The sequence below is a fragment of the Nicotiana sylvestris genome, chromosome 10, assembly GCF_000393655.2.
Source record: "Nicotiana sylvestris chromosome 10, ASM39365v2, whole genome shotgun sequence".
Lineage (NCBI taxonomy): Eukaryota > Viridiplantae > Streptophyta > Magnoliopsida > Solanales > Solanaceae > Nicotiana > Nicotiana sylvestris.
In genome coordinates this window covers 136,174,097-136,246,185 of record NC_091066.1, presented here as the reverse complement: position 1 = coordinate 136,246,185, position 72,089 = coordinate 136,174,097, and the positions used below count along the sequence as shown (strand labels likewise).

At 38.4% G+C, this 72,089-nt stretch overlaps 2 protein-coding genes across 2 annotated transcripts; both read right to left on the bottom strand.

Moving 5' to 3' along the window:
- Window positions 1-45,093: 45,093 nt before the first annotated feature.
- LOC138880004 (uncharacterized) lies at window positions 45,094-45,537 on the bottom strand. Its single transcript, XM_070159653.1, has one exon. It carries the CDS (start codon window positions 45,535-45,537, stop codon window positions 45,094-45,096), a length of 444 nt encoding a protein of 147 aa, XP_070015754.1.
- A 631-nt stretch (window positions 45,538-46,168) lies between these two features.
- Window positions 46,169-60,792, bottom strand: LOC104220994 (disease resistance protein RPV1). The gene is made up of 5 exons (XM_009771966.2): window positions 60,239-60,792; window positions 50,039-51,146; window positions 48,923-49,297; window positions 46,966-48,564; window positions 46,169-46,871 (listed from the first exon to the last, which is right to left on the bottom strand). The coding sequence occupies exons 1-5, from the start codon at window positions 60,715-60,717 to the stop codon at window positions 46,350-46,352; spliced, it is 4,083 nt and encodes a 1,360-aa protein (XP_009770268.1). The 5' UTR covers window positions 60,718-60,792; the 3' UTR covers window positions 46,169-46,349.
- Window positions 60,793-72,089: the final 11,297 nt, after the last annotated feature.

The window sequence follows — 72,089 nt, the reverse complement described above, 5'->3', positions numbered from 1 at the left end:
CTAACAAGCAAAACAAAGACACTTGGCAGATTCACCGTCGCTTTGCCTTCATGGTGGCTTTTCTAGGAGTCATGGTCTTCCCAAACAAAGAGCGAACAATTGATATTCGCACCGCGAAAGTTGTGCAAATCCTCACCACCAAAGAAAATCACACCCTTATCCCCATCATTCTATCAGATATTTATCGGGCTTTGACTTTATGTAAATCAGGAGCAAAAGTCTTCGAAGGATGCAAAATTTTGTTGCAAATGTGGGTGATGGAACATCTCCAACAACAGCCCAAGATCATACAGTATGGGTCAAACAATGATAATTGCATCGAGAGCTATGAGGAAAGAACAAAAAATTATCAGGCTCCAGAAGGGATAGAAGCATGGGTATCTCATCTAAAGGCTTTAACGGCAAATCAGATTGAATGGACTTTGGGATGGCTCCCGATGAGGGAAGTGATACACATGTCAACCTCAAATAGTTATCTGCTACTATTGGGATTGAGAAGCATCCAGCCGTATGCGCCACTAAGAGTCCTAAGACAACTAGGGAGATATCAAGTAGTTCCTGATGATGAAGATTTGAGTATGCAAGTAATCGAATTACACCCAGAAGCCACTATTCCCGAGGCTCTACTTCAGCAGATGTGGAATGGATGTCGATACTTGAAAAGTGATACTCAAGTCCCAGACACTACAAAGGGTGAGATAAATCCTGGATATGCAAGGTGGTTTGAAAAACGGTCTCGCGTGGATGATGTACCAGAGCCTGAGCTAAGAAGGCCAACAAAAAGACCCCATGTTCAAAACTTCAATGATAAAATCCAAGAGCGGTTGATCTGGGGAGAAAAGGAAAAAGGGTACAAAGCAACTATCCATGCCCTAAAAGAAAATCTGAGAAGCCTCAGTTTGGAGAAAGATTTGCAAGCACAAGAAGCCGAAGGCGAGAAGAAGAGTCTAGCTTGTGAGAATGAAAATCTTCATGCTCGATTCCAAAGAATGAAAAGAGTTTCTGAGACACCAAAGAGGAGCTGGAAGGATCAAAAAACCATCGCCAATCTTTTTGAAAGAATGCAAGATTATGATTCTATTCTTGCAGAGAACGAAAGGGCATTGAGCAAAGCAAAAGAAAGGATCCAACAATTAAACGAAGAAGCCAGATCTAATAAGGAACGCCAAGATAGGCAATCCAAAAAAGACAGGGCACAATTCAAGAAGGAAAAAGACTATTGGATGCGATCAGAAGACCAGCTTCGTGCACAACTAGAAGAGGCAAGAAGATGCAACAGAGAACATCAACAAGCAGACCTCGACAGGGAAAGATCGCAAGCAAGATTAGAGCAGGCCAGACTCCGAGCTCTGTTAGAATCAGCTCTAGATCGTGAAAACCGTGTCAGAGATATAGCCACCACTCGTCAGCAGCAATTGCAAGACCAAGACCAACGTCTCCAAGGTTTCAGGGCACAAATCCACGACCTGGCAGTCTTCACATCTCAAAGTTATGTAAACTGCCAAGGAATGGATTATGAAAGGTTTACAGAGCATGCACCCACTTTTGCTCGTCATCTAGCAATGGAGTTGGAAAGGATGTATCGTACGCTGGGAGGCCATCCAGGTCAAGCCCCACATTGAGCAGATAATCCAATATTTGACAACAAAAGTGGAAAGTGGGGCATGTTGTGAGATGTTAAGAATTGTATCTTTTATTTTGATTTAAGTGTGTGTGTTTCAAACCATTTTCTTAAAAGTTTTCAAATGTAATTCCATCTTTGTATAATGAACAAAAGTGATTGCCTTTAGTCCGAACTACGCAAGGTCTGATTCATGCGGGGGCATGATACGTAGGCAATCTCTATAGGATTCGACCACCACAATAAAAGATATATATAATAAATAAAAGTGAATAACAATAAAAATTTCAAGAAAGCTGGGACGACACAAGCAGCCGAGCAAATGCATAATAGAAAGGGATTATTTGTCTAGGAGCATTGCATCTCAACGTGTGATTATATATGTGTTAAACTCTCAAAACTAACAAGTTTGTTCATTTCCAGAATTCAAGCAGTTAGTTTCTCTAAAGAGTATACTGGCATATTATCACTATCACACAAGATCAAAAGGACCAATACCCGAAAGTATGTCTATCCCAGATGTTGACACAGGTATGGAGCTAGAGGAGATGGATGTCGGGAAAATGAAAGAAGAGATGTTTAAACTCAAGCAGCAAATGGCTGAGATGTACCAAGCCTGGTCTACAGGACAGTTACCCCCATCTTACCCAAATAACCCTGCTCCATCAATGACCCAAACTCAGGATAATATTACCACTGAATTATCCCCAAACTTCCCCATTTACCAGCATTACCGAGGCACCACCTCTCAGACACCACAGTCTCCACCTCCGAAACCAGTTCCATACTTTCCTCCACCTATGACTCCTGTTTTCGTAGCACCTCCCCCTGCTACATTTCACAAATCTCCTAGTGAGCCTACATTCCAGGCCCAGGACAACCAATATTACCCCCGGAGCCTACCCTCAAAGCCTCCGAAATTAATTCAACTGCTCCTCGTTTTGATCTCCCAACCGAAATTGACAAGCCAGCCAAAAATGCTGAGCAAGAAGAGATGTTCAGGAAGGTCAAGAGTTTGGAACAATCGTTCAGAGACATGCGAGGATTAGGTGGGCAAGTCAGTGTAGCATACAAAGATTTGTGCTTATTCCCCAATGTACAATTACCAGTTGGCTTCAAGATGCCCAAATTTGACCTATACAATGGGCACGACGACCCAGTAGCCCACTTAAGGGGTTTCTGTAGCAAGATGCGAGGAGCTGGGGGAAAGGATGAATTATTGATGGCTTACTTCAGTCAAAGTTTAAGCGGATCAGCTTTGGAGTGGTATACACGCCAGGACCATGGGAGATGGTACACTTGGGATGACCTGGCACAGGCCATTCGCATACCATTTCCAATACAATCTGGAAATCATCCCAGATCGATTATCTTTGACAAAATTTGAGAAGAAACACAATGAAAGTTTCAGAGAGTATGGTTTTCGGTGGAGAGAACAGGCAGCAAGAGTGGATCCTCCTATGAAGGAGAGCGAAATGGTAGACTACTTCCTCCAAGCCTTGGAGCCAACTTACTATGCCCATCTGGTTTCAGCGGTTGGAAAATCATTCAACGAAGTGGTGAAGATGGGAGGTATGGTGGAAGAAGGTCTCAAAACAAATAAAATTATGAGCTATTCAGCAATTAAGGCAACTACTCAAGCTATTCAAGGCGGGGTAGGAGGAATCGGAAGAAAGAAGAGGGAGGAAGCAGCAGTAGTTGATTCAGGAATTTGGTCGGGACCCAGAGGTTCACCGCTTTACTATAATCAACAACGACCTCGCCAATCAGCTTACCACCATGATTCATCCCAACACTACTATCACCCTTCGGAGCCTCATTTCTCCATTAACCATGCTCAAGCATACAATCAGCCACCTGTTCACACCAATTGGCGTGCTCCTGCCACACCAAGTACTTACCCACGAGCCTATCCCGGACCAGGTTTCAGGCCGAGGCCAGCGTTCAGGGGGGAAAGAGAACAGAAAAAGAAAACTTACACTCCATTGGGAGAGTCTTACACTAGTCTGTTCCACAGGCTGAGACAGCTAGACATGCTGAGACCAATACAATCCAAGCTACCCAATCCTCCTCCAAAGAATCTGGATTACACCATTAGCTGTGAATATTGCTCCGGTGCACCAGGCCATGATACGGAGAAATGCTGGCATTTGAAAAATGCAATACAAGAGCTGATTGATACTAATAAAATCGAGGTTCAAACCCCCGAAGCTCCCAATATCAATAGAAATCCAATGCCAGCCCATCAAGAGGCCAATATGATAGAAATCATACAAGCTGATGGGGAGACAAAGAAGCTATCACAAACTGTCATGATGATCAAGTCTTATGAAGCCAAACCATATAAGCAGTTAACAGAGGAGAAGCCGGTACCTAAACAGAGCAGAAATGGCGATGAATCATCTGTGGTAGACAAGGAGGGATCATCGAGCAAAGTTGCCCCAAAACAAGAAAGGCCGAAAGTGATAGTACCAGGGGTTGCTAACAAACCCATTGTATTCGTGGAAGGAGCCCGTACAGATCGGGTCATCATCACACCTGTGACCCAGCTGCCAGTCATCAACAACAAAGCCATCCCATGGAACTATGAACGGGTGACTGTAATGTACAAGGGAAAAGAAGTCAAGGAAGAAGTGTGTGAGGTGCAAGGCTTGACTCGTTCGGGAAGATGTTTTACGCCCGAAGAGTTAAGAAAAACTAAAAATAATCCAACACCAATAAAGAGAGCTGTGACGGAAGAAGAGGCGGAAGAGTTTTTAAGAAAAATGAAACTCCATGATTATTCTGTTGTGGATCAATTGAAGAAGACACCCGCGCAAATTTCATTGTTGTCATTACTGATCCATTCAGAGGAGCACCGTCTGACTTTAATGAAAATCCTGAATGAGGCTCATGTTCCTGAAAAGATCTCTGTAAATCATTTGGGAAGAATAGCCAACAGAATCTTTGAGACAAACAGAATTACATTTGCTGATGATGAATTACCTGTGGAAGGTACCGAGCATAACAGAGCTCTTTACCTCACCGTGAAATGTGAAAACTCCGTAGTAACCCGGGTATTGGTTGACAATGGGTCAAGTGCAAACATATGCCCTCTCTCCACTTTAAGCAAATTAAAAATTAAAGAGGAGAGGATCCAGAAGAATAGTATCTGCGTACGGGGGTTTGACGGTGGAAGCAGAGATTCATTTGGCGACATAGTGTTGGAACTAACAATAGGGCCAGTTGAATTCACAATGGAATTTCAAGTGGTGGACATAACTGTCTCTTACAACTTGTTGTTGGGCCGACCATGGATCCATGCTGCTAAAGCAGTCCCGTCAACACTACATCAGGTTGTCAAGTTTGAATGGGATCATCAAGAAATAGTTGTGCATGGGGAAGAAAGTTTAAATGCTCGCAGCAGTACCATTGTACCAGTCGAGGGAACAGAAAATGACCAGGGACCATGGGTATACCAAGTGTCCAACACAATGTCGGTGGAGAAAATTCCAGAGGGGAAATACCTTCCGAATCCAAAGATATCCTCTGCATCAGTCATGGTAGCTTATGAAATGTTAAAGAATGGTTTTATACCCGGCAAAGGTCTGGGCTTATCTTTGCAAGGAATTATACAACCAGTATCTCTCCCCGAGAACTAGGGAACATTCGGTTTGGGGTTCATACCCACCGTAAATGACGTGATAAAAGCCAGGAAGTTAAAACACCAAGCATGGGTTCTTCCAAAACCAGTCCCACGTCTGTCAAAATATTTTGTCAAGATCGGCGTTAAAAACCGCCCGATAACAACAGTTCCTAAATCCAGGGTCAATCCTGAGGAGGAATTAATTGAAAGATTCGAGAAATTGTTTGATGATGTGAATATGTTGGAAAGCGGAGAAGGGTGTAGCAACGCAGAAGTTCAATTCATTGGGCCAGAAACAAAGCTTAATAATTGGAAAGCCACTCCTCTCCCCATTCGAAAGGAGTCTTGGTAGTTTATTTTGATTTTCTTTCAAGTTTGTTTGGGTTACTTCAGGGTTGTAATCCCAAAGCTTATCTTACAGTTTGTTTGAAGTGTGCAAACCTTGTTATCTTTCATCATCCAATAAAAAGCAGTTTCCTTTTTATTATCATTCCTGATAGTTTTCTTTTCTTTTTCCTGTACAGTTCTTTTTACGCTGGCTCTAGTGATATGGCATGCATGAGGAATCCTCAGCCCAGTCTTAAAAATCAATCTGGTTCCGAAATATTAATTCAAGAAATATATTGTGATTATGAATCAGAATATGATGAAGATGAGGTTTTTGAAGAGATTAGTAAAGAGTTAATTCACTTTGAGGAAAAAATCAAACCTAACTTGAGTGATACCGAGGACATCAATATAGGGGACACGAGTAATATCCGAGAAACTAAAATAAGTGTCCATCTGGAACCAAAGATCCGAGAGGAGTTAATTAAAGCACTCATAGAATTCAAAGATGTTTTTGCATGGTCATATGACGACATGCCGGCCTGAGCACTGATTTAGTGGTTCACAAATTGCCCATCGATCCAACGATGCCTCCTGTCAAGCAAAGGCTGAGAAAATTCAAGCCTGATATAAGTGTGAGAATTAAGGAAGAAATCACCAAACAATTGGAAGCAAAGGTCATTCGAGTCACTCGATATCCTGTTTGGTTAGCTAATATCGTTCCTGTGCCAAAGAAAGACGGCAAAATTAGAGTATGCGTCGACTACCGCAATCTCAACAAAGCCAGTCCGAAGGATAATTTCCCATTACCCAATATCCATATTTTGATCGATAATTGTGCCAAGCATGATATAGGATCTTTCGTGGATTGTTATGCTGGGTATCATCAAATTCTAATGGATGAAGAAGATGCAGAAAAGACGGCATTCATCACACCATGGGGAACTTATTGCTACCGGGTAATGCCATTCGGTTTGAAGAACGCCGGAGCAACCTACATGAGAGCGATGACCACAGTGTTTCATGATATGATACACAAGGAGATTGAGGTATACGTGGACGATGTGATCATAAAATCAAAGCATCAGGCCGACCACGTTGGGGATTTGAGGAAGTTCTTCTTAAGACTTCGCAGGTACAACCTCAAGCTTAACCCTGCCAAATGCGCATTTGGAGTTCCATCTGGAAAGTTGCTGGGATTCATAGTCAGTCGGCGAGGCATCGAGCTAGACCCATCAAAAATCAAAGCCATCCAAGAATTGCCACCTCCAAAGAACAAAACTGAAGTAATGAGTTTGTTGGGAAGGTTAAATTACATCAGCAGGTTTATTGCTCAGCTCACAACAACCTGTGAGCCAATTTTCAAATTGTTGAAAAAGGATGCTGCGGTCAAATGGACCGATGAGTGTCAAGAAGCGTTCGATAAGATAAAAGGGTACTTGTCAAACCCACCCGTGTTGGTCCCGCCATAGCCAAGAAGACCTTTGATTATTTACTTGACAGTCTTGGAAAATTCATTTGGTTGTGTATTGGGGCAACATGACCTCACTGGCAGAAAATAACAGGCCATCTATTACCTTAGCAAGAAATTCACAGCCTATGAGGTTAAGTATACTCATCGGGAAAAGACATGTTGCGCCCTGACTTGGGTAGCTCAAAAGTTGAAACACTATTTGTCGTCCTATACTACTTACCTCATTTCTCGTCTGGATCCATTGAAATATATTTTTCAAAAGCCTATGCCAACGGGAAGACTTGCAAAGTGGCAGATATTGCTCACAGAGTTTGACATCATCTATGTGACTCGGACTGCAATGAAAGCCCAAGCACTGGCCGATCATTTAGCCGAAAACCCGGTCGATGAGGAATACGAGCCGTTGAAAACCTATTTTCCTGATGAAGAAACAATGCATATCGACGAGGTGGAGCGAATTGAAAAACCTGGCTGGAAACTTTTCTTTGATGGAGCCGCTAACATGAAAGGAGTCGGGATAGGAGCCGTAATCATTTCTGAAACAGGGCATCACTATCCTGTTACGGCTCAATTGCGATTTTATTGCACCAATAATATGGCTGAATATGAAGCTTGCATTTTGGGGTTAAGGCTAGCCGATATGGGTATCCAAGAAATCTTAGTCATGGGAGATTCGGATCTTTTGGTACATCAAATTCAAGGAGAATGGGAAACCCGAGACTTGAAGCTCATACCATACCGACAATGTCTACATGATCTTTGTCAGCGGTTTCAATCAGTGGAATTCCGGCATATTCCGAGGATCCGTAATGAGGTTGCCGATGCATTGGCTACTTTGGCATCAATGTTGCACCATCCAGACAAAGCTTATGTGGATCCACTACATATTCGAGTCCACGACCAGCATGCTTATTGCAATATGGTCGAAGAAGAATTTGATGGTGAGCCATGGTTCCACGAAATCAAGGAGTATATCAGGATGGGAATATATCCCGCACAAGCCACAAGAGATCAAAAGAGGACCATTGGGCGATTGGCAAATGGATTCTTCTTAAGCGGAGGAGTTTTGTATAAAAGAACACCAGATCTTGGATTATTAAGATGCATAGATTCCAGACAAGCTACAGTTGTCATGTCTGAAGTACATTCGGGAGTTTGCGGACCCCACATGAGTGGATATGTATTGGCAAAGAAAATCCTCCGAGCTGGTTACTATTGGCTTACCATGGAGCGAGATTGTATCAGTTTTGTGCGCAAGTGTCATCAATGCCAAATACACGGAGATTTGATTCATTCTCCACCATCCGAATTGCACACAATGTCGGCACCATGGCCCTTCGTTGCTTGGGGCATGGATGTGATTGGACCAATTGAGCCGGCAGCATCCAATGGGCACAGGTTCATTCTGGTAGCTATTGATTATTTTACCAAATGGGTTGAGGCCAAGACATTCAAATCAGTGACCAAGAAAGCTGTGGTCGATTTTGTCCACTCAAATATCATATGTCGATTCGGAATCCCAAAGGTGATCATCACAGATAACGGTGCTAATCTTAACAGCAACTTAATGAAGGAAGTATGTCAACAGTTTAAGATTACACATCGCAACTCTACCCCATATCGGCCCAAGGCGAATGGAGCAGTAGAAGCAGCCAACAAAAACATAAAGAAGATACTTCGGAAAATGGTAGAAGGTTCAAAACAATGGCATGAAAAATTACCATTTGCATTATTGGGATACCGCACTACTGTTCGCACTTCAGTAGGAGCAACTCCTTATTTGTTGGTATATGGCACTGAAGCAGTAATTCCTGCAGAAGTTGAGATTCCTTCCCTTCGGATCATCGCTGAAGCAAAGATTGATGATGATGAATGGGTCAAAACCCGTCTGGAACAGTTAAACTTGATTGATGAAAAACGATTGGCCGCAGTATGTCATGGTCAATTATATCAAAGAAGAATAGAAAGAGCATACAACAAAAAGGTGCGTCCACGGAAGTTTGAAGTGGGTCAGCATGTGCTGAAACGTATTCTTCCACATCAGGTTGAGGCAAAAGGCAAATTTGCCCCGAATTGGCAAGGACCATTCATTGTGACCAGAGTATTATCAAATGGTGCACTATGCTTAACAGACATTGAAGGCAAATGCATAGACATGGCAATCAATTCTGACGCGGTAAAGAGATATTATGCATAACTTTTTGAATGTTTGTATTTAGTATTATTTCGAAGATTGGAATGACAAAGGCAATTTATTCTGCTATCCAAACACTATACCATTTGTTTCCCCTTCGAGCCATATTTGTTTCTTTCTTACCCTCTCTTGGAATCAATAAAAAAAAATCATCACTATTATCTAGTGAACTATCACTATTATCTAGTGAACTACGTTTGAGGATTCCTCAAAGAAGGATACGTAGGCGCCTCACGGCTCGGTCATAGGGTGCACAACATACACAATGTGCACGAAAAGAAACATTAAGAGACCCCAATCAAGAAACTGGGGCAGGAATTGTATTGGAAATAAGAAAAGATTCCAAGAGTTGTAATTTTAAACCCATACCAAAGCTATTTAGCTTTTAATACCTTTTCCATTTCTAACCCCATACCAAAAAGACCTTTCGATCAATCTTAGAAAAATGCTGAGACAAGCAAATGAAGATGGTTCATAACACTCTGGTACAAACAAGAAAAGAAAGTAAAAATGAGAGAGTCTTATAGGTGAAAACCCACACGGGCACCATAAGGCGACGGAAGTTGAGAGAAAAGTAAAATGAGAGAGTCTTATTGGTGAAAACCTTCGTAGGCACCATAAGGCGAAAAGGAAGTGAGAAATGAACAAATGAGGAAGGTTTATCGGTGAAAACTCTTTGAGACATTACAAGTCCAACAGGTCTGTGAAATGAAAAATGAAGTTGGATTACGGAAATTTTGGGGGAAAATAAAAATGAGACAATTGAAAGGAGATTGATTAAAAGACTGGGTTGATTAATCCAAAATGCATACCCTGATCATTGGCGCCAGTAACTCCAATCAGATAAGTTTTTATTCTTTCTCCAACAGTCATCCAAACTTGGATTTTCTTTTCATTCTATAATTGTCGAAATCAGCGTGTTTCGTCACTAATAATCTTACTTTTCTAAAAGCTTTGAGATAAGTTTTATTCCAAACAAATAAGAAGGAATGTCAAGGTATACTACCAAGATTCAAGGTTACATGATGCAAAATACGGCCATGAAAGGCGGGAGATAAAAAGATATTGGTGTAAGAAAAGTGAAATCAAAAGTGGATCAGCAAAGTCAGAAGGGACATATGATTACAGTTAAAAGGATTTGAAGGAAAACATACAGAGGGAAATCCTATAGTCAAGGATCAATTACAAGGACAAAACGGTCTTTTTCAACCATTCCAAGGCAATAAAAAAGAGACGAAGAGAAGCCTCACCATCGGCAAGAATACCCCAGTTAACCACCCTGCTTTAAACTAACGAAGTTTTCTTTGATTTAAAACAGGGGCAAAGACAATATTTGTGTCAGGAAATACCTGGTAAAGAAGAAGAAGTCAGGCGTCCACCTGGAGAATGAGGATGAGAATTAAAGAAATCAAGCGTCCACCTGGAGAATGAGGATGAGAAAAGAAGAAGTCAGGCGTCCACCTGGAGAATGAGGATGAGAATTAAAGAAGTCAGGCGTCCACCTGGAGAATGAGGATGAGAATTAAAGAAATCAGGCGTCCACCTGGAGAATAAGGATGAGAAAAGAAGAAGTCAGGCGTCCACCTGGAGAATGAGGATGAGAATTAAAGAAGTCAGGCGTCCACCTGGAGAATGAGGATGAGAATTAAAGAAGTCAGGCGTCCACCTGGAGAATGAGGATGAGGAAAGAAGAAGTCAGGCGTCCACCTGGAGAATGAGGATGAGAATTAAAGAAGTCAGGCGTCCACCTGGAGAATGAGGATTAAAGAAGTCAGGCGTCCACCTGGAGAATGAGGATGAGAATTAAAGAAGTCAGGCGTCCACCTGGAGAATGAGGATGAGAATTAAAGAAGTCAGGCGTCCACCTGGAGAATAAGGATGAGAATTAAAGAAGTCAGGCGTCCACCTGGAGAATGAGGATGAGAATTAAAGAAGTCAGGCGTCCACCTGGAGAATGAGGATGAGGAAAGAAGAAGTCAGGCGTCCACCTGGAGAATGAGGATGAGAATTAAAGAAGTCAGGCGTCCACCTGGAGAATGAGGATGAGAAAAGAAGAAGTCAGGCGTCCACCTGGAGAATGAGGATGAGAATTAAAGAAGTCAGGCGTCCACCTGGAGAATGAGGATGAGAAAAGAAGAAGTCAGGCGTCCACCTGGAGAATGAGGATGAGAATTAAAGAAGTCAGGCGTCCACCTGGAGAATGAGGATGAGAATTAAAGAAGTCAGGCGTCCACCTGGAGAATGAGGATGAGAAAGAAGAAGTCAGGCGTCCACCTGGAGAATGAGGATGAGAATTAAAGAAGTCAGGCGTCCACCTGGAGAATGAGGATGAGAATTAAAGAAGTCAGGCGTCCACCTGGAGAATGAGGATTAAAGAAGTCAGGCGTCCACCTGGAGAATGAGGATGAGAATTAAAGAAGTCAGGCGTCCACCTGGAGAATGAGGATGAGAATTAAAGAAGTCAGGCGTCCACCTGGAGAATGAGGATGAGAATTAAAGAAGTCAGGCGTCCACCTGGAGAATGAGGATGAGAATTAAAGAAGTCAGGCATCCACCTGGAGAATGAGGATGAGAATTAAAGAAGTCAGGCGTCCACCTGGAGAATGAGGATGAGAATTAAAGAAGTCAGGCGTCCACCTGGAGAATGAGGATGAGAATTAAAGAAGTCAGGCGTCCACCTGGAGAATGAGGATGAGAATTAAAGAAGTCAGGCGTCCACCTAGAGAATGAGGATGAAGAAGTTAAGAAGAAGTCAGGCATCCACCTGGAGAATGAGGATGAGAAAAGAAGAAATCAGGCGTCCACCGGGAGAATGAGGGTGGAGAATTGAAGAAGTCAGGCGTCCACCTAGAGAACGAGGATAAGAATTAAAGAAGTCAGGCGTCCACCTGGAGAATGAGGATGAAGAAGTTAAAAAGAAGTCAGGCGTCCACCTGGAGAATGAGGATGAAGAAAGAAAAGAAGCAGTCAAGGCACCCACCTGGAGAACGAGGGAATGCAATTGAAGTTTTGAAATCAAAAGCCCGCTCATATGATAAAGGAGCACATTTAGAATCAATAAAGTAGAGGAGTCCAACAAAATCCCCAGCAAGAAACAACAAGAGTCCCAAAAGAAATACGGGACACAATGAAAGGGAATATGGAATAAGCCAAATGCCCAAGAGTCACCAAGAAATCAAGACAACAAGAAACGCAAGGGCATAATCTAGATAAGATTTTATAATTCATGTACCATAGTCTAGTTTAGCTTTTTGTATTACCTTGGAAGTAAGGTGTAATAAGGAGGTCAGCAAGCAGTAAAAACAGCACGAAGCAGCAGTAACATCACGGTCCCACGGTAGTCCCAGCTACCCAAAACTTCCCGAACTACATTGACCTGATTCCTTTATAGCCAAGGATATGTAGGAAACCTTTGAAGCAGAGGTTCAGTCAAATCTTTCAAAAAATGCTTCCCACGGAGTATTTGAACGGGCAAAAATTGCTCGTATCCGCTCACTTTATCTTTGCACGAAAACTCTTCGAGTTTCCGCGCAAAGAGGGGCAGCTGTGAGCACGTGATATTTGCCTTACGAAAACTACTCCAAAATAAATCAAAAAATAAAATAAATTTCTTTTACTGTGTAATTCTTGAATTTACGTGGTGTTAAATATTTATGTTATGTCCGTAAATGTTTACTTTGTCATAATAAAATAAAAATTAAAATAACATACATGTTGCATGCATATAGGATTTAATTATGCATTTGAAAGATAATTTAAATAAAATCACAAAAATATGCATTCGTTCTATTTTTAAATATGTTACTGTGTGATTAATTTTTTGTCTATGTGTCAAATAATTGTTATAAAGTAATTAATATATTTTTGTGAAGTTAAAATTGTTTTATAATTAAAATTAGAAATTTAAATTAGAAAAATGAAATAATTGAAAAAGAAATAAAAAATCGGACCTGGATTAAAATCCAGGTCCAAAATCAAGTTAACCCCCCTCAGCCCAATCAAAACAACCCAGGTCCGGTCCAACTCAGGAGCAAATCCAAACGACGACATTTGGTCCCGCTTCATCAAGGACCGTTGGATTAAATCAATCCAATGGCTGAGATACCTTGCCCTTACCCGGAACCCTCTACCCGACCCAATGACCCGATCCAGGCTGACCCTGAACTTAGACCAAACGACAACGTTTGGTTAAGTGGATTGATCTCAACCGTGCATCTTAATTGATCCAACGGATGAGATCAATCCACCCCACCCCTATTTAAGGATCAAACCCCTACCCCGGCCCCTAACTTAACACCCCCCTTCCTCTCACTGTTCATCATCGTTCCCAAACCAAACCCCTAACCCTAGCCGCCCCTATTCCCCTTCGCTTGAAACCCTGCGGCATCAACGCCGCCGGTCACCACCTTAATACCCCAGAACCCCCTGAACACCCTCTATCCGAATATGTTAGCCTCTTGGCTCGAATCTTCCTGAAGGTTCTCGAATCTTCATTTGAAGATTCGAGCCAAACTCAGATCTAAACCTAACAGCCCCAAATCGACACCATAGCTTCCCCTAACCACCCTAGGTATGGATCTGTTGCTTGTTTGGATCGAATCACTTCCGAGCTTCTCGAATCTTCTTTTGAAGATTCGGACCAAACAAGAACAAACTCAGATCTGTTCTAAATTGACACCAAATGACCCCTAGGTTACCCTCACCCTTGTGTCGTATTTGGTCCCCCTCGAATCTGACCAGAAATGGTTAAGTCCCAAATCGAATCTTCAAAAAAACCTAGAAATACCAGACTTTTGGATTCTGTCCAAATTAAATAAAGATTGAGGTTTAATCGACCTTAGTCGAAGTATTTTCAGTGGAAAATACTTCGACTAAGGTCTGTTTTATTTCAAACAAAGTCCGAACCCAAGTTGAGTTCGAGTCCGTATGAAGTTTGAAGATTTAGAGGTATTTTTTCTATTTCTTTTGTGTATTCTACGTGTATTTTATGTTTGTTTCATTAGTCTGTGTAATTTTCCCATCTTTTATTGTTATACTGTCTCATACTCGTCTATATGATCAAAATATGAAACTTGTTTCTGTTGGTTGTGATTATTTACAATGTGAGTAATCGACTCGATTAAGTTCGTCGATTAGTTATATTACGAATTCTCATTTATGATAATACTGATTGAAACAATCTGTTTCTGTTTTTATGGACTGTTTGTTGACAGATGTTATAGATAATCATTTTTAATTAATACTCGTCAGTTAAATCATCCTGGTTTATATGAATCTGTCAAAATAAGTGCTGTATATATGTTATTGTCTGAACATTAAGTTTCAGGGCATTGTCAATATATTGACAATGCTCCTGTGTTTGTTTGATTTTAGTTCAAAGTTGAAGTTTAGTATAATTTGTTATGTTGAAATTCAGTATAATGTTGTTGAGATGTTAGGTAAATTCAATTTCACAATTGTTGGGTAGATACAACTGTGTTAGGAACTTAAGAGAATTGGTATTAGCTGTTTTAAATCAGGTTGATAATTAGGTTTGAACAGATTTTTAAATCTGTTTCATAATAGATTCTGATCTTGTATTAATGGGCAGTAATAACAGTAGGATTTCAGGGCATTTCTGGGAATGAAACAGTAAAAAATAGTGTTAGTGCTAGTGTGCTGGAAGTGGAGTATTAGTGACTGTTAATCTAATAGGATAATAGGAAACCAAAGGAAGTGGAGGGGCTGAAAATAAAGTAAAGGTATCCTTAGTGCTGTTTGAATAAGAAAAAGCAGTTCAGTGGCAGATTTTAAGGGAAAATCTGCCTTAGATAACAAAAAGGGGGTCCAGGCAGCACTTAAAAAGAAAGGGACAGACTTGTATAAATACAGGAAGCAAACAGATTTTTAAAGAGATTTTTAAAGAGAGAAAAAGAGAGTGTGAAATTGAGGAGGAAAAATCAGAGTTTAAGGTCAGATTGTAAAGAGAAAGGAATAAGTTTTAAGGATTAGATTTTAAAACTGAAGAGGAGGGCTTTCAGACAGAAAGGAAAGAAGAGAAGAAACAGAAACAGAAAAAAATCAGAAATAGGAATCCGAAACAGGAAGAAACTAAAAATCTGAAAAAATGTTATCCTTCTAGAATCTGTCCGTTGTTTGTTTTTTTTGTGGATATTATTCAGTCTGAATCTGAAATCTTTCCCTCAAGTGTCTGTCACTATTCATCTGGGTTAACGGGTCTTGTTCAGACTTGCTGTGTTGTTGGTATATTCTGCTGGTTTTGTTACTGCTGCAACTGCTGAAAATTTACTTCTTCTACCTTCATTTTCAGGTACATATCTCTTAAATTCTATGTTGGAAAGAGATTCAACATGACAAATAAATAAAGTTTGAATTGTAATACTATCTTCTATTCATTTAAGTTCTTTAGTTAAAAATTTCAGCTTTGGTTTCATGTTGGTTAACCAGTAGTGAGTTCGACTCGATGACTACAAGTTAATTGTCTTATTTTGAAATTCATATAAAACTTTGTAATAATGTTATCCATGTCAAAATTTCATTAGTTTAGTTATCTTTGAGTTGTGTAAATAGGAAGCATGGCAGAAAGTTGGCTTTTATTTACACTTTATGGTATTGTTAGCTAGGTATAGTATAATATGGAAATATCAAGGAAAAATACGCTATTGGTTTATTTTGTTAGTAAGTTAGTTGTTGTTTAAAGCTAGATGATGTTGGTTGCAATTTGCTATCTTTTGGCACAACCTTGGTTGTGTTATAATCAATAGTTGAAAGACGCGTTAGTATAATCCGCTATGTTCACAATGTCAAATATGATGAGTAATATTGTATGCAATATCTTTTTATTAAGTCAACAGGAAGATTTGTTTTCTTTCCTAATAATAAAGGGCCTAGGAACTTATACAATGTGAAAGATAATGCTTAGTAATAATTCATATAGATTGAGAATCAAATTGGTTTGATTATATATATCTATCCCAACTCAATCACAAGCATAATTAATTAAAATAATTTCGCCTATTAGATTAAAAACGAGTATATGAGAATAAGTTGAGATGTACATGCACAGATTGCAACACTTTAAATCAATGGTAAGTAAAAAATAGAATTTGCACTAAATAAAAATAATGAAAATTCTTGGAAAATATTTCTTCCCTTTATGAATCATTTGTTTTTAAGTTTCATATGCAATTCATTCTTTGGTAGATATATAATGTTGTATTTGCCGAAAATAGTGTTAATCATATTTTTTCTTTTCTTTGAATTTGAATAGTCTGGATAAATATAATTTATACGCGGGAATTATAATCGACGGGCAACATTTAATAAATTGTGAATTCTTTTCAAGAGTTCAAGGGTATCTTAAATGGATATTTCTCATGATATAATAAACAATTTGGGGAAAGTCCATAATATTATTAACAAAGATTTTGCGCAATCAGGGATGCGTTCGCGCACCCTGATTATATTTTTTTTTTAAAAAGCAAAAATTCGGATTATGCGTACGCGCAATTTCGAGTGAATATTTAATAAAAAACGAATTTCTTTGGAAAACATTAAATTTATTTCATAAAACCCGAGATGTGCAGTTCATTATTTAAATAAAAAGGGTAATGATGTTCCTGATTTTGTTTTAAATTTCGAACATATATTTTTATAAAAACTATAACATGGACAATTTTATTGTGTACACGTACGCGTGGCATGATCCCCGATAATTATAAAAAGTATATAATACGAATATACGTACGCGTAATTCGTCCATATAATTGTAAACAATAAGTAAAAAAGCGGTAGTAAAATCATGCAATAAAAACGTATTTAGTAAAATCAAGATAATTAAGCCAATAATAAAAACAGTTAAGCGACCGTGCTAGAACCACGGAATTCGGAAATGCCTAACACCTTCTTCCGGATTAACAGAATTCCTTACTCAGGATTTCTGGTTCGCAGAATAATAAACAGAGTCATATTCTCCTTGATTCAGGGATTAAAATTGGTGACTTGGGACGCCTTAAAATTCCCAGGTGGCGACTCTGAAATAATTAAATAAATCCCGTTTCGACTGTCCTTCAATTGGAGAAAACTCCCCCACGCGCCCCGCGGGCGCTGTAAAATGGAGGTGCGACAGGTATACTAACTTTTTATCAAACATTATACACGATTATGCCGAGGCAAGTGACCCAATCCTATAAGAGTTTTTCATATAACTGCCGAGGCGAACGACCTAATCTCATAAGAGTGTATTACAACATCTTGCCGAGGAGAACGATCCGATCCCATAAGAGTATATTACAATATCCTACCGAGGCGAACAACCCGATCCTAGTATGATACATGATACTGCCAAGGCGAATGACCCGATCCCATAAGAGTATTGCTGAGCTGTTCAGCCCGATCCCATTAGAATATGAAACTTTAACGGGTCCTTGACCCCACTCATGAAATATACGTGTGAGTCATGAATTTCAAGAAAACTTTCGATAAATTCGCACAACGTGGGAGAAATCCGTAAATGAAGTACAATTTCCACGGCTAATCAAATAGCTCGTCAAGTATCTAAAATAACACGTCCATTACTCCACTCGAGTCTAGTCTCAGATATAATATGGATTAAAGCAGTTAAGCAAGCAAAAGTAACTCAAATAATACAATTAAAGCATGGGGTGAGTCTAAGTCTACCTAGACATAATCAGGAAATTCTAGCACACGTACGGACGCTCGTTACCTCATATGTGCGTAGCTCCCACAACATGTAGCACATAAGTAATATAACACCTACGGGGTAAATTCCTCCTCACAAGATTAGACATGATACTTACCTCAATCCGAAGTTCCATAACTGGCTCCAACGCTTCTCTAACACCCCAAATTGATCCCCATCAATCCGAAACTAGTCAAACAACGTGCAAACCAATAAAAGCATACTCCAATACTCATAATTTAACAAATCATAACAATTTCCAACTCCGCTTGAAAAGTCAACAAAGTCAACCTCCGAGACCACTCGCTTGGATTCCTAAAATTTTCAAAGATAAACATTACCTATAACACCACAAACTCAAATATATAATTTATTCCTAATTCCAAGTCCAATTCCGTGGTAAAAATCTAAAAATACCATTTCTAGATTTTTTTTCAAAAATTCCACAATTTATATTAAATTCCATGTTAAAATCCATATATAACCCATGTGTTTAACTAAAAATAAGTAGGAATAACTTACCTTATGATATATGGCGAGAATGTTCTTCAAGAATCACCCTAAATCGCTTCACATGAGCTCCAAGAACTTAAAAGTGAAGAAATAACCTCAAAATCCCGAAATTAGATGTTTAACACACCTTCCATGCCTCCTTCTTTGTGATCGCGGTCATTAGCCATGTGATCGCGGTTAACAAAAGTTCTAGCATCATTTCCTTCATCGTGATCGCGACCAAAACACCTCGATCGCGAAATTGAGTTTCCTCTCCATAGATATCTTTCGGTATAATGGCCATAAAGTTTTATAAAAAATTCCAAATGACAAACAGATTGATTTTCTAATAAATAAATTCAAAGGGATACAACTTTTATTTTTGAATCATCCCCAAATACTTTATATATTGCAAGATATAAGCTCTCGAAGTCACACCACCGACAACAGAAATTCCTTCTTCATGATCGTGACCCTAACTCATGCCATCGCGATTCACAAGGCCATAAATGCACTTTTCTCTTTGCGATCGTAGCCAGACCTCTACGATTGCGATTCACCACCCTGGCATCAGATACCAGTAGTTCAAAAGGGCCTAAAAATGGTCCGAAACCACCCCAAAACTCACCCGAGGTCCGAGCAACCCCGTCCAATCATGCTAACAAGTTTATATACCCTATGTAATCTTTTCCAAAGGACCGGAACATAAATTACAATATTGAAACCAAGAATTAAAGATCAAACTCAATTTCTTAAACTCTCTTAACTTCTAAACCTTCATCCTTCGCCGAACGCATCGAATCACACTTAAACATTTCGGAATGATGCCAAATTTTGCGTACAAGTCAAAAATAACAATACAAACCTATTTAAAGGCTTGGAATACCAATCGGACATCAATAACATCAAAGTCCACTTCAACTCAAACTTATGAAATTCTAAAACCTTTAAAATGCCAGTTTTCCACAATAAGCACTGAAATGCTCCTGGACCATCTGATACATAACCTTATATGCCCAAGTCCAAAATTATCATACGAACATGTTGGAACCTTCAACTACCAATTCCAAGGTCGTTTACTCAAAAGTCAAACCTTGCTCAACTCTTTCAACTTAAAGCTTACGAAATGAGAATTTTCCTTTCCAAAATCACCTCCGAACTTCCCGAAATTCAAATCTGACTACACGTACAAGTCGTAATACATGAAGTGAAGCTAATAAAGGCCTCAAACTGCCGAACGACGTGCTAGAGCTCAAAATGACTGGTCATGTCGTTACAAATAAGATCCATAGTAACATATTGTAAATACGTGGCTAACATCTTAGTAACTTAGATCTTTTTACCAATGTAAATATTAGTACTTCGTATTATATTTTGTAAGATAACTAAATTACAAGTAAAAAGAAAGGAAAAAAATCAATGTAAATATTAATATTATAATTTATAACAAAACAAAAAAAAGAAAGAAAAAGGGCCTTTTATTAAAATTTGGTTTTATGCCGCAAATTTTATTGAGACGTCCTTGGGCTTATTATGCTAAAGGGACCTCTATTTTTTCTTATAGTTTATTCAATACTTCTTAAGTAGTTGTGTACAGTTGCTTTTGACAAATTAGTCATAATCTATCGAGTTATTCCTATATTGCAACTTGGTTTTGTTTTGCATGTTTGTTGGGTAAATTTGCATATGCAGATGAAATAGACCACATATAAAACTCCATATCTAGCTTGGGCCCGTGCTGGCACGGGCTACACCCATCTAGCAAAAGAATACATAAATTAAATACATTTCTAATGAATGCATGACCAATTCTAACCTATTCACCCTAAACCTTGCATTCCAAAACAGTATCCTAAAACCCTCCGCTCAGTGTACACGGATCTTTTCCACGAGAGGCTTTCTTGCCACTAGAAGTAATCAAGAATTACTTGTGGTATTCCTAGATAAGTCACTGCTGAGATTCAGATGCGTTGCTAAGCCATAAAAGGTCATTATCGATAGCCCGAAATTCATCCAAGCCCACATCAAGTGATAGGCAGTGAAACCCATCGCTGATGTCAAACTTATTATTAAAAGCGATCTCTCCTTGTTCTGCATTGAGTTCAACATAAACACAACCCAACAGGAGCAACCACCCACTAAAGCAGTCACAACAACCATCAGTTCTGGTGAATACTTGAAATGGTTTGGTTTTAATGAAATTTGATAATTTATATTGCATGTATAATCCATCCACTAAGGGGTTCCGTAGATTGCTGGTTTGTAGAATTTGGGTCGGAAGTAAGAAATTTAATCTTGCTTGTTTAGGGTATGATAGCTCTACGGAGGATTATAAAGTTGTTCAAATTGTCAAACGGCCTGGGCCTGGGTGGAGTGATTATGCGATAATGGTTTATAGTCTGAAGTTGTATTCATGAAAGCAACTTGAGGATTGTCCATACAATTTAAGTGATTTTGGCTTATTTTTTGGAGGTGTATTCTACTGAATTAGAGGTACGAGTTTTTTTGGAAGGAGGACTTTTGTAGGTTAAAATCTTGCAATTGAGAGATTCGATTAATTGCCATTTTCTGAGAATTTTGGTGGGGATCTTGGTGGTTCACCTTTATCAAAAGAGAAAAAGAAAAAGAAAAAGAAGAATCATGAGCCTTTTGGTGATCCATTAATTGTGTTGGTTGTGTTGGGAGGATACCTTTCTTTGGTTTGTTTGGGAAATATGACCTTAACTACTTAGCGCATGTCATGGCATGGACGATGAAAGACTATGGAAGCAAAGAGTCTTGGTGAATCATTTCAATTGGATATTGGAGGTAGAGGGTGCAATATTGTGAAGCCAATTGCATATTCATCGAATGCCAAGGAAGTCCTTCTGCATATCAACATGTTTAGCAATGAGAATTCTTGTGTCACGACCCCCAAATAACCCCGTCGTGATGGCGCCTATCACAGTACTAGGCAAGCCAACCCAACAAGTAACCACAATAAATTCTTTTATAAAACTATTTTCTAAAATTGATTAAGTCTCAAATTTTCAGAAGAAATATATAAAAGGCTGAAATGTGCGAAAAAATAGTTCAAAATATATCAACACAGCCCAATAATCCGGTGTCACAAGTCTAGAACCTCTAATTACAACCAGTCCGACTAACTAATACATAATAAGCCCTAAAATGTAGAAAACAAAGATAGGAAGGAGGAAAACAGGGCTGAGGATGTCGTGCAGCTACCTTGCAGTCTCCGGTAAGCTCCGATAATGCCGGGAACCCTGGCACCTGGATCTGCACACAAGGTGCAAGGAGTAACGTGAGTACGCCAACTCCATAAGTAACTAAAGTAAATAAGGTATGAGTGCAGTGACAAACAGTTAAAATCATATATATATATATATATATATAAGTGCATTCAGCAGAATATCAAGTCAAACTCAACAATTTAAAAGCCAGTTACTTCGTAAAACTTCAGTTTCAATTGAGATACTTTGAAATCATTTACTTAGCAGTTTTAAACAGAGTCTCATCATAAAAGAAGAGTGAAATCAGCAATAATGTCATAAATGGGCCCCTTGGGAAAGGTATCACTCATAAATATAGCATCTAGGGCAAGCCTCTCAATCACTCGTGACTCAGCTCTCGCCACATAGTACTCACACTCAGCACTTAGGCTCAATAATATCTCATAATAGTAATAATCATAATAACTGTTGCGGCGTGCAGCACGATCCATAGTTTATAATCGACTACACTCACTGGGGGTGTACAGACTCTGGAGGGGCTCCTACAGCCCAAACGTCATATCGCTGCGGCGCGCAGCCCAATCCAATATATATATATCATTGCGGTGTGCAGCCCGATTCATATAAGTATCGTCGTGGCGTGTAGCCCGATCCATAATATACATATCATATTGCTACGACGTGCAACTCGATCCATAATATATATAATCCTCACCATTATGTCCTCAACCTATCTCAGTCGTTAACCTCACAGCCACTCGGGCATAACAGTGGAAATCATGGAACTCAGCCCAAACAGTTTTCACATTTTAAGAAGTATAGTGATAAAAACCAAGTTTAAACAATAAACAGGTAAAACATGACTAAGGATATGCTTTCAAACAAATAGAGTGAGGAAAACAGTAAAAATGCCCCTAAGGGTCTCAACAGATCGGCACAGGGCCCCAAACATGGCATACAACCCATAATATAGTATCAATCTCTAAAATACGTGATATCATAAGATTTCAAATCAAATACGTGGCTTAATAGTCACTACGGGACGGACTAAGTCACAATCCCTACCGGTGCACGCCCACACGCTCGTCACCTAGCATGTGCGTCACCTCATTTATCAAAACAATACGAAATACCGGGGTTTATACCTTCAGTTCAAGATTTACAATGGTTACTTACCTCAAACCGGATGAAATACTACTCCCTGGCACCTTTGCCTCTCGCCTCGGCCTCAACTCGCGCTGAATCTACCCAAAATCAGAATCACAACATTAGAACATGCTAAGGGAACGAAGCCCATGCAAAAATAATCAAATTATACCAAAATCCCGAAATTGGCCAAACCCGACCCCCGGGCCCACCTCTAGAAATTCCATAAAACTTACATCAATAGAATCCTTATCCTCCCACGAGTCTATTCATACTAAAAGCATCGAAATCGGACCTCAAATGGCCTCTCAAATCCCAACTCAAAGCTCTCCAATATCAAGCCCTAATCCCTCAATTTTCTTCCTTAATTTCCACTAATACCATGATTAAACAATGAAAAAATGGTCATAAACTCAAGAAATGAAGCTTAGGTAACTTACCCAACTGATACTCTTCGATTTCCCCTTGAAATTCACCACCCTAGCTCACTTCCCGTCTTCAAAAATGGAGAACTTAGCAAAAATTCGCTAAAGAAACTTTATATACTTTCTAACCCAGGTATTTCGCACTTGCGGTCCCTTTCTCCGCTTCTGCGGTCTAACCCACTGCACCTGCGGAAATGACAAAAAACCTCAGGACCGCACCTGCGGTCATTCTCTCGTGCCTGCGCCATCGCAGATGCGTCCATAAGTCCGCTTCTGCGGCTTCGCCTGACTTGCCTCTTGGCCGCTTCTACGGCTTGCTTCCGTATCTGCGAGAGACGCACCTATGGCCTCCCAACCGCAAATGCGGTTATGACAGCAACCATAAGACTTCAGCTGCCAAACTCAACTCCAAAATCTCCCGTCAACCATCCAAAATCATCCTGAGGTCCCCGGGACCTCAGCCAAAAGCACGAACTAGTCATATACCAACATCCAAACTTATACAAATCTTCAAAACACCTCAAACAACATCGAATCAACCAAAACACATCGGATTCAAGCCTAAGGTTCCAAAATCTTTCAAATTCCGCTTTTGATCAAAAAGTCTATCAAACCACGTCTGAATGACCTGAAATTTTATACACACATCCCAAATGACACAACGAACCTACTGCAACTCCCAGAATTCTATTCCGACTCCTATATAAAAATCTCACCTATCAACCGGGAAACGCCAAAATTCTATTTTCGCCAATTCAAGCCTAAACCTACTCCGGACCTTTAAATCCCATTCCGGTCATGCTCCTAAGTCCCAAATCATCTCCCAAAGCTATTCGAACCATCGAAATTCACATCTGAGCCTTTATTCACATAAGTCAACATCCGGTTAACTTTTTGCTTCTCTTAAGCTAATCTCTTCAGATAAATGTAGAACCACTAGATACCAATCTTCAACACTGTGTCTGTAGAAGTGCATAACACTAGAAAGAATTTGTCTATTTCTGAATATTCCCTTTGACTACAATAAGCATGAAAAGAGAAAGAAATTAACAAATAATGAAAAGGTAAAGCAAAGAATCGTATGTTTATATAGCACAAATTAGTGAAAATGTCAAAACGGCTTAAAAAGAAGAGGTGCATAAATTTAATGAATCACTTAAGAACTAGCAACTTAACTTTGCCTCGAAAATTTTAGTTTTTGAAAGACCAAAAATTAGGAGAATTTTTTGTGTATCTTATTGATGTAAAACTCTGGTATTTATACCAGTATAGTAACATGCCCACTACCTATTGTCTATTGAATACAAAGAAATTACAGCTATGTACTATGTATAATTTTATACAATATTTTTATACTATTTCTGTGATAGTTTCGAGAGCTATATTGGTCTCCAAATGGGAGCAACTATGTTTTGTTTCCAATTGGACAGCTATTATGGTCCTCATCAGCTTTTAATCAGTTTTGAATCTAACAGCTTTAGTATTCCCACGTGTCCTTTGTCCAGAATCAGAATTTGGGCTTGGGTCTTCTAACTATTGGACCATTTTTCTCTTTCTGGACCCTATCCCCAAATCCATTTGCCACTTTCCTCTTTATAGCAGACTGGTTTTCTTTCTTATGAGAAGTGAAAGAAAAAGGAGGTAATTGAGGCTTCATAGATGAGATTCCAACACCCCCCCACTCAAGTTGGAGGGGACTGTAGCGACACCCAACTTGCCAAGAATTGAATGATGGGATGGCCCAGAGAGTAGTTTGGTGAAGATATCGGCTAATTGAGAGGATGATGGCACAAATGACAGAGAAATCAAACCAGATAGAAATTGTTGCCTCACAAAATGACAATCAAGTTCAACGTGCTTTGTTCGCTCGTGGAATACGGGGTTCCGAGCGATGTGAATTGCAGCTTGTGAATCAGAGTGAATAAAAACCGGAATTGAAGGTGGTATAGCTAGATCTGTCAAGAGTCGAGTTAACCAAGTGACTTCAACAACTACTCACCTCATAGATCGATACTCCACTTCGGCGGATGAGAGCAATACTGAAGCTTGCTTCTTTGATTTCCATGAAATTGGAGATCCACCGATAGTGATAAAATACTCACTTATAGATCGTCGTGTATCAACACAAAATCCCCAATCCGCATCGCAAAATGCAAGTAGTATGAAGGAGGGATCAAAGGACATGAAAATACCCTGTCCAGGGTTGGCTCTGATATACTAACCACCCATAGGGCAGCATTAAAATGAGGCACACGGGACTGCTACATGAATTGACTGAGGTATTGTACCGGATAAGAAAGGTCCGTTCTTGTATGAGTGAGATAATTTAATTTGCCTAGGAGTCGGCGATAGACAGTTGGATCAGAAAGAAGGTCACCAGATTCACCACTAAGCTTGTATGAAGGGTCCAATGGAGATGTGGCAGAGGGCAAACTACTGCAATCAAATTCTTCAAGAACTTCCAAGGTGAATTTCCGTTAACTGATAATTAAACCTTGTGGATCACGAAGAGTCTCCAGACCCAAAAACTAGTGTAAGTCACCTAGGTCCTTGATCTGAAATTCCTGGTGAAGAAATATTTTCAATTGATGAAGTTCTTCCTTGTTATTTTATGTAAGTGGTATGTCATCTACGTAAACTGCTACATTTGAAATTGAATCTATTGATTTCTTGTAAAAGAGTGAGTAGTCATTAAGAGATGAATGAAACCCTTTGAAATTTAATGCGGTTGTTAGCCTGGCATACCATTGGCGCGAGGCTTGCCTCAAACCATAAAGTAATTTGTGAAGTAAACACACATGGTTGGGATTAGGTGGAATTTTTCCTGCTGGAAACTTCATATATACCTCTTCCTATAATTCCCCATGTAAGAACGCGTTGTTTACATCTAGCTGTGAGATTCCCCATCGTTTCTTTATTGCAACAGCTAAAAGGCATCGTATGGTAGTCATTTTTACCACTGGGGAAAATGTCTTGTTAAAGTCAATCCCTTCTCTTTGAATGTCACCTCGAATAACCAACCTAGCCTTCAACCTTTCTACACTTCCATCTGCACTATGTTTTACTTTATAAACTCATTTGCAAGGGAGAGCCTTTTTTCCATGTGGTAATTCCACAATTTCCCAAGTTTGGTTGGCTTCTAGTGCTTTAAACTCAGTGTCCATTGCTTGTTGCCAACTAGGATGCATATTAGCTTGGAAAAACTGGTAGATTCAACTATATTTAAAATAGAGTTGATAAGGTGTTGATTAATAGTGTAAAGTCCAACAAAGAAAAATATAGTAGGATTAACAGGTTGATTGAAACATAAATCAGTTAAAGTAGTCAAGTAAACATTACTGCAAACATAATCATGTAAATAGGCTGGTCTAGTATGAGATCTTTCTGATCTTCTCAAGACTAGTGGAGATGTACCTTGTTGTGAATGATCTAACTCTGATGTGGGATAAATTGGATATTCTGATCTTTGGTTTGAAGTAGGACTAGAAGGAGAAATTGGAGCAGAAGAATGAACTGGATTAGGAGTATCAGAAATAGGATGAGTGGAATTGAAAGGACAATTGATGGCATCAGAATTACTGTCAACCAAATCAATAAGTGGAAAAAATCCAGGGAACATAGGAAGAGAACTTGATTGTAGAGAAAATGGGTAAATAGATTCATAGAATTGCACGTCTCTAGAAACAAAGATCTTCTTAGTATTAAAATCTAGCAGTTTGTATCCTTTCTTACCATAAGGGTACCTTATAAACACACAAACATTAGCCATTACTCCTAACTTGTCCCTGTTATAAGAAAGAGTTGAGGCATAACACAAACAACCAAATGATCTAAGGAAATCATAATTAGGAGCTTTACCAAACAAAATCTCATAAGGTGTTTTGTTCCTAATGGCTCTAGAAGGAAATCTATTGATCAAAAAAGTGGCAGTGAGTAAGCATTCTCTCCAATATGAAATAGAAAGTTTAGATTGGTGCAATAGAGCCCTAGAATTTTCTAAAAGGTGTCTATGCTTCCTCTCAACAACTCCATTTTGTTGAGGGGTAGCAGTGCATGAAGTTTGGTGTATGATCCCTCGAGAAACTAAGTATTCAGAGGTTGTTAAATTTGCACCCAATTCTAGTGCATTGTCTGATCTGATAATTTTAACTTTGGTGAAAAAATTGTCTTTCTACCATGGCAGGAAGTTTTTTAATACTGAAAAAGTGTTACTTTTTGTGCTTAAAAGAAAAGTCCAAGTTTCCCTATTATAATCATCAACGATGGTAAGAAAGTATCTATATCCATTATTGGTAGTTGTATTATATGGCCCCCATGTATCAATATGAATTAGTTCAAATATATGTTTGCTGGTGATATTGCTTGAATGAAAGGGAATTCTTGTTTGTCTAGCTAAAGGACATATATCGCATTGATAGTTAATATTGGATATAGAAGGTAAAATAGATGGCATATTAATGTTTTTCATTGCAGAAAATGGCATATGGCCTAATCTAAGATGCCACAGCCTTACATTGGAATTAACCTTTTTAGGAAAAGAAACTGAAGAGAGGGAAATAATATGACTAGATTGTCTTGTTTTAGGTAATGAAACTACATTGTTTTCAGATGACTTCTTAGGCCTATGGCTTGAATAATCTAGCATATAGATGCCCCCTTTTGCTTCACCAAGACCCTGAGGGATCCTCATTGAAAGGCCTTGTATCATGCATGCATTAGCGGAGAAGATTAGAAGACAATTGTATTGTTTGAAAAATTTGTGAACTGAAAGTAGATTGTATTTGAAACAAGGCACATATAAGATATCTTTTAGAGTCAAATTATCGGGAATAGATACATCTCCAATGTGAGTCACTCTTATTCTATATGAATTAGGAAGATTTACCATTAAAGTTTTTGGAAGAGGTTTGATTGTTGAAAATATTGTAGGGTCTGAAGACATATGTTCAGAAGCTCCTGAATCCAATATCCAAGAGGTGATTTTGAAATGAGAAGATTTAGAAGTTGAACCATTAAAGGCTATACCTGCACAGTTGGCAACATTTGCAACAACATCTGAGCTTGAAGACACTGTCTGACCACCTTTCACCTGTTGAAGAAGTTGAACTAGCTGAGAAACTTGACTTTGTGTGAGTTGTTGATTCCCATTGCTTCCATCAACAATGCTCTGCTCTACTACTTCACAGTCAGAATATGCTGCATTGCTCTTAACAGGTGCTTGGAACTTCTTTGACCTTGTGAACTTGAAGTCTGCTGGAAATCCAATGATCCTGTAGCATTTATCCACTAAATGCCCAAGTTTTTTACAGTAAGAGCAGCTCAAATTGTTCTTCTTTTTCTTGAAATCAGAGTTTCCAAACTTCTAACTTGGATGATTTTGATTTGCAGCCATGAAGGATGAAGAATCTCCAGGGAATTGAGAGTTGACATATACTTCCCTTTGCTTCTCATCTTGCATCAACAGGAAATATGCATGTCCCACCAAGGGCGTACGCAGAATTTTTCGTAAGCGGTGTCGACAATTTTAAAAAATGAATAAATAAACAAATATAACATAGATGCTATATTTAAAAAAAAGATTCAATTTATATCAATAAAACGCAATATATTATAATATTATAACTTTTCTCGACGAGTTTTTACTTTTTTGAAAATTATTCATAAAGCGTCATAGTACTATATATATATATAAGGCATCACACAATCTCTCATATTTAAATAAATTTCAAAGAACTTAAAATTTCTTTCATTGCATAGATATGATTCGCCTCATTGATTCTTTCTTCCAAGTTAAATAAATTTCAGATGATAAACTTGCTTAATTTTGAAAGTTAAAAGATTTTATCTTCAAGAAAAAGAAAAGGAAAGAAAAAGATGTAGCAAACCACATATAGGAGCTCCTACGCTTCGAACCCCTTACCTACCTCGTTCATACTTGGCTTCTTAGCCACTGGACCAAGATGCATTTCCTTTGCAATAATGTTCGTTTTATTTTTATAACGGCTATTTATAATATTATAAATTTAATAAAATATATATTTAATTAGATTTTCCGGCGAAGCGGTGTCGGCTTCTGTAACGACCCGACTGGTCGTTTTGAGTTCCGATGCATCATTCAGCAGTTTGAGGCCATGAGCGGCTTCATCTCAGGTATATTGACTTGTGTGTATGGTCAGAATTAAAATTCAGGAAGTTTGGAGTCAAATCTAAATGGAAATTCTCATTTTGAAAGCTTAAAATTGAAGAAATGAACTAGGATTGGAATTTTGAGTAAACGACCTCGGAATTGGGATCCGAAGGTTCTAGTGGGTTCGTATGATGATTTCAGACTTGGGCGTATGCCCGGATCGGGTTTTAGATAACCCGGGAGCGTTTTGGCGCCTATTGTGGAAGATAGCATTTTAGAAGAAATTGCATCAGTTTGGCTTAAAACGCATTTCAGTGTTATTGATGTCCGTTTGGAATTCCGAGACTGGGAGTAGCTCCGTATGGTGATTCTGGATTTGAGAGCGCGATCGGAAGTGAATTCAGAGGTCCGTAGGTCATTTTGGAGCCGTTTGGCTAAATATAGAAATTTGAAGGTTTTTGAGAAAATTCGACCGGAAGTGAAAATTTTGATATCGGGGTCGGAATGAGATTCCGAAAGTTGGGGCAAGTCCGTAATGTCGAATGTGACTTGTGTGCAAAATTTGAAGTCATTCCTGAATGATTTTGGTAAGGTTTGAGACACTTAGTCTCTTTTAAGGAAGCTTAAGTTGGAAAAGTCAACCGGATATTGACTTATGTGTTAGAGCGCTCGAAATGCGAATTTTAAGGTTCGGATAGCTTTGTTAGGTGATTTGGGACTTAGGAGTGTGTCCGGAATATTTTTGTGATGACCGGTGTAGAATTAAGCTTGAATCGGCAAAGTTAGTATTTTTGGCGAATTCCGGTTGATAGGTAAGATTTTGATCCGAGGTTCGGAATTAGGGGTGGGCATAAAATGCGAAAAATCGAATTCCGAACCGGACCGAATTAATTCGGTATTTTGGTATTAAATTTTCGGTATTTCGATATAACGGTTCGGTCCTCGGTATAAGGATCTTGAAATTTTGGTATACCGAAATACCGAATTTTTTTTAAAAAAATCATATGATTCCTACACTACCCAGCCCAACCCAAAAATTTAATATTGTATCTCTACTCTCTAGCCCAATAGGACTAGGCCCAACTTCCTTACCCTCTTTCCCTAGTTTCACTATTGGAATTAGCAATTAGAAACCTAAGTACTGAAGATCGGTTGCTATGCCTATGAGAGAGAACTGAGAACTGAGAAACCTAATTAGATCTGCGACTGCGGTCTGGCTGTCTGGGAGTGCGATAGAGACGACGTCACGGCGACTTCACGACCTCGGTGCTGACGATTCTCAAGTGTGACTGCTGGTTCCTCATTTTTTTACCTTCATTCTTCAATCTTCAACTCTTCAATAGGTTCATAACTTTTCATTCTTCAATCTTCAGTTTTTTTTAGAATAATAGTTATATTATTGGAGAAGGAATGTTATTTTAGTAAACTTCTCGAAACTTCTTGACTACTATATATGGCAGATTTATTATGAAGCTTTAAGTACCTAGTAATTATGAATGTTTACTGTGAGGTACTAGGGTTAATTCTGTCAATAGAGCATGGTTTACCTATGTTCCCTAACTGTATATCCTATTTTGTAAGTAGCTTAAGCCTTGAAATATTATTATCCCTCACGAAAAATAAGCATCACTTCCAAACAATAGATGTGAGATTCACTGATTGAGGGTCTGTCTTTCGTAAGCTATCATAGTGGTTTGTTTACGATGATGACTTTGTTAGCATTAAATCATGTTTTGTTTGTTTGCAATTCTGTTCCCAAAACTCAAAAGTGTTCAATTCTATGAGCAAATTCTCAATTTGTTAGCATTAGTCTTAATTTGTGTTTATATTTGTTTTAATTTTGTGTAGATGGTAGATGAAAGTAGAGTAAGTGATGCCGGTTCAACTGAAAGTTTACCTATTACTGATGATAGAAGATAACGGAGAAGTTCACAAAGTAGAGTGCAAACATTGTGGTTGAGTCTATAATATTCATCCAAAGAGGGATGACACATATTGTTTAAGAAAGCATATTAGGCGTTGTCTTGAGCGTCTTCCTGAAATCTGTATTTAAGAATTAAGACTAAGTTGATTCGAGACTATTAGTGTAAACTTGAATTGAGGGATGCCCTCTCTGTTTTTGTTGCACTATGTTTAATTCTACTGTCGCTCGTTAGAGTCTCTGCTTTTGTTTAATTCTGCTGCACTGTGTTAAACTTGAATTGTGGTTATTTGTGAGTTAGGCAGAATTGGCAGATTTGAATTGTGCACTGTTGCACTCGTTAAACTTAAATTGTGCACTGTTGCACTCGTTATTTCTGAGTTGGGTGAAAGTTTGTCATACAATGACGATTATTTAGTGTTGCTGGCTTGCTGCCTTTTGTTAGGCAGAATGGTAGATTACTTAGTGTTGCTGCGGTGCTGCCTTACACGCCTTTTGTTATGCAGAATTGGTAGATTTGATTATTTAGTGCTGCTGCTTTTTGCTTAATGGCTCTTAGCACTTAGTGGTATGTGACACATGAATATGTATTAAACCAAAACCGTACCGAACCAAAATAAAAAATACCGAACCATACCGAAATATTTTGGTATGGTATTTGGTATGTACAATTGATAAACCGAATACCGAAATACCGAACCGAAATTCTTAAATACCGAATCGAAATACCGAATGCCCACCCCTACTCAGAATGGAATTCTGAGAGTTGTTGTAGATTCGTTATGTCATTTTGAACTTGTCTGCAAAATTTGAGATCATTCGGACTAGTTTTGACGTATTTCGACATCAGATGTGAAAATTTGAAGTTTCAAAGTTCATAGGCTTGAATCTGTGGTGAATTTAGTATTTTTGCGTTGTTTTTGGTGATTCGAAGGAACAACTAAGTTTGTGTCATATTATGGGACTTGTTAGTATACTTTGTTGGGATCTCATGAGGCTCGGACAAATTTTGAAAGAGTTTTTGGAAGATTTTTGCCGTTTTGAGCATAAATGTAATGATCTAAAGGTTCATTTTTAGTTCTAGAGATCCAAATTTGATTCCGAGACTTCCTGAATTTTGATAATGAATTATAGGACTGATCTGCAAATTTTGGTCTAATTTCATCAAGTAGCGATTAGGTTTTTGACGCGAAACATGAGTAATTATTTAACGAGCAAAATGGATATCGCACAGGGCAAATGAGCTCCGAATTAAGTTTCAATTGAAGGATTGTGTTCGTATTATTATTTGTGACTCATAGGAACAAGAATCGTCTAATTCCAAGTTCGTATGATGGAGTTAGAGCCATTTTAGTGAAAAATGGTTGTGCTGCAATTTAAATTGGCTGCTGGTGCATTTTTTTAGCAGCAGTGAACAGTAACCCGCGTGTGAACAGTACCGCGCGGGTGAACAGTAATTGCGAAAAATCTGGGCAGTGAGTTTATATCTGATTTTGGGTCATTTTTCCACCATTTTCAGTCATTTTGAGAGCTTTTGGACGGGTATTGAAGAGAGTTTCAACTGAGATCGATTGGAGGTAAGTTTTATGAGTTAAATACATGATTTTATCGAAGAATCATCCTTGAAATCCATGAAAACATAGCCAAATTATAAGAAATTAGGGCTTGAGATTGAAATTCTAAAATGAAGATTTGAGGGGTCATTTGAACTCCGATTTTGGTAAATTTTATATGTACGGACTCGTGGCGAGACGAGGAATTCAGTGATGTGACTTTCGTAATTTTTCGAGAAGTGGGCCCGGGGCTCGGGTTTTGCAAATTTCGTGATTTTCGATATTTTTCGAGTCTTTTCGATTGAGTTATATTCCCTTAGCCTATTGTAATATATTCTTTGTGGTTTTGGCAAGATTCGACGCGCGAGGAGGTCGATTCGAAAGGAAAGGGCATCGCGGAGTAGACTTTTGGCCGTCTTGAGGTGAGTAATAGATGTAAATGCTATTCTGAGGGTTTGAAACCCCGGACTTTCACATTGTAATGCTATATTGAGGCATGACATGCACTCCATGGCGAGTGCGGGGTCGGATACTATTGGGGATTGTGACTTGGTCCATCCCGTGTGATGTTTATACTATACTGGTGATTGATACACATACTTCATTGATATTACGAGGCTTGATGCCATGTTTGGGGCCTTGTGCCGATTTGTAAAATCCTTCGAGGATTGATATTACTGCTTAGCATGATTTGCATATCATTTAATTTCAGTCCAAGGTTTTAAATGTTGTTTTGCAAACTCAGCCATAATTCTAAGTGTTGAAAACTTAAATGATATTTTTAAATGTATTCCGGGCTGGGAACTTCTGTTTTGTAAATGCCCAAGGGGCTTATTATATTATTTTCTGGACTGATTATAAAGTGACTTGAAATAGTGGTAACAATGACACTGTGTGATATACTTGAAACAGTGGTAACAATGACACTGTGTGATATACTTGAAATAGTGGTAACAATGACACTGGATGATATACTTGAACAGTGGTAACAATGGCACTGTATGATATAAATTGGTCAGGTAACAATGGCTGACCGGTCAGGTAACAATGACTGACCAAGATATTGCGCTTGGGCTGTAGGAGCCCCTCCGGAGTCTGTACACACCCCCAGTGAGCGCCGTCGACGATAAATAAATATGGATGGCTCGGGCTGCACGCCGCAGTGGGTACTGGAATGTACCATCATATGCATTGCATTGCATTCATGTATTTCTATTTATACTGTTGTTTAGCTGCTCAGTTCCATATGTTGCTGTATATTTGGATTTTAGCTTACTTTGTGTATTTACTGGATTTTCTTATCTTCGGACTGTAGTTACTTTTATTACTCACTGGGTCGGAGTACTCACTTTACTCCCTGCACCTTGTGTGCAGATCCAGGGCAGTCTCAGGCTCAGTAGATCCAGTTGATCAGCAGATCCAGCTTCTGGGAGTATCGAGGTAGCTGCACGGCGTTCGCAGCCATTGATCTTCTCCCTCCTATCCTATCTCTTTATTTCCGCATTATCAGACTTTGGATATACCATGTATTAGGATGATATTCTGTATTCTAGAGGCTCAGATTCGTGACACCGGGTCCTAGTGAGATTATATTGTGTATTTTGTTAAATTCTTCAGTACTTTAATCTTGCTTAATTGATATTTCTTTCCGCTATTTTTGATAAATTGGGTTAAGTGTTGAATAATGGTTGGGCTTGCCTAGTAGTGTGTTGGGCGCCATCACGACCGGGATTTGAGTCGTGACAAAGTTGGTATCAGAGCCTAGGTTACTTGGTCTCGCGAGTCATGAGCCGGTTTAGTAGAGTCTCGCGGATCGGTACAGAGACGTCTGTACTTATCCTCGAGAGGCTGCCGAACCTTTAGGAAAACTTCACATTCTTGAATTCTTATCGTGCGTCCTTGATTCAGCTTGAAAAGAAACTTTTGAAATTCCTTCCGCGTGATCGTATGCACCAACGGACGCTCAGTATCAGATGTGTCTCGATGGCTTTGATTCCCCGATCGAGGGGCGAGGTGTAATCTCTGTGAGTTTGAAGTTAGACCAGTCTGGAGGACTTGAGGCCAAATCTTTGCCAATGGCTTGAGCACCGAGGTGCTGATTTTGTGAGCAAGTGTTTTGAACTCATATGTTCATTATTGTCCTTGTTAGCCGGAATGGCGGTTGGATATCCACGTGATGAGTATGTTAGTGTTGCGAGGTGTATTTGTACGACTTGGTAGTGGCGAAGAAGCCTACTGGATAGTAGATGAACTGTTAAGTGATTCGTTTCTTATTGTGATCTGTTGAGTAGCCCGAGTTATGGGCGCATGAAGAATATTTTTCATGTCTCCTAGTTAGATAAGTCTGGGAGCTGAGATCGCTTCCGTAAATGTATTATGACGAAATCGTTGAGTCAAGGAGACCACCTTGAAGGTCGAAAATATTAAAGAAAGAATATGTTCCTACTTGGTTGAATAGCCCAATAATGGAGGGTTGAAGGGTATTTTCTATGTGTTATGATTCAAATAGGTGCAACGCATGTCCATGTATCAATTTAGATTTATGTAATTGATATGCATTGTGATGCTTTGTCAAGTTGTGGATGTGTTGTTAGGATGGTTTTGGTGATTCTCTGGCAGGTGGATAGGACCAATTACAAAGGAGGCTCTGCCGAAATTTTTGAAAAATTTAGGACTTAAAAAAAAAAAATTGGTCGCCTAGAGAGTGGGCTTAACTGTTGTGTGAGTAAATGCAAGAATTGCAGAAGAGTTAAAATTCCAGATGATTCGTGTTTCCACGAGCTTATGATGGAGTGAGTTTAATCTCACCATGATATTACGACAACAATAGAGTATATGTGTTGTGATCTATGGCTTCGAGCCAAGTTGGGGAGCTTGCTGTTGATTAGCTGATTGCACGGTTTATTACCTGCGTGAATTCTGGTTATTGGCGTATTGGTGGGTTATTGCAGCTACGGAAAAGGACCATGAGTGGTAATTTGAGTAAATGAATTGTTGGATGCATGCTATGGTTAGCCTTATTGGCTCATGTTCAGACTTGAGGGAAGATTCATGATTTATGCCTCGTATAGGTGCAGGCTTCGAGGGAAGTGATCCCTCTAGGTGCTTTATCGAGAGGGTATTCATATGTTATAAAATTCAGTAGAGTTGGTTGCATTCGGGGCCAAGTCAGAGCTGGGTGGCTCTCAATAGCGGTCCTAGTGAATTCAAGAGGCAAAGTGTGGTGCCTGATGATTCTGAGTCTATAAGTAAAGTTAAGAGTCAAGCTTTTGAAGCAGCTTATGAAGAAAGACACAGAATGTTCTATGATATTTTGACTTGCGGTGTAGCATTGAGAGACATGAAATGGTCATGGTTTTTGAGACAACATGGTCTCATGATTTAAGGTCACTCGGGCTGAGTGCAGTTGGAATAAGTTAGGTGTTGAAGGGAGATATTATTATTTCTAAGGCAATCAAGGATAAACTGGAAGGAAGTAGATTGATTAGCCATAGTTGAGTTGGCATATTGGTGTCAGTGATCGGTTCGTTCAGCGTGATCGAGTTATGCATGTGATTTGTGGCGGTGCGTGTGAGGCTTGTCGGCCGTAGTGATTGATGTTATTCTGAATCATTCTTCTGTTAGGGCCTGTTATGAGTAGGCGGATCCCGGAAAGGGTTATGGCGGCTTGGACCACTACTTAGAGATTGACATATTCGACGGTTATGAGAATTCGCCTGTATGTTGCTATAGTTCTCCTGAAGTAAGTTAAATGGAAAGTCTTATGTGATGGAGTATTAGCCTATCGACGGTTCCAGAGTTGTGATGGAAATTGTGTCTATCGTATATTGGCACGTGAGGTGCAGTGAGTGGTATGGAATTTGAAGTAAGGACCAAGGTTGCAGTTTGGTCAATGACTGTGATGTCACGATCTCGGATGAGCAGTATATGAGTTTCAGTGTTTTGAGTAAGATGGGTATTGACGTCAGTATCACCTGAGGTCGGTGTTCTGTGAGAAAGGCTTTGCATCCTGGTTAGGGATTCTTGATCGCTTTTCAGCGTTAGTGCAGCCGGTGGTTTGGATGTGCAGACCCGTTAATTATTTCGGAAGATGGTGGGAGCTTGTCCCACAGGAATATTGTATAAGTGTGACATGTAGTCACTTGATTAATTAGAAATTTAAACCAAGTATGAGGATTTTGGTAATATCATCCATTTGAGAATTTATGCCTGGAGGGCACTCTGTTTATTGGGTTATGGACCTGTGAAAGATTATTGGCCTAGCTTGGCACGATCAGGATCGACTTGAGGTCGGTGGATAGATTTAAATGTGGAAGTGAGCCTTACGTCAGGCCAGTTGTGTTTATTTCAGCAATGCGCTCTTTATGGAAGGATAGTCGCGGTCTTATTTCGTGGTCAGTTAATTCATGTAAAGATATATTGCACCGTATGAGTTGTGAGACGGCTTGGTAAATTCCTTATGTGTTGAGGTTCCGCTCAGCGGTGATGTTATATGAGCAGGATGAGACTTAGATCATGTATCGCACCTCAGTTGTGCTTGAGTTTGTAGCCTATAGCGCTATATGTTTCCTTGGGAATGATATTATGCACCTTAGTGTGTTTATGACCGATATTCGGTATTTTGATGTGATGAGCTATTCAGCTCGATGTATATCTCCTTATGCGAGTTCTATATGTGGATCGGGTGGCACACCGCCATGGGTATGTTGTTTGGATCGGGTTGCGCACCGCAACAGTGTGATGTTCAGTTCAGTGCCCATATTTGCTTTTGTGTGTTCTGTTTCCCTGTTTTCTGAGGAAGTCTATGTTAGTGTGCGAGTTGAGTAGTTCCTTCTAGAGTTCGCCTTCCTTTTGTATCGCGTTCGAATTGATAGCATACTGGCACATTGTGGCGTCTTGTGGGATTTTTGATTATGTCTGAGGTGGCTTATTGCCTGAGCAGTTCGTACTGGGTGAGACGAGGTTACTAGATTTGGGGTCAGTGCAAACTGATTATATGAAGTATATTATAGAGCAAAGATCATTCTTTGGTTTGGGACAAGGTAATGGAACTTGTCAGGAGTGTAGATCCAATGAATTGTTGATTCAGCAGTTGGTTGTGAATTTCGGCACATCTCTTCAGTCGTATCGGTGTTGAAAAAAAAACTAGAGCAAGACCTGTGTAGATCATGAGATGCAATGGGAGCATCAGATTCGTGGAATTTCGACTATTATGTTTAAAGAATGTTATTGTGGTTCTATGAGTAAAGTGATGCAAAGTGTGAATTCAGCAAAGTTATGCAGTCATGTTTGGGTACAGCGTGTGGAGATTGATATGGTGGTCGTATGATGGAAACAGGCTTGGCAGGGAAATTCAGGATGTTGGAATTGGGCCTAATGGCTTATTTGCTTGAATAAATAAGTATATCTACAGAATTATCGAGCTAATGTGCTCAACGGAGTAGTGGTAGCATGGGAAGGTGCATGATGTGTTAAACAAGTGATTTCAGACTACTTCAGTGTAGTTCTCAGCACGTTCGAGGACGAACGTATGTTTAAGTGGGGGAGATTGTAACGACCCGACCGGTCGTTTTGAGCTCCGGCGCGTCATTCAGCAGTTTGAGGCCATGAGCGGCTTCATCTCAGGTATATTGACTTGTGTGTATGGTCAGAATTAAAATTCAGGAAGTTTGGAGTCAAATCTAAATGGAAATTCTCATTTTGAAAGCTTAAAATTGAAGAAATGAACTAGGATTGGAATTTTGAGTAAACGACCTCGGAATTGGGATCCGAAGGTTCCAGCAGGTTCGTATGATGATTTCGGACTTGGGCGTATGCCCGGATCGGGTTTTGGATAACCCGGGAGCGTTTTGGCGCCTATTGTGGAAGATAGCATTTTAGAAGAAATTGCATCAGTTTGGCTTAAAACGCATTTCAGTGTAATTGATGTCCGTTTGGAATTCCGAGACTGGGAGTAGCTCCGTATGGTGATTCTGGATTTGAGAGCGCGATCGGAAGTGAATTCAGAGGTCCGTAGGTCATTTTGGAGCCATTTGGCTAAATATAGAAATTTGAAGGTTTTTGAGAAAATTCGACCGGAAGTGAAAATTTTGATATCGGGGTCGGAATGTGATTCCGAAAGTTGGGGCAAGTCCGTAATGTCGAATGTGACTTGTGTGCAAAATTTGAAGTCATTCCTGAATGATTTTGGTAAGGTTTGAGACACTTAGTCTCTTTTAAGGAAGCTTAAATTGGAAAAGTCAACCGGATATTGACTTATGTGTTAGAGCGCTCGAAAAGCGAATTTTATGGTTCGGATAGCTTTGTTAGGTGATTTGGGACTTAGGAGTGTGTCCGGAATATTTTTGTGATGACCGGTGTAGAATTAAGCTTGAATCGGCAAAGTTAGTATTTTTGGCGAATTCCGGTTGATAGGTAAGATTTTGATCCGAGGTTCGGAATGGAATTCCGATAGTTGTTGTAGCTTCGTTATGTCATTTTGGACTTGTCTGCAAAATTTGAGATCATTCGGACTAGTTTTGACGTGTTTCAACATCGGATGTGAAAATTTGAAGTTTCAAAGTTCATAGGCTTGAATCCGTGGTGAATTTAGTATTTTTGCGTAGTTTGTGTCATATTATGGGACTTGTTAGTATACTTTGTTGGGATCCCATGAGGCTCGGACAAATTTTGGAAGAGTTTTTGGAAGATTTTTGCCGTTTTGAGCATAAATGTAATGATCTAAAGGTTCATTTTTAGTTCTAGAGATCCAAATTTGATTCCGAGACTTCCAGAATTTTGATAATGAATTATAGGACTGATCTGAAAATTTAGGTCTAATTTCATCAAGTCGCGATTAGGTTTTTGACGCGAAACATGAGTAATTGTTTAACGAGCGAAATGGATATCGCACTGGGCAAATGAGCTCCGAATTGAGTTTCGATTGAAGGGTTGTGATCGTATTATTATTTGTGACTCATAGGAATAAGAATCGTCTAATTCCGAGTTCGTATGATGGAGTTAGAGCCATTTTAGTGAAAAATGGTTGTGCTGCAATTTAAATTGGCTGCTGGGCAGTGAGTTTATATCTGATTTTGGATCATTTTTCCACCATTTTCAGTCATTTTGAGAGCTTTTGGACGGGGATTGAAGGGAGTTTCAACTGAGATCGATTGGAGGTAAGTTTTATGAGTTAAATACATGATTTTATTGAAGAATCATCCTTGAAATCCATGAAAACATAGCCAAATTATAAGAAATTAGGGCTTGAGATTGAAATTCTAAAATGAAGATTTGAGGGGTCATTTGAACTCCGATTTTGGTAAATTTTATATGTACGGACTCGTGGCGAGACGAGGAATCCGGTGATGTGACTTTCGTAATTTTTCGAGAAGTGGGCCCGGGGCTCGGGTTTTGCAAATTTCGTGATTTTCGATATTTTTCGAGTCTTTTCGATTGAGTTATATTCCCTTAGCCTATTGTAATATATTCCTTGTGGTTTTTTCGACGCGTGAGGAGGTCGATTCGAAAGGAAAGGGCATCGTGGAGTAGACTTTTGGCCGTTAGAGGTGAGTAATAGATGTAAATGCTATTCTGAGGGTTTGAAACCCCGGACTTTCACATCGTAACGCTATATTGAGGCGTGACACGCACTCCATGGCGAGTGCGGGGTCGGATACTATTGGGGATTTTGACTTGGTCCATCCCGTGTGATGTTTATACTATACTGGTGATTGATACACATACTTCATTGATATTACGGGGCTTGATGCCATGTTTGGGGCCTTGTGCCGATTTGTAAAATCCTTCGAGGATTGATATTACTGCTTAGCATGATTTGCATATCATTTAATTTCAGTCCAAGGTTTTAAATGCTGTTTTGCAAACTCAGCCATAATTCTAAGTGTTGAAAACTTAAATGATATTTTTAAATGTATTCCGGGCTGGGAACTTCTGTTTTGTAAATGCCCAAGGGGCTTATTATATTATTTTCTGGACTGATTATAAAGTGACTTGAAACAGTGGTAACAATGACACTGTGTGATATACTTGAAACAGTGGTAACAATGACACTGTGTGATATACTTGAAATAGTGGTAACAATGACACTAGATGATATACTTGAACAGTGGTAACAATGGCACTGTATGATATAAATTGGTCAGGTAACAATGGCTGACCGGTCAGGTAACAATGACTGACCAAGATATTGCGCTTAGGCTGTAGGAGCCCCTCCGGAGTCTGTACACACCCCTAGTGAGCGTCGTCGACGATAAATAAATATGGATGGCTCGGGAAGCACGCCGCAGTGGGTACTGGAATGTACCATCATATGCATTGCATTGCATTCATGTATTTCTATTTATACTGTTGTTTAGATGCTCAGTTCCATATGTTGCTGTATATTTGGATTTTAGCTTACTTTGTGTATTTACTGGATTTTCTTATCTTCGGACTGTAGTTACTTTTATTACTCACTGGGTCGGAGTACTCACTTTACTCCCTGCACCTTGTGTGCAGATCCAGGGCAGTCTCAGGCTCAGTAGATCCAGTTGATCAGCAGATCCAGCCTCTGGGAGTATCGAGGTAGCTGCACGGCGTTCGCAGCCATTGATCTTCTCCCTCCTATCCTATCTCTTTATTTCCGCATTATCGGACTTTGGATATACCGTGTATTAGGATGATATTCTGTATTCTAGAGGCTCAGATTCGTGACACCGGGTCCTAGTGAGCCGGTGACCCCCACCTTAACACCATAGATGCACCTCACCACCCTGAACCCAAATCCACTAACCATTTAGCTCGAATCCCCTCCCACCTTCTCGAATCTTCATTTGAAGATTCAAGTCGGACCTCGACTTACACCGATCTACCCCAGCGTCACACCAGACAGTCCCCGGACCTCCCTCGTGACCAAACCATGCTTGGTTTGGTCCGAATCTAACCAAGGAAACCCAAAACCCAAATCTGCCCTCTAGGAACCCTAGGAATCCTCATGCCCGGTCTGTGTCCGTTTGAGCCGAGTGATTAGGGTCTAATGGACCTTAATCGAAGTGTTCTCAGTTGAGAACACTTCGATTAAAGTCCGTTCAACCCCAAGAAATATCTATTCAAATCCAAGCTAAGGTTTTCTGATTTTTTTTTAAAAAGTTTTAAGGTAATTTTTGTTTTCTTTATCAGTTCGTTTTGTCTGTTGTATTTGAATGTCTATTTATGTGTCCAAATGTTTTGTTTAAATTATGTTTTGAATGTTTATCAACTATTGTTGTCCACTTTGCCCGGATCTCTATATTTGGTCAAGTTTTTCTTTCATTTACTGATAATGTGTGTATGTGTAAGCTGTACAATCAACCGAATTTGAAGTTGGTCGATTAATTAATCCCCAAGGTCATATTTGTTTTGACAGTACAATCTGAACCCCTGCTCAATACTGTTTGATTCCAATCCTTGGCTGTTGATTGTATATGTTGTAATTAGTATAGTCGAGTCGACATACGTCGTCGATTAGTTTCAGCTGTTGAATGGTAACAATTTGTTTCATACTGTTTGTTTTCTGCTAAAGCTTTGTTTGAATGCAACTAGGAACTAAGTATAGCTGTTGGTGTTTGTTCAAATTGAATCCGAAACATTATATGGTTTAGTTTATAGTTACAATTCAGACTTTGGTTTAAAATTGATGGCATGTGCATTCTTGGGCATCATGTGCACTGTGCTTCTTTGATATTTAGAGCAAATAGGACAGCATGTGCTGTTAGAACACACCCCTGCTGCCCATATCCTGCTTTAGTTTAGAAATAATAAACCTCACTTAAAAGGTAGATCTGCCAGGGGAAAATCATGAGAGTTTGTTTATATTTAAATAGTGAGTGGAAACTGGAAAGAGAGGAGGCCACATGGGAAGGTTTCTTATGTTTTTAACAGGCTGTGAATAGCCTGATATTAGGTTATAAAAGGGGAGCAGAACTTCCATTAGAAGGGACTGAATTTAAAAAGAGAAAAGAGATATAGAGAGAGACCACAGAATAGGCATATACAGACTGATTTTAGAGAGCATAGATGCAGAAAAGAGGGAACAAGAAATAAAAACAATCAGAACAATCAGAAACTGTTTCTTCCTATTGTTGTTTGGGCTTCATTTGTTTTCAACTTGTTCAAAAAATTCTGATTCTTTGAAGTTCCAATTGAGTCTACTGGTTGAGTGTTTTCATTGGTTTATTGCTGGTTCTGGTCTGCCTGGAGTTCTGATTCTACTCCACTATGTGCTGCTGTCATTTGGCTACTTTTTCTATCGGCTATAGTTGTATTCTTGCACTCGAGCCTGTTCTGCTGTGTTGCTTTGTTTGTTGTTGTTATTTTGTTCCTGCTGCTGCTGATTTTCCCTGTCTTCCTCCTCTTCTCTCTTGCATTTTTAGCGTTCCAGGTACATATTTCGAATCTCACATTGGTGTAGCTGATTGTAACAATGAAAGGCATGAGTTGAAAGATCTGAAGAATTTTTAATCGTCTGTTGCCTTACTTACAGCTTTGCAAATCTTGTTAAAGTTGTATAAATTCTTTAATTTGTAGTCCAATAGAAAACACATTAGTAAGTTTGTACTTAATCGAAAATATTCTTGTCTAACATTGCGATATGGTTTGATGGCAGTACATATGATGTAGTCGTATAATTTATGGAATGTGCTATCATTTGTAGAATTGTTAATTCAAACTCTTCCTCCAAGTTATGTTTTGAGCATGTAGGGCGAATGGTTTCTTGAAAGATCTTGCTGAGTACAACACAGTTTTAAGTTTAGGAGCTTCTGTTTCGGTAGGCAGTTTTAGGATGAGTTCTGAATATTATTAGTAGCACCATCTAATGAGTGACTTTATTTTGCTTAAACAAATTCAAAGTTTAACTCGAGGAGTATTCGGGGCTAAGTATAGTGTTTCATCAACCTCGTATATAATTCTTCTATCAAATTAAAAGCATGTCCCATGAGGTGTAACGCTTCTTCACTTCGTAAATGATTAAGCAGATAATTAATAAAAATACGGATTTGGCCAAAGCACACAATTGAATTAGCACGTATCTTTTTCTTCTATCTTTAGAGACGAACATAATAGAAATGTAGTCATTTTAGGATATTCCTTCTGAAATAATGAGGCGAGCCTCGCCAAATAAAAAATGCAAATTGTGGGGCCCTCAATAATTAACCATAATAAATACTTAGAATTCGTGACGGGCTGTTTAGCGAATTTCACTGCCTTCCCCAAAGATGATAACGCGTTAGACTCTTTAGGCGCGACTTAATTAAATTACATTCTTAAAATCGGGTGCGCATTTATGTGACCCAAATCCAAATCTCAACGGAGTCGAAATGCGTTAACAACTACGGGTGCATTGATTGTGACGTGGTTCAAGATGCATTTTCACGACGTTGCAATTCTATAAAAATACATGATAATAATAAAAGCGGTTTAAACTTAATAAAAGCACGTAAGTCGTAACATGTATTTAAATCAGATATTTAGCCATTGTAACAATTTAAGCGATCGTGCTAGAACCACGGGATTCGAGGGTGCCTAACACCTTCCCTCGGGTCAACAGAATTCCTTACTTAGAATTTCTGGTTCGCAGACTTCATTTGGAAAAGTCGAAAATTTCCTCGATTTGGGATTCAAGATAAACCGGTGACTTGGGACACCAAAAGCCAAACCTTTCCCAAGTGGCGACTCTGAATTAAATAAATAATCCCATTTCGAATATTGTCACTTAAATTGGAAAAACTCCCTCGCGCATTTAACCCTCCGGGGCGGGCGCGCAAAAAGGAGGTGTGACAACACCGGGTCCTAGTGAGATTATATTGTGTATTTTGTTAAATTCTTCAGTACTTTACTTGCTTAATTGATATTTATTTCCGCTATTTTTGATAAATTGGGTTAAGTGTTGAATAATGGTCGGGCTTGCCTAGTAGTGTGCTGGGCGCCATCACGACCGGGATTTGGGTCGTGACAGCTTCTTAGACACCGCTTGCGCAAAGGTGCATCCGCCCCTGTGTCCCACAGTTGGAAGGGGTGACAACATCAAAATACTACTCTTCACTGAGGCATAGGTGTCATTCAACCCCATGAGAAACATAATTAACCTCTCATCCTGGAGTGATTTGGACATTTTCATCTTTCCTCCACAACTACATTCACATGAGCACTTGACATGTGTATTCAAGGTATCTAGCTCATCCCATAGCCTCTTAATCTTAGTGAAATACCCTGCTATGTTGCTTGAGCCCTGAACCAAATTACTCAACTTTTTTTGTAAATGATACATTTTTTGCACCAATTGATTGACCAAATTTTTCTTTCAAATCATCGCACAGATGTTTGGCTGTTTTGGAATAGATAACACTTTCACCAATCTCTCTAGAAAGGGAGTTCAACAACCAAGATATGACCATGTCATTACACCTATTCCATAACTTGAAATCAGGTGTTTCTGAGCTTGGTGCAAGGCAGGTTCCATCTATGAACCCCACCTTGTTTTTGGCAGAAAGAGCAATAAGAATGGACCTGCGCCACCCTCCATAGCTTCTACCATCAAAGTTTGTGTTTACCATGTTTATTCCGGGTGAATTTGAGGGGTGAAGGAAGTAGGGATGACTTGAGTCCTTCATTCCACCTCCATTATTTGCAGAAGTGGTGACATTTGCTGAACTGGCCTCAGTTGTTTCAGGAATAGAACCCATTGAAGACACGAGAGTGAAGATAAAAATGAACTGAAAAAAAAACCAAAGGATCAATTCTTTAGAGCTACTGCTCTGATACCATGTATTTTTTGAAAGACCAAAAATTAGGAGAATTTTTTGTGTATCTCATTGATGTGAAACTCTGGTATTTATACCAGTATAGTAACATGCCCACTACCTATTGTCTATTGAATACAAACAAATTACAGCTATGTACTATGTATAACTTTGTACAATATTTTTATACTATTTCTATAATGGTTTCGAGAGCTATATTGGTTTCCAAATGGGAGCAACTATGTTTTGTTTCCAATTGGACAGCTATTATGGTCCTCATCAGCTTTTAATCAGTTTTCAATCTAATAGTTTTGGTGTTCCCACGTGTCCTTTGTCCCGAATCAGAATTTGGGCTTGGGTCTTCAACTGTTGGGCCATTTTTCTCTTTCTGGACCATATCCCCAAATCCATTTGCCACTTTCCTCTTTATAGCAGACTGATTTTCTTTCTTATGAGAAGTGAAAGAAGAAGGAGGTAATTGAGGCTTCATAGATGAGATTCCAACAAAAATGAGTATAACCTAGAGGCCTTGTGGAATTTTTAGATCAATCTGTGCTCTTCTGGCATACTGCGCTCACATATAAAAAATCAAATTTATTCAAGTTTCTAAGTTCGATTATGAAAAAAATTGCCAGTAGCTAGTAAGCATTATACACATTTCTATACATTCTTGTTTGAATTTTCTGTACAAATCATATATATTGTCTGATTCTGGGAGTCCACTATGCTGGATTCACTTCTGGCTATGAACTGTTTCATAATGAATGAAAGAAGTCAACAAGTTTCTTTGACACAGACTGCTGAGATTCGTCAAACAAATCCTCATCATTATCATCAAAATCATCCTCATTTTCGAAAACTAAGTACATCCCATGTTTCTTCAGTTTAAGGCCATTAAAACGTGGACGCTCTCTAATTCCAACCTGCACTCTGTCTCCGTCTTCCAACATGAGCGTAAAATCACTGTATTCTTGAAATCGACATAAATAGAGCTGATCGTCATCTGTATCAGGAACCCCCATCAAGTACAAAGTTTTCTTAAGTTTAGGTTCAACATCACCTTGTCTGGTAATCGTTGCTTGTATATCTACGATCGAAGGGACTTCGTGTCTGAAATTATCCTCCACTTGTTGGTCTAGCGAGAGAACTATACCGATGATCACCCCCTTGATATCACGATTCTTGCGAGTTGAGAAGCTAATAGGTACTTCCTTAATAAACCAATCTGGAAGATCATCCCCTGGAACACAGAGATACTTCATATGCCTTAGACAATCCTGCATTCAGAGTCTTAGTCAACTTCATATAAAAAAATGTATATATATTGCTGATGTCTAAGAGGGGGAGGGAGGAGAGAGAAGAAGAAAGAACCTTGGAAATCCTCCTTTTTATAGAAGCAAAGCACGCGTTGCAACCTATAGTATACAACCTTCTCAAAGATTTCAGGCTTTCAAGGCCAGGAATATCTATTATTTTCTTGCAATTACTGAAGTTGAGTTCTTCCAAATATTCCAAATCTGATATGCTAGCTATATGTTCCAACGCGGAGCAGTTTGCAGCATTTAACCATTCCAAACTTGAAGGAAGTTGAGGTAGAAACTTGAGCTTTCTGCAGTTTGGGAGAAGCAAACGCTTGAGAACGCAAAGTCCTTTCATGCTACAAGGGAGACTACAAAAATCGTTGTGTCCAAGGTCGAGCTTTTCCAAAGCAGACAACTTTTGAAAATCATCAGAAATCTTTCCGGATATTTTCCATGCATGAGCATCTAGGAATTCCAAGGATGATAGATTTGAAAATGATTCTGGAAGAGTAACGCGTTTTGAGCTTTCTCCTACATGTAAATCATCCTCATTTCCGTCCTCTCTAGGCTGTGGTTTCTTTCTCATCTTCAGTAGTTTTAAGCTTGAAAGCTTTCCAATTTCATTGGGTAATTCTGAGACAGCAGTTTCATCCATATAGAGGTAACACAAACTCTTAAGTCTTCCAATTGAAGCCGGAAGACGTTGGAGATTCAAACAGTTGCTCAGGTCCAACATCCAAAGTCTTTCTAATAAGCCTATAGAGTCTGGCAACTCAATAATCGATGTATTGCATAGGGCCAAAGTAGTTAAACATAACATATTTCCAATTGAGTCAGGTAAACATCTGATTGAAATGCAGTTCCTCATCTCAAGCTTCTCAAGGGACTTGAAGTTTCCTAAATGGAAATTTAGTTCACTAACTGAGGTCCCTTGTAGACAAAGCCAAACCAATGACGATAAGTTACTCGTGGAATTTGGCAATTCGGTTAAGGACTTGCAATTGCTGACCGTAAAGAACTTCAAATGAGATAATAAACCAACAGAAGGTGGCAATTCTTCTATGGAGCTCTGATCAAGATAAAGTCCTATTAAAGATTTAAGATCGCCAAGGGAATCAGGAAGTGAGATGAGCCCCTTGCACATTCTCAAGCCTAATTCCTCAAGATTTTTCAAATTTCCAATGGAATCGGGCATTTCCTTTAAAGCAGATCCGTTAAAAGAAAGCTCTCTCAGCGAACTTAGATTCCCAATAGCTCTAGGCAGTAACTCCAAAGATCGGCAATGATTTAAATTCAAGATCTGAAGACTCTTCAGGTGAAAGATAGAGTTAGGTAGCTTTCTTATTGCTGTACCATCTAGAAGAAGCTCTCGCAAAGATTTCCAGCCACTCAAGTCCTCTGGTAATTCTCTTAGACTTGAGCAACCAGATAGGATTAGTATTTGTAGACGTTTCAATCCAGACACGTCATTTGGAAATGCCAAAATGTTCTTACAGTCCTTCATGTTCAAATAGGTCAACATAGTCAAGTCTCCAATTGACGGATGGATCAGAACTAGTTCGTTGCATTGCTCAAGAATCAGCTTCTCCAATTGAATTCCAGATAAATCAGGGATTTCCTTAAGCTGGCGACAACTACGTAGATTAATAACTTTCAGCTGCTTTGCCATCTATCAGATGAAGATTTGCTCAGTCATTGAAAAAGGAAACGACTTGCAGAATAACACTTTGAGATCAATAGACATGAAAGCCAAGAAGATAAACATTAAGGAAAATGAGCTAGGGGGATAAGGGAAGACAAACCAACAAACATTTCCATTAAAAAGATATAAAAGTTGCACCTTTCCTTGTGTGCTTCAGCTTCATAGAGACATAAAAACAATTAGCCACTTACCTGACAAAGCTTGTAGTACATCCTACTTAATTACCAACAAAAAAAGATGTCAAAAAGGAGACATGTAGTTCTTCCTACTTATACCAACAAACAAAGCTGGTAAAAAAGGAGAGTGGTTGAGCTAATTCACTTACCTTGTTCTGGTAGCAATTCCACTTTTTCTTATTCCAGAGCTGTGTAATCTTGCTCTCCGACAAATCAAGAACTGCAATCTTTCGGGACAGTAATTCTGGAGGAATAACTTCCAGAGGGCAACCTTTCCACTGCAGCCACCTCAGTTCAGCAGGTAATAGCTTGAAATTTCCAACCAATTTGGCATGATTGATTTGAAGAAGTCTCAGTTTTACCATACGCTGAAAAGCTCTAGTGTAAAATGTTACACCATTTTCCTTTCTACCTTGACCAATATACTTTCTAAATACTTTCTTCAAACTCCACTTTACTTCCTTAGGATTTAGATCATGCTTCTTCTCAAAGTCAAGCACAATGCCCTCAATTGTTCTTGTCCCCTAGAATTTGTTCAGATTATATCAAAAGATCAAGAGGGGAAGCTAGAAGACAAATAACAAAAAGTTAAATCCTCAATTAAATAATGAGGGAATAAGCCAAGTAGAATGCTTCTCGGTTGCTTTGAAGGTATCTTTTGGCTGCATATTCTTTCTTTTGTACTAAATTAGGAATACACCTAGTATTTTGTAAACGAAGTAAATTCAACTCCTATTACTAAAAGTGTTAAGTTGGCAATAATTTTTTCATTGCGCACCACAATCAGCTCATTCAAAAATCAAATTTGTTTTATGCATTAACGGTGTAAAAAGTTTTTATACAAAAAGATCATCTGAAAAATCAATTGTAAGCAAGTGTTTGCATTGTACATGGAATGAGAACCTAGAAAAAGGGGGTGCATTACCTGCTACAATCAACTACATAACTCATGGATTCGCTGTTTGCTTACTGGCTTCAGAAAACACTAGTTTTCTTGAAGCTTCTTGTTCGTATCTCTGATCAACTAATAACGTAAAATGTTTTCTACACTATCTATGTATAACTTAGTTCATAATTCAAATACAAAAAGAATTTTGAAACTTGTGTTCGAGCAAGCAACACGGTCAAGTAGAAGACTTGTTGTTTAGCCGTTTAACCACCATGTAGAAAACAAGAAATTTCATCTCAATGTACAAGTAGGTACTAACTTCAAGTTAAGCAATACTGCAAATACGAAAGGTGTTAATTGGATCATAAAACCATACCATGTGGTTCTTTAGGACAGTCAGAATATCGTCATGATTCCACAGTCTACTACGTTTACCAGCATCTGCAAAATTCTCATGTTGTACAATTTGCCTTCCCATGTCTTTGAGCTGATCATGCATCCATAAAATATTCCCATCAACGATTTTAAGAAGCGATTTTGCTGTGAGCTCTGTGATTGCACTTTCAGCGCCAAAGCTACAACCTTCAAATATCGCAATTGCATCTTCCCTTTCAAGCCTTGTATTAAGAAGAAGACATGCTAAATCAAGAAAGATGCACTTTTCTTGTTCATCTAGAGCTCCAAAACTTATTTCCAAGACTTGTTGAAGATCACCCGGGCGAATCTGTCTCAGCTTTTGCACTAAATCTTCCCACTCCTTTAATCTTTTCTTGTAGAACAATAAAGATCCGAAAACTTCCAGAGCCAGAGGTAATCCCCCACTGAGTTTTACAACTTCTTCAGCAAGATCAGAAAAGTTCTTAGGAGGATGCTCTCTTCCAAATGCATGATAACTAAATAACGTAAATGACTCGGACAAAGAAAGCTCATTCACTTCAAAAGTTTCGTTTACAATACTTGGGAGTAAAACATTTTGATCTCTAGTGGTGACGACGACTCTGCTTCCTTGGCAAAACCAGTCTCTCCTACCAACCAACACACGAAGTTGGTCTGCATTATCCACATCATCTAGGAAAACAGCAACTGGCTCATTATTCATAGCCTCCTTGATTGATCGGATTCCTTTAGCAGTATCGTCTATGATTGGCGAAGCACCTGAGTTAAGATCACCAATAAGTTTGCTTTGAAGAGTGGCCATACCATTTTGGCGCCTTGCAATTTCTTTAACATCTGAAATAAAGCTACGTTTCTTGAAATAAACAACAAACTGATTGTACAAAGCCTTGGCAAGAGTGGTCTTCCCAACTCCCCCCATTCCATATAGTCCTAATACTTTCACACCATTTCCTTTCACGTCCAATTTCCTGCATAACTCATTAAGACGAGAATGAAGACCTACTGGATATTTTGCCACGCCTAAAGGTGTGTTATTGAGTTTCGACAGAACTTCTTTGACTAGAGAATGGATTAACTCCGATTCTTCCCTGGAACAAATATGACAACAACGAAGTCAAGTGAGAAAGTTTCAGTCCCTAGAATAAGCAAGTGATGCCTAAAAGCAAGTTGGCACATCAATCAGATAAAAGAATTTTATCAAACCATGTCACAAAGGCTAAATTATCTTGAAATAGCAGTGTTATAACAAGCATGATCTGGATGATTTTCAGAACCACTTTTAGGGCTGCTAATTGTAACATAACCGGTGCTTGCAAGGTAATTAAAAACATAGACACAACTTAATAAAGCAACATGCACCCGCTTCTTCTTCTTTTGCTGCTGCTGAGCTTTAGCCCAAGATATAAGAATAATAGCCTGTTTGGCCAAGCTCCTCCAATCCTAGAAGCATTTTTTTTCAAAAGAAATAGTACTTTTTTTCAAAGTTGAAGTGTTTGGCCAAACTTTTGGAAGAAGAAAAAGTACTTTGAAGAGAAACAAAAGCAGTCTTGGAGAAGCAGAAAAAATAGTTTCTCTCCAAAAGAACTTTTTTAAAAAGCACTTTTGAGAAAAATACACTTAGAAGTAGTTTTTAAAAACTTGGTCAAACACTAATTGCTTTTCAGCAGTGTTTTTCAAATTAATTAGCCAAACGCAAACTGCTTCTCACTAAATATACTTTTGACAAAAACCACTTCTCAAAATAAGCTAATTTTTGCAGCTTGGCCAAACAGGCTATAAGATAGTCTCCTCCTTCTAGCTCCTTCAAGAAGCTCAATTCCTTCTCTTTGAGTTACAAACCCCAGAAATTCATACAAACACTGAAGCTCTTCCACTCTTTCTCTCTCTTCGACAGTCCCCCTAATGGTAACTGACTCAGCCGGCAAAACCGCCATCATTGTCGTTCACCCATCCGATCAGGTGGGTCCCTCTCTCCTCTCTATCTCTCTCCTCTCTCGTCCTTGTTTCTTTCTTCTTTTTTTCTCCTCCTCTCTTCCGCCTCCCTAAACCCTAATAGTAGAATCCCCGTTGTCGACTGCCCACCCCCACCCGACCTCTCTCCTTCCCTTGCTCTCCTCTTTCTCTCTTCTTTCCCCGCTTATTGCTTCACTCCCGCCCCTCCCATCTCTTTCTTCTTTCTTATGTCTTCTCAACCCCATTTCTCTCTTCTTTCCCCGTCTATTGCTTCACTTCCGCCCATCTCCCCCTTTTTCTTCTTTCTTCTATCTTCTCAGCCCCACTGCTATTCTCGCCGGCGACGACAACCCGGCCCGGCGACGTTAGATTGGTACTTCAGTTTCCACCCGGATCGTTGTTGTCACCAATGGTAGCATCACCGATGGTAGTGGTGACAACACCCCCTTACCTTTGTTTTCCTTAGTTGTTTAGTTGGAGCCAGCAAGAGCTGGCGGAAAGTTGGAAGTTAACCCGCTAGGTGCCACAACAATGCTATGTTATTCTAGGTTTTATTTGAGGGAGTTGGTACTTCCTGCCCACTTATCAACACACCCATCTCTTTCGTGTTAGTTAAATTAATGTAGTGTTAGTTCACGCTTATTACTAGCGTGCCTATTTGATCTCCTGATTAGGGTATTGTAGTTGTAGATTATTTTTGTCCATTTTGGCCCTTCGCTTGTTTAGTGCTAATGCTACCTTGGTATATCGTAGGTTATGGTGGTTGTGGCCTATGATAGTAGAATAAGGTCATGTCCTTGGGGTTGGGGTGGGGGTGGGCCAAGGTGTAGAGGGTAGGGGGCAAGTGGGTGGCAAAGAAGGGAACCTATAAGTTGAGAATTGGGTCTTGGAACATAGGAACATTGACAGAGAAGTCTATAGAGCTGACGAAGATTCTCCAAAAGAGAAAGGTCAATATAGCGTGTATCCAGAAGACGAGGTGGGTAGGGAAGAAGGCGGGGGATGCGAATGAGTTTAACTTGTGGTACGAAGGAGGCGTGAGGGATAAGAACGGAGTTGGTATTTTGGTGGACTAGGAACTCGGGGAGTTAGTGGACAAATTAGGCGGGTGAATGATAGGCTTGGTATTTTGGAGGATAGGGAACTCAGAGGCGTTAGTGGTAGAGATTAGGCGGGTGAATGATAGGCCGATGACTATTAAGTTAGTTGTTGGAGGGCTTACTTTAAATGTTAGTAGTGCTTACGCACCCCAATGGGGCTTGGAAGAGTAAGTTAAAAGGCGTTTTAAGGAGGGTTTGGATGAAGTTATGCATGGTGTTCTGCCCACCGAGAAGTTATTCGTATAAAGGAATTTTAATGCGCATATCGGGGCTACTGCTGGGGCTATGACAAGGTACATGGCGACTTCGGTTTGGGGGTTAGAAATGGATGAGGAACTTTACTATTGGACTTAGCTAAAACTTTTGATTTGGTGATAGCGAACTCAAGTTTTCAGAAGATGGAGGAGCACTTAGTTACCTTCCAAAGTACGGTGGCCAAAACCTAAATTGATTATATCTCCCCGGAAGTGTGATAGAAGTCTGTGCACGAATTGCAAGGCTATTCTAAGCGAGAACCACGCGACCCAGCACAGGCTCTTGGTGATGGACTTAAACATCATGATGAAAAGGAGGAAAATGGTTGTATAGGGTTTATCGAAGATCAAGTAGGGCGTCCTGACTAAGGACAAAACTCAGGAGTTGGGTAAGAAGTTGCTGGCTATGGGGGCTGGAATAGCAGCGAGGATGTGAGTGGTATGTGGACAATAATGTCGAACTGCATTAGGGGGGCTGTGCGAGAGGTGTTAGAGGTCTCGAAAGGTTACTCTGGCGGTTACAAAGGGGACTAGTGGTAGAATGAGGAGATCCAAAAAAAAGTGGAAGCAGAGAAAGCGGTGTGTTTGAAGCTAGTAGAGAGCACAAACAAGGAGGAGAAAAAGACTGAACAAATAAGGGTATAAGAAGGCTAAGAAGGAGGATAAGACAGCGGTCACGGAGGCTAAGACTGCATCATTTAGTCGTTTGTACCAAGAACTGTGGGACAAAGGTAGGAACAAGAAGCTATTCAGGCTGGCCAAGGTAAAAGAAAGGAAGGCTCGTGATTTGGACCAAAAGGATGCATCAAAGACGAGGAAGACAAAGTTTTAATGGAAGAGGCATATATCAAGCGAAGATGACAGACTTACTTTTATAAACTCCTGAATGAAGAGGGGGCAGGTACTTTGTGTTGCGTGATTTGGAGCACTCTGAGGGTTGTAGTGATTTTAGGTATTGTAGGCGCATAAATATTGAGGAAGTCGTGAGGGCTATGCGTAAAATGAATAAGGGCAAAGCGACCGGCCAGATGAAATTTTGGTGGAATTTTAGAGACACGTGGGTAGGGCAGACTTGGAGTCGCTGACTGAGATGTTTAACGTTATTTTTAGGACGAAGAAGATGCTGGAGAATGAAGGTGGAGTACGATAATCTTGTTATACAAGAACAAATGTTGTGATATCCAAAATTGTAACAACTACATGGAGATCAAGTTGCTTAGTCATAATATAAAAGTTTGGGAAAGGATGGTGGAGGTGAGGGTAAAGAGGACTGTGTCTGTATCTGAGAACCAGTTCGAATTTATACTGGGACGTTTGATTACGAAAGTCATCAACCTTGTCAAGAGGTTGGTGGAACAGTATAGGGAAAGAAAAAAAGGATTTGCATATGGTGTTTATCGACCTAGAGAAAGCATACGACAAGGTCCAAAAGGAGGTTCTTTAGAGATATTTGAAGGCTAAAGGTGTTCATGCCACATACACTAGGGTGATTAAAGACATGTATGATAGGGCTAAAAACCTTATGAGGATAGTGGGAGGAGATTCGGATCATTTTTCAGTTGTGATGGGGTTACACCAAGGATATGCACTTAGCCTATTTTAATTTCCCTTGGCGATGGATGCACCGATGTGCCATATCAAAGTGAGGTACCATGGTATTTGTTATTCGCAGATGACATAGTACTGATTAACGAAACGCGAGGCAGTGTTAATGACATGTTGAAGGTTTGGAGACAGACCCTATAGCCTAAAGGATTCAAGTTGAGCAGGACTAAGACAGAATACTTAGAGTGCAAGTTTAGCAAAGCGACAGAAGGAGCAAATATGGATGTGAGACTCGATTCACAAGTCATCCCAAAGAGAAGAAGTTACAAGTATCTTGGGTGTGTTATTCAAGGGACTGGGAAAATCGACGGGGATGTCACATATCGTATAAGGATGAGGTGGATGAAATGCCGTCTTATGTGATAAGAATGTGCCACCAAAACTTAGAGACAAGTTCTACAGAGTGGTGGTTAGATCGACTATGTTGTATGGGACAGAGTGTTGATCAGTCAAGAACTCAATATCCAAAAAAAGAAATAGCAAAAATGAAGATGTTGAGATGGATGTGCGGGCATACTAAGTTGGATAAGATTAGGAATGAAAATATCCGGGTTAGAGTGGGCATGGCTCCCTTAGAGGACAAAATATGGAAAGTGAGGCTTAGATGGTTCGGGCATGTGAATAGGAGAAGCTTAGATGCCCCGGTAAGAAGGTGTGAGCGATTGGCTTTGGTGGGTATGAAAAGAGATAGAGGGCGGCCACAGAAGCATTAGGGAGAGGTGATCAGGTAGTACATGGCACTGCTTCAGCTTACCGAGGACATGTCCTTTGATAGGAGAGTGTGGAGGTCGAAAATTAGGGTAGAAGGTTAGTAGGTAGTCAAGCGCTTTTCTATTCCGTGCAGGGTTTCAGAGTTAGTCCTGCTAGTGTTACACGCTATTTTCCTACTATCTTATTTATCGCTTTGGTTTCTTAGTATCTTGCCGTTGTTACTGCTTGTTGCTACTACTCCGTTCCACCAATTTTTCTGATTCTTAGATTATTGTTGTTATCTTTCTGGGCTTTGTGGTTGGTACTACTTGTTTCTGCTGTTACTTTTCTTCTTGAGTCGAGAGTCTATCAGAAATAGTCTTTTTACTTTTTAAAAGTAGGAGTAAGGTCTAGGTACAAACTACCCTCCTCAACCCACTTGTAAGACTCCAATATGTTTGTTGTTGTTGTTACTAAAGCTTTATAAATTAGCTCATCAAAACTCAGAATATCAACAAAGGAAAAAACGATGGGATAAGCACGTCCAATAGGAATTCGAATGGATTATTCAGCTACAAGCAAAAATGCTTTGAAAATGGGCAGTTCAAAACTTCAAGAAAATTTACGAAGTTCAAACAACTTTTCAAGACGTTTCACTCACATAAGTATTGAAACTCAAGGACATTATTCCATAGTATAACTTTACAACACAACTAGGGCTATCAAATTTGGCCTTAGCCCAAATAATCTGCCCAACCCGCTCAAGATTGGGCTGGTTATTGACCCACCCATTTATTGAACTCAACTCATCTTGACACAACCCATCTCAACCATTTAAAATTGGGTTTATTTTTATCCCAAATTGATCCATGAGTAATTTTGTAAAAATATCTTAAAAATAAATTAATTTTTTTTGTTTGATATGTTATACATGACCATAACAAAAGAAAAAAAGTCTTATTTTGTAATTATACAATTCATAAAAAAACAACATATATTAACTAAAGATTGATAACAGTTGAGTAGGTTGGCTATGACCCAAATTTTAGCCCATTTTGACCCAACCCGTCTTAGCGCAAGTAGTTGTTGGGCGGATCATTTGATCCACCCAATTATTGATTCAACACGTTTTGATCCGCCCATTTGACACCCCTAGATACAACCTTGGAGTATTATTTGTATAAGTTTCAAACTCCAGGATACTACATTGGAGTATCACTTGCATAAGTTTCAAACTCCAAGATATTGCTTTGGTAAATTGATAATTCGGGTTTGTTATCTATAATATCTAAAATTTATATTTCAAAATTGAGCTCATTTGAAGTAGATTTGGCATTGAATCATGTGTTGGATTATTGAAATTCAAAAAACAAGTTTATATGTTTGGCTAAATAAAATCAACCAAGCATTTGTACTTCAGTTGCACACATTTTAAGTGCATGCAAAAAATTGGTTGTACTTCAAGCGCACATGTCTTAAGTGCAAAAATGACTGCACTTAAGACGCACATGACTGAAGTGCAACTAAAGTTTTGCATGCACTTAAGACGACGTTTGAGTCTGAAGTGGAGATAAAAATGGTGTACTTCAATCATATGTTGTGACTTCTTAACTTCGGACAAAATTTATAACTTTAGATTCGAATTTTACTACTTTATAGCCTGTTTGGCCAAGTTTCTTTTCGGCAAAAAATGTTTTTCTTTTTTTTGCCAAAAGCACTTTTGGCCAAAAATTGAGGTGTTTGGCCAAACTTTTGGAAGGAAAAAAAAGTGCTTTTGAGGAGAAGCAGAAGCAGTTTTGGAGAAGCATAAAAAAGTAGCTTCTCTCTAAAAGCACTTTTTTGAGAAGCATTTTTGAGAAAAATACACTTAGAAGCAGTTTTTTAAAGCTTGGTCAAACACTAATTGCTGCTCAGAAGTGTTTTTCAAACTAATTAACCAAACACAGACTACTTCTCACCAAAAGTACTTGAGATAAAAACACTTTTGAGAAAAAGCACTTCTCAAAATAAGCTGATTTTTGCAACTTGGCCAAACGGACTATTAATCACGTATGTCTAGAGTAGTATTCGAAGTGAGTAAAATTGTAAAAAATAAAAATTAAACTTCGGATACAATTTAAATGGTAGTCCCAAAATCAGGTGATTGTGCAGTCTCCCTGTAACACCGCACTAAGAACATAATAAAACAATAAGGGGTCGTTTGGTTGGAATACGGCTTATGCCAGTATAAGTTATATTGGGATAAATTATGTTAGGATTAGTTATGCTGAGATTGTTGTTTATTCACTGTTTAGTATGTTGTATTAAGAATGACAATTGCATAATTTCTAAGAAGGTATAAGTTATACCGGTGCTAATTACTCCACCCTCTATAAGGTATAAGTTTAACATCGGAATAACTTATACCTGATTTGCTAACCAAACAGAGTATTAAGGTGGTATTAAATTTTTATATCACCCCTATACCTTCTTATATCTTATACCAAACGACCCCTAAATCTACCATACACAAGTAAACAGAGTACCAACATACAACTTGAGCACAACCCATGATATAAAAATAAGAGGTGGACACAGACGTGTGAATTTGGATAAACGCTACAAGGGGAAAATCAATGATTCAAAACTTTGAAGAATTCACCATGATATACCTGATTTGCATAATGTTATGGAAAATGAATGCAAAACTTTGGCTCAGCTGATTATAAATTGTGGCAAAGCCTCAAAGGAAATTGAGAGTAGAAAATGAATCAGTCTATTTTACAGGTATTTCTTATGATTTAACTTGTTTATTGGAGTATGTATAGTGAAAATCTTTTTACAGTATGTATAACTCAACTGATTATAACATAATTATAACTTTTTTCTCAAATTATTTTCGGTCCCAATAAAGATATATGTACTTGTTATCGATTGCTAATTTATATGTATAGTTATTTTCTTAAGTAATTTAATATGTAAAACTGTTTTACATGACTACAGGTGTGGATTTGCTTCCCAATATATGGAACACGTGAACCCATGGTCTCTTCGCCAAACTAGGTATTTTATGTACATATTTTCGAGAATTGATCTGATATTATTTGTCGGCCAGGCTGAATGGGGCACTTGATTGAATATTGAGTTATTTACCTAGAAGAATTGGGATCAAATGTTATTTATTTATTTTTTCCTTTCTTTAGTGATGCACGCATGTTCTAGTAGCTCTAGATCTGTCCCTGCATGACTAGCACTGCATGAAATTCAAAACGTTATCTAAATACCAAAGCTTTGAATGTTGCATGATAAAAGCTTGAAAGGGTTCAATGGATTTGATCATTTTCAGAATTGTGGAGCAAAGATTAACAGTTGCATCAAAACTGCACTGTGAGAACAATTTTGAACAATTGTGAATGAAACTAGTTGTTGATCTCCCTTGCAACAAGATCAAAAACCACAATCAGCTTCAAGTTAACTATCATTGATATGCATTGAGGATATGGGATAATGCAGCTATAGAAATTTCAAATTTACAATACCTTTTTCTATTGTTTGTTAACATGAGAATTATAAAATAAAATCTTGTGTAATGAAGTGGTGACAAATGAAAATCCTAATAACCGAAAGTCGGTACAACATAAATTTTTTAGAATAATCAGCTAGACCAAACCATTGACCCCTCGTTCTTATATCAAAAAAACAGCTAGATTAAAAGTATAATAGAAAGTCAATTACTACTTGTCACGTTTCAAGAAATGTGCCTTTTGGTTACCGTGAAATGATAGGAAAAGCGTGACCATCACCAATAAACAACAAAGAATTTGATGAATGTGAAAGGAGTAAGGGTTTTTTAAATGGTGAAGTTCCTCCACCTCCCACCAATAGGATTAGTCCCACCGTTAAGTAGGAAATCGTTGTTCATCACTTCAAGTGGATGTTAAAAAAATGAAGAATCTGAAATCTACTTTTTTAAACAGAGAATTCTTTCGTAGATCTAACTTATAAAAACCAATAGTGTAAAAAAATTCTAATTGTATCAATGTAAATTAACCTATTTTTTTACTGGCAACTTGCCTTGTTTTTTTCCTTCATATTATTAATCCCATTTTCTTTTATATATATATTTGCCTGCCAAGTTAATATCTTTAAGATTTATAAGAAAAACGTGTCATATATTACTATAACACAGACAATGTAATTTGAAGTGTTTAGCTTTTTGCTATCGTCCTTAATTTTTAAACTCATACTTAGTGTTAGACATTCAAATTCAGTCGATTCATAACAAAAAAAAATTCTAATATATATTTTTAGGTACTTTTATATTATCTTGATAATGTAATTGCATTACAATATCTTAATGTTCGAGAGTCTAATTCAATTTGCCCGCACCTCAATTACATGCCATCATTCATCAGTACATGCATCAAAATTTAGGCATAATATGAAAAAATCACCTTTGACTTGAGCTAAAATTTGAAAACGAGGCCTCATGAGTTTCTGTCCACTTTGTTTACCAATAGACTACCTTATTTACTATTTTTTGTGCTGTTAGTAGATAACAGTTGAAGACAAAGAGGGAAGAAGGATATATATACATACCAGAGCTTGGAATCCCAACCGGAGATATTACCAGCTTTTTTCATAGCTTCTCTCCACCGACAAACTTTCTCTGCTTCCACCATTATTTCGTGCTTCCTAAAATGCTCCTCAAACGGACCCGTCTGTCTTCGGACGTCCGACGGGTCAACCCGGTAGAAAACAGGCAGCAATAGTCTTTTGCATTCCGAGATCTTCACCAGTTCTTCGAGGCACCACTTCGAAGAGGCGTAGTTCTGTGAAATCACGGCGATCGAAGCCGCCGAGTCTTCGATCGCGGCAGAGAGATTCGGAGCGATCTCCTCGCCGCGATCCAGACCTTCGTCGTCGATGAATGTCCGTACGCCATTCCGTACGAGTTCATTGTAGAGTTTGTTGGTAAATCCGTGGCGTGTGTCTTCTCCTCTGAAGCTGAGGAATATGTCCCAATGGAACCTATGCCCTGAGGTCAAGGACCACGTCTCTTCTTCTTCTTCCGCCATAGCCCATTAGCCTTTTGGTTTTAGCCCAGTGGAAACTTGTACGTACTCTATATGTATTACGGACATGACATGACAGCGGGAAAGTGAATGGTGCAATTTCAACCGTTCATAAATTTGATCCAATGGATAAGTTACTTTTGCATTGTTCCTTTCCTCCTTATTTTCCTCCTTTTGTTTTTCCTTTTTTGCCAAAAGAAATTACTCTAGTAGCTATAGATTGTATACGAAAATAAAACATAAACGGCCTATAACTCTATAAGAGCTACGAGTCTAAAAAGGGAGTGCGGAACCAAAATGTGGTTTATTTTTACTCAAAATATTCAAATAAGTGTCAAAAAAAAAGTTACCAAATTATATATAACGCCACTAATAGTGGCGCTATACAGTAACGTTAACTGTACCGTTACTGTATAGCGCCACTAATAGTGGCGCTATACTAACAAACCTTACATAGCGCCACTATTAATGGCGCTATACAGTAATTACCTGACCCCACCAATAATGTCTGGGTTCAATAATTTAAATGCGTATAAAGCCACTTTTTGTGGCGCTATATACAAAAAAAAAACCCGGCTAGCCATTTTCTATATAAACATCGTAGAATCGCCACAACTTCATTCAAAAAAATTTTTTAACTCTTGTTGGTTTCTATTGTTGTTAAATTCTCCAGCATTTTTTCATTATGTCTGAAGAACGTAGAATAAGAGTATCATTATATTGGGGGGTGAGGTTGTGATGGAGAATAACTCTGTGGGATACAGTTTACCTGCTAAGTGTAATGTTAAATTGCCACTTTCAATGGAGTACGAAACATTGATATCGTTGTTATGCAAAAAAATGAGCGTGAGAAAACGTTCAGTGATACTCAAAGTAACCGGAAGATATCCGTATTCCGTTACGCCGCAAGGGGTTGCTTTTTACTCAGAGTTTAACATCGACGATGATGACACTTTGAGTGATTTCTTGAGGACTCCGGACGAATGCCGGGAATTTCTTGTAATCACAATGTTGGAGATGTACGTGAAGGTCGAAGACGTTCCAAAAAATGAGGTTGTGCGTAGTAGAGATAACCCCCAGTCATCGGGTGGTTATTCTGGATCAGTTTTTGCCGGACATGTTCCAGAGATGAAAGAATTTTTCTTGATTTAAATTTATCACCGTCGGCGAATGAGCAGCGAGAAAATAATTTATACCCTGCTTTCCATAATTCACAAGAAGAGTGGTAAACTTCAATTTTCATTTGTGTTAATTATGTATATTTTTGCGTATTGAATTAATTTTAACGCTCATTTATTTAATAGGGGGTACCGGCCGGATATGAATTTTACAAGTGGCCCATCCGGTAGTCATCACCTAACTGAAAACGTCCATCATGGAATGTCATCACATTACAACTTGTAAGTGAAAAGCTACAGCCATATATAAAGCATTTATTAATTTAGTAGCTTATATTTTTGTTGAAATGTGCAGTGAAAACGAGCAAGTTGAACTACCCGTACTCACTCAATTGCCCGAAAACGACGTATTACATCAGGATCTGGCAGATGAACAGAGTGAGGAAGAGAACAGCGATTACGATAACAATGTCGATGAATCGGGAGACGAGACACCATTTGCTCGTGAGGATGGTGATGAAGAGGACGAGGAGGAAGGACCCGATTTGAAGAGAGCCCCCCATAGAACGCGGGGAGGAGTCAAAAACTCCCCACAATAAATCCACTCTCCTGCCCCGAAAAGTCTGTGTAAGCAACTCTCCCCCCCCCCATATATGCTCGGATCTATGCTGGGGCTGTAGGGGTAGTAGCTCCGACGTCCGAGGGCCGGGATGTATAGGTGCATCCATGTCGTCAACTGCAAATTCATAATTTTTAATAACTATCATTAAAATTTATGTGTGTTTTTTATAATTTAAATTCATATTTTTTAACAACTTAATTGTAAAAATTATATATATATATATATATATATATATATTTTATAATTATGGGTTTCGTGCTAGATTTTCTGAGGCCCAGTAGTACCAAACTATCATTAATAATTTTATGTTTTTTTATAATTTTTATTCATATTTTTTAATAAATTAATTGTAAGAATTATATATATATATATAATTATGGGTTTCGTGCTAGAATATAAGATAATTAAACAATTACTACACAATACTACGCTACAAGACTCTACATTTTACTACGCTAAAGGGGTCTATGTTTTACTACGCTAAAAAGGTCTACGCTTTACTACGCTAAAAAAGTATACATTTTACTACACTAAAAAATAATCTAAACTAAACGGCATAAAAACACATAAATATACATGAGGATATTATATCACTACAAAAAAACTGGATTTAGCTACGAACGTCGTCGCTAATCTGTAGCTAAAATGCTCGTTGCTAGAAGAATCTTTTGATAATCCGTCGCTAATCCGTCGCTAAATGAGATTAGCGACGGATTTTTCTGTTTAGCTACAGATTTTGTCCGTCGCTAAACCCTGATTTTTTTAGTTTGTTAATTAACAAACACATTTTTTAGACTAATTTACATATTTTTATACAACACTAAAATTAAATCCGGATAAAATTTAACATGCTAGTTTCGGAAAAAATAAATACAAACCGAAATAGAACACATACAAATCAAGTAATATACATTGTTATAAAAGTTTCAACTTAAAATAAATCGAAATACCTCGATTTAGAATTTTCGAAATGTAGATAGATCGAAATTTTGACTCCGGAAGAGTGAATCCACAATAACACGAAGCGCTACTCGACAGTGGGACCACAAATAGTAAACTTTTATGTGACGGGGGGATCCAAAATTTTTTTTTTTTTTTTTAAAAAATGGGGGCAGAATCGGTGGTTGGAGGGGACCAGAAATGAAAATGAGGGAGATGGAACGAAGAAGAAGAAGATGGAGGATTTGTATTAAGGGGTATAGCGCCACTATTAATGGCGCTATGTCTTCAGGTAATTACTGTATAGCGCCATTAATAGTGGCGCTATGTAAGGTTTGTCAGTATAACGCCACTAATAGTGGCGCTATACAGTAACAATACAGTTAACGTTACTGTATAGCGCCACTATTAGTGGCGTTATATATAGTTTGGTAACTTTTTTTTTACACTTATTTGAGTATTTTGAGTAAAAATAAACCACATTTTGGTTCCGCACTCAAGAGTTGCTCGTAAAGGAATAAAAAACTAAACAAGTAAAGAATAACTCTCCTCAAGATAGTCAAAACAACAGTATTGGCATTATTCTTTATTAATTTTTTTTTATTATTCTTTATTAATCTATTTTTTTTAAAGAAAATGATATTGTATAGCCTCTCTCAAAATAAATAAATAAAAAATATATATATATATATATATATATATATATATATATTGTATGTTATATACAAAAATTATATAAATTCTATACACTTTTTTGTCTACCGATTGTAAATAGTTTATGGCACGGGCTAAAAGTGATAATACCTCTTTTTAAAAATGATACGCTCTTATAGTTTCTTAATGAAAAGTTTTTAAAGCACATAAATGCTCTGACTTATTTAATATAATAGATTTAAAAAAATTATAACCACATAAATATTATCACAATATTAAGTTTATAAGTTTCAAAGTCTCCATCTATTTATTAAATTTTATGTGATGATGGAGTAATAAATAAAACTAATGAATCCTCGTAATAAGAATCAATAAGCACTTAGTTAAAGATATGATACAAATGAAGAGAAAGATTCATATGGGTAATACCTACTTAGTTAGGAATATGTTTTAGGCTTTAGAACATCTTGCATCATTGTCATCATTATTATTGTTGTTCTTGAGATTATGTATTTAATTACACACACTCACACACTATCACATGTATATGTTACAGCTCAACACTCTTAGTTATTGATATTAGCATCAGTTAGTTAGCATTAGAGAAGTGGTTAGCTATTAGTTGTTTTGTATAAATACATGTATAAATATCTTAATCAATAAGATAATTTTCATTCTCTCAGAATCTGGAAGCTTCTTCTCCATTTCTCTTTCTAGGTTCACGCATCTGTTCTGCCATTGGAGCTCCTTCTGAGCTCAACTCATGATGCTACTTCGATTTTGACATGATATCAAAGTTGAGGCTTCGATCTCGACCTCACTCTCGTTGTTTCTCCGTAATAATTCAATTCTAGCTTGTTCGATTGAAGATTTGTGATGAGAAATTAGGGTTCGTCCCAAATTCAATACTTATGTTATTTTGACTGTAGATTTATTTCTATCTCTGTAATTCTCTACTGGAATCATGTCTAAAGAAGATGATGTTTTGGATTCAACTAATCCCCTTTACGTGCACCCGTCTGAGAGTGTCGGGTCTATGTTGGTGCCGGTACCGTTTGACGGAACTAGATACAGATCCTGAAGAAGAGGAGTACTAAGGGCTCTCTCTGTGAAAAAACAAAGTAGGTTTTATCACGGGAAAATGCAAAAGGTCGGATTCTAAAGCTCCGACCTTTGAACAATAGGAGCATTGCTATAATATGATTACGTTGTAGATTTTGAACTCGCTTTCGAGGGACTTAGCAGATAACTTGCAATATATCAGTGACGCTAAGTAAATGTGGGAGGAATTGGAGGATATGTATGATCAAACTAACAGTGCGAAGCTCTATCAGCTTCAAAGGGAATCAACGATTTAAGCTAAGGAGCCTTAGATATTACTGGATACTACACAAAAATGAAAAACTATAGGAACAATTGAATACCCTAAATGCACACTGAATGTAAGTATCAGTGCACTTGTGGAGCTAAAGCAAACATGCACAAAGCAAAACAGGATAGGAGACTAATTCAATTCCTCATAGAATTGAACGAGGTGTATATAGTGGTGCGCGGAAACATTTTGATGATGAATCATTTGCCTACCTTGGCACAAGCCTTTTCAATCCTTATTCAAGAGGAAAAGCAGAGGGAAGTAAGGACTCAAAATCAATTTGTATTAGACTCTACTTCACTAAATGTGACTGGTGCAGGCAATAATAATTTTCAGAAAAATTATAATCAGAACACCAACACGGGTGGGAACAATGGATATGGGGGGGCCTATTTTCAAGAAGGCCCAGAATGTTTTGCGAGCATTGTAAGTAAGGGTGGCAAGTGGACTGGTCGAGGACTGAGACCGACCCGAGACCGCGGTTCAAATGGGGCAGGATCGGTAGGACCGGTATATGTGGGTTGTGCCGGTCTCATGGGCCGGTTCTTGGATTTGGGACCAGTAGGACCGGGATCGGACCGGTCCCTTGGCGGGCCAAATATCCCTAACGGTAAATTTTAAAAAAAAAACTAGTCGTTTGCACAATTTAAAAAAACAGTCGTTGGGCTATCAAAAATAGTTGTTGGCTATTTAGAAAAGAAAGAATTACAAGAAAATACACATGAGTTCACACCATAACAAAAAATGGCCCATATTTTTAAGTTTACCCAACCTAGCCCATATTGTACATATTTTGAAAACACTAGCTCTTTTGAATTAAAAATCTGTTCTTATAACTATCGCTTTTAAAAGGTATGGAGTTAAATCTGTGTTCTTACAACCATTGATTTCACTCTCTCTTCTTTTCACATATTTTATGTATGCTTCAAGGGGTCGTTCGCCATTACTGCTTCTCCCTCTATGTCACCTGGTTACAATGTAAAAAAATTGAAGAGTAGAAGTCCACCATTAAAGTCCATTCAAAGCTTTGCTTTCGATAATAGGATTTTTTGAGTTTGTTAGTTGTTTGGATTGGGTATTGTTTCAATTTATTGAAAATATCAAAAGGAGTTTAAAATTTAAATTTGAAGTGATTTGGAGTAGATTTGAGTAAGATTTGAGTTAAATTTCAGAAAAGACGCAAGGAAGAAGACGAAGTAAGTTTTTTGTATAATTATGTATAATCTTGTATAATAGTGTATATGAGTGTATAAACAAATCTTATATACTTTTATACACCTTTATACAAGCGTCTATAGACAAACTTCTTCCACGATTTTCAGTTGCAATTCTTGTTCAAAACTAGTCCAAATCTCCAGTAAATGATTTCAAATTTTATATACAACCTCCTTATACTATTTCTAACAAGTCTAAATAACACTCACTCCAAATTTCTCACAAAATCAAAATTGGAATTTAAACCCATATATTTAAGCTTATTAAAAATCTAATTTACACCACCCAAATGGATTTGGTTTGTTGAACTAATATTTGAGTCACAGTTACTGATTCAAAAATTAACTTAAAGGCTTGGACAATCTTTTTTAAAAATTAAATAGTAATTTTGAGAATCTATTGGAGTTGGATGTTGAATCTTAACCTATTGTTTTTAGGCTAGTTTGTTGTAAATTGAAATATGAGCTATAAAATTAAAAAGTAGGGAGCCCAATTGTTTTTATGTGAAATTTTCCCTTTAGAAAATAGCCATTTAACCCCAAACTTTTTATAATTACACTTTTTCCCTATTTTCATCTATAAATACCACCTCATTCTTTTATTTTTCTTACAAAATCAATATCTATCACAATCGCTCTCTCTAATATTTTTCTATACTTGCTATTATTGCTTACTTTATTGTTATAATTTGTGAAAAAAAATGTAAAATTGGTGTATTGAATCCTTCAAGTCTTCAACGATAATCAATTTTCAATAAGTTGTCTGTCAATTCGGTAAACTCGTTCCAACTCTTAAGTTTTAATATTATAGTTTTGTTTGTTTTATTTATTTGTTACTACTTGATTAATTAAGATGACTTCATTAAAAAAACTTTTGGGTAAAAATAAAATCCAAGAGTGACGAATATAGTGGTTTGTTATTCCTCTTCCACTGCCCTCGGCTCCCCGAACCAAACTCTATATCCGTCCTACACCTGCTATTCATGATAGCGATAATAGTTTATTACAATTTACTAAGATTCAATTTTGCCATAATATTGCAACTGGTGAACAATTAGACCATGGATTAGTGAATGCTCTTTATTCTAATAATTATTGATGAAAATGATGATGAGGAAATTGATCTTGATGAAACTCAACCGGATGATGATACACTCACTAGTCATGCTCGTGATGTTAACCCAACTAGTGGTAACCCTGCTAATCCAAGTGATGCCCTATCTGATACTCCTGTTACCTCCCCTACTATTTCTAAAAAACCTACCAAACGGACGGAAACATCTCTTCTTTGGCTATTTTTACTCAACTACTTTCAGAAAATAAGGCTAAGTGTAAAACTTGTGGTACGGAGTTAGCTTTAAAATATTTTGGATCGGGGGGGGGGGGGAGGACTTTGGCTAGACACATAAAAAAACACTCTCAAGATAGAGTCAGATATCTTCGTCTGAAAGCTTTGGCCGAGGGAAAAAGTGTACCTACTCCTAGTCAGGTTGACCCTAGTACCGGTTCAAATCAATTTCAACCGAAAATTAACATTGTTACCGGTAATATTTTATATTATGATCCAAGAAAAGACCGGGAATAATTGGCAAAAATGGTAAATGTTATGTGTTAACCCTATAGTTTTCATTCTGACCCTAACTTTGTGCATTATATTAGAAATTTTTTTAATCCTACTTATAAATATTTTTTCTCGCACAACTGTAAAGAGTGATATTTATAAATATAAGCATGAATATGAACAATATTTGCGCTATTTATTTACTCATATAAATTGTCGTGTTGCTATTACAACTGATATTGATATAAGTGGCAACGACTATGATTACCTTACTATTATCAGTCATTGGATTGATCATGATTGGATAATGCAAAAGTGTATCTAAAAGAACTGTGGAAGTAAGAGCACTTAGTGCTTGGATGAGGTTTAGGGGTTCTCAAGGTTCTAGTAGTAATGATTTTTCACAACTAAATGAGCTTGAAGTTTATTTGTCGTAGGGAATTGAGGAAGTGAATACCGACGGCTCCTTTATCTTTTGCAATGGTGTAAGGACAAAGAAAAATACTTTCCGGTTCTTTCAAGGATAGCCCGAGATATTTTAACTATTTAAGCTTCAACAGTGGCATCGGAGAGCACTTTCAGTCAAGCAAGACTTCAACTCGGTGATTATAGAGCGTCTATGAGGGAGAGCTTGGAAAAATCAGTACTTTTCAGAGATTGGATCCGTTCGGAAAGAAGAAACTTTGGACTTACTGAATTACAACCAAAGGAAGACGAAGCTTACGAAGAAATGCTAGCTGAACTTGCAGAGGATGCTTCTTCGCCCGATAATGGAAGCGACAATGACCAAGCTACTTTTCCGCCACCACCAACGAAAATTCCTCCGTACCTTGAAGGATTTATGAAGTTGGTAAGAGATATCATGTAACTTGCATGAACAAAAATTAGTATGTATTATGTAACTTGTATTTTGGCACATCTTGATTAGTTTCTTTTTCTTCTCAATGGTGGTATTAGCACCTTGTTGTACTCATTCTATAGGGGGAGGAAGACTAAGAAAGATATTGCCATATTTTTTTAATGCTAATTACAAGGCATTGACTTAGATATTTTTTTAACATCTTTTTTTCTCTAATTTCTATTTAATTTTTTTTAAAAAAAAATTAATCATTGGGCCCACTTAGCCCGCGGGCCCGACCCGTTTATCCCGGGACCATGAGTTCGTGGGCCTGGTCCCGGGCCGATTCCTACAAAAAGACCGTTTAGCTCGGGACCGGTAGGCCTATTTATTTTGGGACTGGCCCGGGACCGGGACCGTTTGGACCGGCCCACTTAGCTCGTTTAGGGATCAGATCGGCCCACTTTCCAGTGCTAATTGTAAGAGGCTAGGACATACAAAGGATAAATGCTAAAACCTTCATGGGTATCTGCAAAGTAACAACAACAAAAAAAATAATTCAATAACCAACAGATATCCAACAACAACAAGTTCAACAACCAATAGATGTTCAACAAAGCTAACAAAGGCAAGGGGGTTGCAACAAATATTTTTGGTACACAACATGATGGGCTGGATATGGGAGAAAATGAAGGTGATTTCCAAGATCAGAATCGAAGCATACATAATCTGAGCAAAGAGCAATATGGTCAGCTATTGAGGCTGCTGGACAATTTCAAAATCAATGTGGAAATGCAGGAGATGTTTCTAGAAGTGTCAACCTGAATAGTGGAGTTGTTAACTTCACAGGTATTGTGGCATGCTCGGCTTCTGTTAATTGTAATTCACAATCATATGAGTGTTTTGAACCAAATATTGATTCCTGGATCCTTTATTCCGGAGCTACAAACCACATGACCTATAAGAAATCCCTACTAACTAATATTAGAACCTTAGTTTATCCCTTTTTGGCATCACTACCTAACGGATATTAAGTAAAGGTGACATAAATTGGTGAAATGATTCTTAGCCCTAATTTCACTCTGAAAATGTCTTCTATGTGCCTAGTATCAAATACAACTTAATATCTATGCATTCATTGTTAGTACAATTTAACTGTATTATCATTTTTACCAAATTTGTATGTCTTATTATGCATGCCCCTTCAATAAAGAGGCCTCTAGAGATTGGTAAAGCCAAGAATGGTCTGTATTTTTAGTGTTTAGAACTCAGCAAAAGTAATTCTGTTTCTCATTGTGCATCCACTTCTAATGTTCCATCTAGAAATTCTGCTTTCAATTCTGCATCAAATAATTCTATTTCATCCAATGATTATGCGTGTCATCCTGTACATAGAGTTTCCAATCCATCTCATGCATACGTAGATAAAATACATTCTCATGTCATCCCTATTGTAAATACCTCAGTTGCAATTAAAGGAAGAGATTGTCCTGTGTCCAATTCTGTGGTTAATGGATCCCCGAGAAATAAAAATCTTGTAGATTTTTTGTGGCATAATAGATTGGGGCATGTTCCTTTTCTCAAAATGAAGGGTATTTCATCCATACCAGTGAATTTTGTATCGAAACAACCCTTACTTTGCCATATATGTCCCATGGCAAGACAAACAAGGTTGCCTTTTACCCAAAATACCACATTCACAATCAAAATTTTTGAATTACTGCACATTGATTCATAGGGACCATACCATGTTACAACTCATGATGGTTATAGATATTTCATTACACTAGTGGATGATTACAGTAGGTCAACATGGACACATCTTTTGGCATGCAAGAGTAATGTATTGCTAATCCTAAAAATCTTCACTGTCATGGTAGAAAACCAATTCAATGCCTCAATCAAATCTATTAGAATAGATAATAGACTGGAATTTTACCAGTTCTGCAACTATCTCATTTCTTCAAATCAAAGGTATTTTGCACCAGAAAATATGCCCCTACACACCACAACCAAATGGTGTGGTGGAGAGAAAACAAAAGTACTTAATTGAAACAACAAGAGCACTACTTTTTCAATCAAAATTGCCTCTAAAATATTGGAGAGAGAGTGTATTCTCACAGCCATATATCTGATAAATAGACTGCCCCTTCCCTCCTTCATAATAAATATCCTCTTGAACTATTTTATCAAAAGGAGCTCATTTACTCACATCTCAGGAGTTTTGGGTGTTTTTGCTTTCCCACTATCCTTAAAGGCTAAAGACAAGTTTGAGCCAATATCAACACCCCATGTTTTTGAATGATACCCTTTTGGGACATAAGGGTACACGATCCTTAGTCTAGCCACAAAGAAGATACATGTCTCAAGAGATTTAATTTTCTATGAAAATGTGTTTTATTTTGCTTTATCCTCTTATTATAATAGCGTATCTAGTTTTGGTCCGGTTCATTTGCCTTTTCAAACTTTTTCAAGCCAAACAGGATCCTTATCTAACACTAGTGGTACAACCTCCATTCCCAAACTTCGACCCCATCATTCTGTTCTTATTTCTATGAAACCCTCCAGTAGCAATTCTAGTACATCATCTTTTTCCTTTAACACTTCAGTACCCCGTGCACAATATGTATCCCTAAATATTTTAGTACCAGATAGTTAGCAATTGGCTAAGAGCATCTCACTTGATTGTGAACCTAACTCATATAAAGAAGCAACCATGAATCCTACTTGGCAAACAGCAATGACACAAGAATTTGAAGCATTATATGCTAATCACATTTAGGACTTAGTCCATCTACCAGCTGGTAAAAAGGCAGTATGGTACAAGTGGATTTACAAAATTAAACACAAATCAGATGGGAATGTTGAGAGATTTAAGGCAAGGCTAGTTGTAAAAGGGTACACACAACAAACTAGGATAGACCACACTGAAACCTTTTCTCCAGTTGTTAAGATGACTACAATGAGAGGGCTAATTGCTGCAGCAATTAAAAAGGGGTGGCATCTCTTTCAACTGAATGTGAACAATGCATTCCTTCGTAGGGACCTTCATGAAGA

Excerpts from the sequence above, each read along its gene's own strand:
- LOC138880004 (XM_070159653.1), bottom strand. The coding sequence starts at position 45,537 with ATGGGTTCTATTCCTGAAACAACTGAGGCCAGTTCAGCAAATGTCACC.
- LOC104220994 (XM_009771966.2), bottom strand. The coding sequence starts at position 60,717 with ATGGCGGAAGAAGAAGAAGAGACGTGGTCCTTGACCTCAGGGCATAGG. Across the intron at positions 51,147-60,238 it reads GGTTGGGATTCCAAGCTCTG|GGAAGAATCGGAGTTAATCC; the intron begins GTATGTATATAT and ends TATTTGTTCCAG. Across the intron at positions 46,872-46,965 it reads TAAAAAGGAGGATTTCCAAG|GATTGTCTAAGGCATATGAA; the intron begins GTTCTTTCTTCT and ends CTCTGAATGCAG.